Below are 60,948 nucleotides of genomic sequence, written 5' to 3'. Positions count from 1 at the left end.
TTATCGCGGATAGTCAGAAATGTTTACAATAGCATAATAGCAAGCTACATTCGAAGTCACAAACATAAAATGGAAGTGTCGATATCCACAAAATTTCACTGAACAACTCAATTCTACTATCCTTAAAATAAATATTATTAAAAACAATATAATGCTCAATTAATACTATTCACAATCACAAAACATATAATAGAATTAAAATATTATTTTTAACAATTGTACCTATTCCGACACATGTCGTGTCGGGTAAATGTGCCACTGAAATGTCAAAGTCAAAAGTTTGTTAAATATCCTTTGTAGGTTAATTAATGAACGACAAATTTTTAAAATGTATTAAAAAAGCAGCACTTAAATTTTAATAAGGATTTAGGACATACAACTTTGCATTTGTATTTCTTATATAATATGGAAGTAAATCCATTGAGTGTGATTTTAGTGAAATCCGACAGCAAAGGAGACAGACTTCTGTTTCGGTATCCCTTCCAGGTTCAAGAAAATACTGAACCTTCAGGTACTCGTAGAAAAAACCCTTATACTCTACCAATTGTCGAAGATTTGTTGCAAAGCCCTCCGCAACCATCTTCAAATATAATCAAAGGGAGTTTGACAGGTTTCACTGACGAAGTTCTTTCTTCATTGTTCGCCGTCAAGAGTGAGTTGTACAACAGAAAATTTGAACTTAAGGTGAATGATGTGAGATTTGTGAGTCACCCAACTCTCTTGCAATTGAGAACCAAACAAGATGCGTCTGGGATTATGTTGATAAATATTGTATTTGCACTTCAGGCGTTAGCTAGTCACTCAGTAGGTAAGTTAAAGAAAATCTGTGGGGAGTTTCATAATTTTGTTTAAATTTCTTTTAGTAAAATGTTACCATGATTTGAGTAAAAGGATGGGGATTGTATTAAAACACGAAGAGAAGAGATGTGGATACATTTCTGAACAAACTCAGCTAATGACCAGCGTGCATGATGATTTATATTCAAATAATCCTGGAGCAGCGTTTCAGATAATTTTAGAAAAGTGTTCCCTTGCGAATAATATAAAGAAAATGTATGATGATTTATGTAGCACAGGTATGTTATTTTACGAATTTTGTAAGTGTTGTTTTAACATCTGTATTGAAAGGATTGGTAAATTTGAGAGTGAACAGATGGATTCCTTTAAGCTTTTGCCTGCCTCAAAAAGTGCACCAATGGCATTTGCGAGGAAAAATTGTAGAACCAGAGGATATAGATCGGTAAATAACTAAATAATATAAATATTTAGTGATAATATGACGAAAATTATATTTTCTAGGTGTTTAACAGCTTTGCGACCTTATCACAGTCTGTTACTACTGTATCCCGTACAACAGATGAATGACTTCACATCCTTAGATAGCTCTCCATCATTAGTCAGGCTTTTATCGCAATATTCCCCTTTGAAAAACTTACAGACCTTAGCCCTTGACGCTGATCTTACATTATCACATGTAAGTTTAATTACCCTTAATGTCTTAAAACTAAAGTTTGTATTGTTTAGGTTTTCGAACTTACAGCTCACCTAGTGTACTGGGCGAAAGCGACAGTAATATTTCCAGTTTGTTCTACAAACAAATATGTGATAGCACCGAATGCTCCTATACATTTAAACTCACCATTAATTGATAAGTTTAACAAGGCATTTCCAGGATCTAATCTTTTAAGGTTAATAAGTGAATTCTCCTTGCCTACTTCTCTCGGACAAAAATGCAACCCTTTGTGTCATCCGTCGCAGCAGTCCCAGTTAGTTCAGACAATCATATGGATGCTGCAGCATCATTTGTTGCTGCAGTTACACACCTACGTACAGTATATGCCAACTGAAAATGGGTTACATAGCAAAATGTAAGTGCTTATGAGAATATATTACTTTTTACTAATAATAATAATAATAATAGTTCTTCATTGGACAAACCAAATGGTTATCGACTGAAGTCCGTCAGCCACGTTTTTCCTTAATTTTATCAAAATTTCTGATCCTCGAAGTACTTTTGGCATGAGTTTCATCGTGCATAAACCAAAACTAGCACCTGTAAGTAATCTTCAAGAAGTACTGGAAGTACTTCTTCTATAGTGTTGGTGTCCAGTTCTTTATCTATTAAATTCAGTATCAGTGTTCTCAATTCGCTTGCCTTTTCGATAGTAGAAAAAAATTATTTTTGTGTTTCCCTTCATGTTTAAGAAAAAATAAAAAAAATCAAATTTAGTTACAGTGTTTGGCAAAGGAATTAAAGACAAATTCTATCCCTAGGAAATCAAATGAAATACTTTATTCCTTAGAACTAGAAATTGAAACAGTACCTTTAATTTACAAAATACATTAAAAGCTTCGAGTATTAAAAGTTGTATTATAATCTTTATAAATAAAAATTAAGAGGGCACTTTAGTTCTTAGAGTTAAAAAGTATTTGGTTATTAAAATAACATAAGGTCGTTTTCCCAGGGATTTTAATAAAAAGAACGCAAAATCTCCGTCTCCGAGAGGTAGCACCGTTTTATCTAGTTCATATCAGCCAAATGCCGAACACTCTCGGGCAGAATCGGAAAGTGGAGCCTCTACAATTTCTGAAACTCCTGAGTTGGTCACTCGTAGCATAAAGTACGTTTTAAGTAGTCATTTACGTTAAGTATGAAGTATATTTCTAACATTTTGTTTCAGTTTGGAAAATGTAAGTTTTACTTCTACTGAAGAAGATAAACAGAATTATCAAGAGGAGTTGTTACTTGACTTTCCAGATGAAGAAAGGACCTCAATATTTAAGGTACATTCAAGCTACTTACATGTTTCATTTTTATGTGCCACTTTAATTTCAGATTCCAGCTACAAATACACCTGAAGACTTAAAACTGTTCGCAAAACTATGCAGGAAGCAATATTTTCAAGGCAATCATCACATCGAGGAAATCATGTATCTTGAGAACCTGAGGCGAAGTCAGTTATTACAATTACTGGATAAATTTCGAGACGTTCTAATTACGTATGAAACTGAGGACCCTGCCATTGCTATGTTTTCCTGCTCTTCATAGTATTTCCGTGGTAACGTTATATACAGGGTGTAACACCGCAAGGTGCAAAAATATAGGAGCATTTTCCTCGTTCTAAGAATATGCCAATAATTTAATAAAAAAAATGTTTCAAATAATTTTTTTCGCCAATTCAATTATTTTCAGTTTTTATATTGTCTGCCATTGTACAGTATGTTTTTTGGGCATTATCTAACTTTATCTTTTCAAAAGTATATTATGCGTCTTTCAAAATCTTGTTGAATTTAAGGCCTACTTTAATAAGAACATATTCTATCTAAAACGTACCTTTTTGATGTTATTTGATGTTTTAAAACAAATAAGATTATTAGAAAAATATGTTAAAAAGATCTACAATCATAATTATTCAAAATGTTTACATTTTGATGAGGACAAATTCGATACTTTTTAAAATCATTAACACTACGAAGAATTTTGAGTGTAATGTCTCTAAAAGTTTTTTCTCGTTTTTGCATTGTGGAAGCTGAAGCATAAGTTTTACTAAAAAGTAAAAATAAATTTCTATAAGAGAAAGTTGAATTTTGTTAAATCGGGAGAGATGGAAAATTAAAGATTACTAAAAAGTTTATTTTGCAGAGATTTATTCATGACAATGTAACATGTATTTTACGGTATAATGTAAGAATTTTATATTAAAAAAAATACAGTTTTTTTTTTAAATTCCCTCACCATAGAAGGGCTAGTAACCAAAAAGGATCCCTCCTCACCCCCTCTATTCGAGTACAGCATTAAAACTTAAAAAGTCTAATTATCCTACCCTAATATACATTGGTAGAATCGAAAAAAAATTACATCTGTTTCTTTCAAATTTAACATATTTCCAATTAAAAAAATCATGTTATCTATCATCCAAAACTAGGAATTTCTAGCACTCGTAGTAATAATTATTTTTCAGTTTGAAATGTTTTAATAATTTATGGAAAAAATAGATTTTTCCATACTTGAATATATGACAAAAGACACCTTGTTGCTGTCACATTTAATTTTGTAGATATCCGATATTTGTGAGAATGCCGCTAATTCCATTTTTTTTTCAAATGTCAAATCTGACTACAATAATTTTATGTGGAAAAATTGATTTGGTTCAACTTTTATTACTAGAACTAGACTAATAGAACACCCACCAGCATACAAATATTTGTCGTTGAAGCCTTTTCTTGAGATACAGGGTGTTGAAATTTTACTAGCACCCCACTGGAAAAATATGTTTTATTACATTTTTTTTAGATTGGATGAGAATGATTCCTTGATTATTGAAAAGTATCGAAGGCCTAGGATCGCTATTTTCAACATTTTTTAAAAATTATTTAAATAATCCTAAATGAAGAGGTTCGGTCAATAGCCACCTTGGTTTACATACATTTTTTATGGTTTTAATGAAGACTAATTTTTTTTATGTTGGATGTCACTTTATTTATGTACTGATAAAATTTTATTTCAATATCTTGATTTGAACATAACATATTTAGTCACCTAACTTTTTTTGAAGAACACCTTTTAGCAAAAACGAGTGCATCAAAAGCAAATTTTTGTATAAGAAATATTCTTAAATTGGAATGAGGTAAACGCTTCTTTATTTTAACGTGTGGTGTTAAAATGTGATTGTATTAAATTATGATCAAAGTTAATAGTTAAAAAAACTACTTTAATTACTTTATAAGTTTTCTTGACATAATGAGAGTTTGTACTGGTTATTAAAGTGAATTGGTTGAGATTTGTTAATAACGAATGTCAAATTTTATAAATTGTTGATTATTATTTATTATACTTTTATACAAGGCGTCCCAAAAGTCACGGTTAAGCCGGCAAGGGGTGATAGGTCGGATCATGGATAACCAAAATCATTAAACGATTTAAATAAGAGTTTTTTAATTTCTGAATTATAGGCACCCAAAATATTCAGGGAAAAAGGTATTTTGTGATTGTTTTTTAATAAATATTGCAGAAGAACATTACTGTTACATTTTCCTCACAAAAAATTATTTTTCTTGGTTTTAAGGTTTTTAAAATTATTGCCTTACTATGACGGTTAGTTGAATCAACAAATTTGTTAACCTGAAATTAATCAAAATAATACAAAACATTTTCATTGAAATTTAATATTTTTGAAACAAAGTCAAAAGGAGCTATTTGTGTAAAAAAATAACCACCCATATACTTTTTCTTAAGTAACAAATGGTAACATTATGTCACTAAAATCTACTAAATGCACATGTCTCAAGATAAAAGGCTTGTATTTGAATTACCATGAACTTTAATCATACAATTAACATTTCCAGAAAGAGTGACCGCAAAAAACCTGTGATTTTCACCCGTTTTTTCACAATTCGCAGAGAATTAAAAAAAATATATAAAAATATATTTTTGGTTGCAAATTACTTGTCGTAAAAAACTGAAATGAGCATAGCGTTTAGTATTTTGAAAATTTAAAAAATCACCCCTACTTAGGGGTTGAAAAAATGCCAAAAATTAAGAATTTGAATATTTCCAATTGATATAAAAACTATTAGCATGTGAATTATCTTAATAAATTTTTTTCTGAATTTACAATTATTTCTGATATTCTCTATTTTTGGGGATGATTCCACCCCCTGAGCGCGCTTAAGAGTGGATTTTCAAATTCAACATGCTTATTTCATGAGAATAAATCTTTGTATCAAGAATCATTTGATAGAAAAATTCACATGCTAATAGTTTTTATATTAATTATTGGTAATATTCAATTCTTCATTTTGGGGCGTCTTTTCAACTTCTAAATAAGGGTGCTTTTCGAAAATTTTCAAAAAACTAAAAGCTATGCTCTCTTAATTTTTTATGACGAGTAATTTGAGACCAAAAACATATTTTTATCTGTTTTCTTTAATTCTCTGCGAATTGTGAAAAAACTGGCGATTTTTGCGGTCACTCTTTATATTCTTGGAACATAGCCTTTTCCATGTAACAAACATACAGAAGCAGTACTGCAAGAATTTTCTACGCCATCACTGCGTAGTTTCTTCCATACTTCGACATTTCTCTGACTGAGTTTTTGGTCACCGAAGAGGAGTTATGTCCCCAATTTTTGAGGCAATAGTTTCCGAAAACCCCTAATTCATCTCTTACAACGTCTGAAGGAAGTTTTTATTCTTTAACTCGTTTTTGCACATTTCTACTTTGCATAGGCGGGATTGAGGGGGGGCAAGGGGGGCAATCCCCCCCCCCCCTCCAATATTATTGCAATTCAGCTAAAAAGTTAAACTCAGAGTTAAACTTCAAAGGAGTCCAATTTCAATAGTCGTATGGATATAGATAAGAAAATTTTTCGAGAGATGTTTCCCCCCTCAATGATTTGGGCCAAATCCCGCCTATGCTACGTTGTGCAGAATAAACAAAGCAGAATAGAATAATTATTTTTCCTTTGCCATGCACTCTCCCTAATAACCTCAACTACCCACTGAAATTTTAAAACTCAATTAGTAACTGATTTTTATGTTTTTCTTTAATATTTTACACGACGATAAAATATGTTATAAATTCGTGAAATGAATTCAATTAAAATTTTTCATTCATCGATAAATTATTATTTTCACAATAAATAACTATAAACCGAGGAAAAAATTTTTTCTAAAAAATCGCAACAGTAATGGAATAATTTTTTTTTTTAGGTCCTGATTAGTCAAGATTACTCAGTAATATTCAGCTAAAAACAAACACGAAATACCTAATGTTGTAATTGTGGCACCCGAAATATTCGCCTAGATTAGCGATGATCATGAATTTAAAAAAGTGCTTATATCACGAAAACTAAGAGACTACTAAGGTTGAATTTCGTTGCTCTGGCCCTTGGCGTCTTGGCATTGACTTTTAGGACAGCCTGTATAATCACCCGTCTGTATTAATATATTATTTTACATATTTATATATTTTTTATGAGACATTTCTTAATTTTTGTAAGCTTTATAGTGAAAACATTTTATATAAATAAAGATTTTTTCCCTTTTACATCGCTATTGATTTCGGAATTTTTACTGAGTTATTTTAAAAAAACTTTATTTCTATTTACAAATATGTTAACAAAATAACAGTAATGTAATAATTTTACAAAGATATCACTTAAACGTAATACTGATTCAGGCTTCGCAAATAGTTCCCTTGATGGCCTCATCGACTGGAACTTTGAATATCCTGTAGTTCACCTCTTCTGGGTTGAGATCTTTGTAGATGAAAATCGGCATCTTATCAGAAAGTATCCACAGATTCCTTTCGTGATCCAACTAAAAAAAGTGAAATTATTTAGTCAATCTCATAAACATAAAAACAGTGTAAAGTAATACCTTCATGTCATTGGTGAAAATTAGATTTTCGTGGTCTTGTACGATTAAACCGAGGTTCTCCGGGTTTAGGGGTTTCTTTGTGTTCCAGCAAGCAACCCCATCCTTGCATAGTTGTGTGAGGAACAGTATATTGGTTTTTTCATCCAATACCGAAGCTGATGTTTGACTGCCGGGTCCTTTGGAACCTTCAAGCTGCAATTCAAATTATAATACAATATTGACATAAGGAAGTAAGTTTGAGATGAAGTACGTACTTTAAACATGTTGTACTGGCTTGGATCTGTTGCTAACGTTTTGTTTCTCAGTACTTCTGTATTGACGGAAAATTCATTGGTGCTAGCCAGAGCATGGAAATACAATGTACGGTACCTACAAAATATAAATTTATATTTACAAAAACAGATTTATGTAATGAGTCCATTACAATTTTGAATTATTATTATTTTGAAAATGAATGTCTCACCATCTACTGGCCAAAATATCATCTACACAATCGGTGTTACAGTGGTCTCGGCTTGTAAAACCAATACTGGTTATACATTTTGCTGCTAGATGACGCTATTTAACCAACTCGTTTGTTTTTAAATTTTAAAGGCCAGTTGTTGCCATTTGTGACTGTTTATTGAAGTTTAAAATGGTTAAATTGATAAAAATTAGTATGATTCCGAACAAAAAATAATAAATATACAAAATGCTTTTTATTATAAACGTGTGTTAGTGTTTTACGAAATTTCATACTGATTTAATAATATAGAATAAAAATAAGGTTATGGACATTTCAATATGATTGTGTAATGTAATGTAATATGTAATAATAAGCACTTGAATCTAGTTATTGATAGGTATATAACAAAAGAATATTTTTTTAATTTCTCAAATTGAAGCCTCACCCATTTTCATTTTGTGGACTGAGTGCTAAGCCGAAAAGTCCATCGGTCCATTGGAAGTTGACCCCACCAATGGTGAGATCTCCGCTAAGAGGGTCGAAATGGAAGAAGTTGTGCTTGATTCTCCAAGAGTCGTTTTCTGCGAAAGAGTATACAACCAGTCCATAACCACCAAGATCGGGTATGTAAGCAAAAGCTTCGTCGCATTTGTCAGGAGTTGCATCAACGACCTAAATCAATAAAAAGACTATTAATTCTGCATTTTATAAAAAAAATGGTGAAAAAAAAATAAATGGATGTAAAACCAGACTGGATAAATATATAATAATAATACGTCTGGTTCTGGTGAAAGCTCATTTATTTAATGACAATGGCGGTAATAAGTGGGTTTGTACAGCAAGATAAAACAAAATAAACATGTAATCGTTATGTTTGGCAGACACGCGAGGCGAATATATTACAGTTTGTTTGGATGTAAGTGATTATACCCTTTGAATACATAAGTAATCACATATTTATAAAACGAATCATGGGAGTAGGTACCTAACTTGTTTATTGTTGTTCAGATAAGCAAATTAAAATTATAATGTAGCTTTTAAGAATACCGTGGGATAAAATAAAATTTTCTAACTGAAAATTTTACGAAATTTTATTAATTTTCAACGAAATGTTGTGTAGTATAGTATAGGGTGGACAGATAATTTTCTTAATAACATAAGGGCAGAAAATTAGCGCCAGTCTCATGCAAATTTTAAATATAATGATGTAAAGTTCTTAGGTGAACCCAGGGATCGTGATCTAATGTCATTTATTTGATGTAATACAAAACTTTGTTACTCGTCAACTGTTCAAATAAAAGAAATGGTATTTCACTGAGATAGCAAAAGAAAAGTAATATCATATACATTGTGTAACAACGTCGCTGTTGCAATTTGACGAATGGGCATTAAGATGTTAGTGAGTTCAAAAAGTTGGACATTTTTTTTATAGAGGAAGTCTCTTTGCTGGATGTAGTAATTGAAGCGTTATTTCTCTGACGGTTGATTATTAGCCCAAGCATTATAGAGAAGTGCTTACAGAAATTATTATTTTTCGAGATATATCATTTCTTTGGAAAAAAGGCGCTCTCGAAAATTGGCTAGATTTTCTCAGTGGATGGCCCTACAGTAACGATTTTCTGTTTATTTTCTTCGTAAAGAATTGTATTACGATGCTATTAAAAAATTTTGACGATTTTATTAATTTAAAATATGACTGAAAAATTGCACTTTTTTTTATGCATTTCAATTTTTATTTAATGAAAATGACTTTTAAAGAAAGAAGTTGCTGACATTTTTTCATGAATTTAACAAAAAAATGCTTTTAACCTTCTAAAACTGTTTTATTTAAAACTCTGAAAACCGATAACGTGCTTTCTAAAAAATGGCTCGCGCTTACAAAATCTTTGATATCTCGGCTTCTGGACCATGTACAAAAATTCTTTTGTATTTAATCTGGGGTAGCTTGACGAACTACCACGAATATTATAGTTATTTTCGTCTTAGAGCAAAATAGTCTCGGAAATGTTTAATTTTTATTTAATTTTACAAGCACATAAGGATTTTTGTACGTAGTACAGAAGCTGAAATATCAAAGATTTTGCAAGAGCGAACCATTTAGAATGAACGTCATTAGTTTCCAGAGCTAATATTAAAAATCAATGAAACATATCCTATTATTTTCTTCTTGAAAATATAAGTATTCCGTAATAACCTCCATCAAGCGCATCGCTGTAAAATGTTAATTGCGTCCTCTATATTTTTTTAATTAAAAAAGTTACCTGGGTTCCAGAAGGTTATAGAAAAATACTTTTTTAATTCGTAAAAAAATATCAAGAATTTCTTTGTATAAAGTAAAAATTGAAATACTTATTTGAAAAAAAAAACATGCCCAAAAAAGCAATACATATTTTCATTCATTTTTTGATCCTTAAAATTAATAAAATCGTCAAAATTTTTTAATAACATGGTAATATAACCCTTTACGAAGAAAATAAACCAAAAATGGTTACTCAGGACCATCCGCTGAGAAGATTAGCCAATTTTCGAAAGCACCTTTTTTTCAAAGAATCAATAATTATATCTCGAAAAATAATTAATATTTTTAAATTTTTCAAATTTTTTTTTTAGCTTGCTACAGGCTATGCTTACAGTAAACGGCAAATATGGGAACGTAACTGTAAAGGAGTTACAGAAGAAGAGAAAAGATAATATTTTTAATGGTTTTTTCGATATATCTCGAAAAGTAACAAAGCAATCGATACATGTTAGTCAGTCGATAGATCTTTTTAAAACCTACAACTTGCTCATTAAAATTTTTCGATCGGAGATATAGTTTTTAGTTATTTAAGAAAAACTGTTTTTTGCATGTTTGTGAATTTTTTTGGCCATGTTTACCATTTTGGATCGAGTTTAAAGAACAAGAAACTCAATTTAAAATATAATTTCCTATATGGTCATATTTTTTTCCAGCAAGCCTTATTTTAAAACTTAATTTGTGGTATGGTATACTCATCACCAATTTAATTTTTATTGAATTTGTAGGCAAAACTTTTATTTTTTGCACCTTTATAGATCATAATTCTAATTCAGCATAAAAGTAGGTGAAATAATTGATTTTTTTTTTCTTTTTTGTTTTTATTTGGACATATTGTCGTTAAACTTGCCGACCACGTCTTGCTCTTATTGTTCTTGTTTATGTGTATGTCCGTGTACACTTATTACAATTATTTTGTTTACTTTAGCGAGAGGAATTAGTCTTGAAAGTTTGATGCAATACAGCTGTTACATCCTCTTATATCTACAATATTTTCATTGGGATCTTGAATAGGATACTCACAATATTGGCAAAGAAAGACTCCTCTCCTTTGAGGTCACTATCCTTCAGCGTATACCGACGGATCAGCTTGTCGGTTTTAAGGTCGAAAATAACGATAGCAGGTGGGGAAACTAAATTGGGACTCCCTAGGATATCAGCAAGGCCAGTGTCCATGACCCACAGTCTGTCGCAGGCGTCCACTTTGACTCTAAAGGTTGAGATAACTGCATTTTCCGTCGGTTTCTCCTCTCCCTTTGGGAGGGTGTTGGCTTTCCAGTCAGGGTAGGGGATGAGAGAGGCAGTTTTGTTTGCTGGGGTCAAAGGTACGTAGTTCAGGGAAGAAGCCACTCCCGCCTTCCATCTGAAAAAAAGACCAGATATATTTCTTAGTCATTTTACAGCTTGTCAAATAATGTAATCGGTGTTACCAGATAGTCTAAGATTTTCTCACAATCTGTACATTTTTATTAAAAAATCAGTAGATTTACATATATTTGTTAAAAATAGGAGTTTTCGAAAAATATGGTAAATCTTTAAAGACTGGCTGAAATCGGAAATATATATAGATAATGTGGGTACACATGCCACAAGTGATTCATTTTTAAGCATTACGTCAAGAGCGCCAGCAGGACGCCGCCGGACGCACCAGTGTTCCAGGAAGAGTCTCCGGCGGACTGTCGCCGGCGACCAGATGCGTACTCATATACCTACGACCGACTCCACACACAGGGACTCTCCAACGAACACTCGCCCCGTCAACACGTCTTTTTCTATACAACTTAGTTTTCAATAAAATACTTTAACATTACAGTTGAGAGAGCGTTTTATTCTTGCTGTACAGCGAAAGCAACCCTCAAAAATAACAAAGGGTTAAGTATAGAACCCCGTGAAACACCACATCTTATTGGAAGGATATTTGATGTTTTAGAACTAATAATCACTTGTTGTGTTTGATTATATGATAGTTTTGAATTATTAAGGTCCAGAGTATCAAATGCTTTGCCATAATTGAGCAAAACAAGGCAAGTGCATTGGTTGGTATCCGTAGCGGACATTATTTTTTTTAATATAGAATTTAATAAACTATTACGTAATATATTTAAATTTGAATTCAATTATCGAAGCATATAATTATATTTATTTAATTTTTCGTTGTATCGCATGTATTTTAAAGTGAAAGTTATAAGATGGCGAACGTCAGCTCTTATAGGAAGGTAGACTGTCATGGTTCAGTGTCAACGCTGATCTGAGCAGATATGTGACCAGTCAGGTGATATTAAAGAAAAAAAATGATATACTTGGGCGCCAACCTACACAAAATTGATGGTATTGAATGGATAATAATTAAAAACAGATTTATGTATTCTATATTTCTCAGTGTCTTGCATTTGCCTAATACATATAGATGTAGTGAAGCTCGATGAAGATGTTCCGCCAGTGATCTGGTTCTCTTGTTTTAGTAATCAATTTATTAAGGTTGTTGTATACAGTTGAACTGCTAAGTTAAAAACTACTAAGCTTGATCTTCTTTCTAAATTCAAGTAAAACTTTAAAGATTGTGAGTTTTGAAATATATAGCGATTTCTGTTAATAATATCAATTTACCAATAACAAATTTACTTTATCTTAAAGTAATTAAATATAAGTTTGTTTAATTATGGTTAAACAATTAACTAGGTAAATTAATTTGAACCTAAGTATCCTTTATTGCATAAGCATGCAAATCTATCAAATTATAAAAACTAATATAAAGAAATCTGCAATGTAAAGAAATTTTCTTCTGCTACAAAATTGTTTAGTATAACATTTTTCTTGTACAAAATTTACTCGTACTTATTTTTTCTGGTACGCTGTAAAAGAGGTTAAAAAGGAGAACAGGTTTTGATTAGCACATGGTCGTCTCAGCAATGAAGGTCAAAGAAATGTAGTTTAAAAAACTTGAACTGATATTTAACAATTTGATTATAATTTTGGGGATACATAAATGTTCAATAAATTACCTTTTAAAGATGGAATTTTTCACACACGTGATTTTAACAAAGTTAAACGGGTCGCTTTTATTACATTTCACTCGGGCTTATCATTCTACCAGATATTGAATTTAAAAAGGCTTTTAAACTCGTTCTGACCAGGTTTAATTACATTTTATTGAATAAAAAATCAATCAGTTTTGATGTTCGAAGCGAACTTAAATATAAACTGATATGTAGGTACCTAAATATCCTGATTTGATCCAACTTCGATTCGTATTAATATCAATGTTGCATATCTTTAAAGTGTTTATCCGTTTTTCATTTATATGTGTAGGTATACAGGGTGATTCGGTCATAATGTCATTAATTTTAAGGGAATTTAGAGAAACATGAGTAGAATACAAATACGCGATTAAAAAAAATAAAATGCATATTTATGCTGAAAAAAAACATTTTCAAATCATTATTTAAGTCCCTTTTCGGACCGCTTCTGACCGCTGACCTACAAACGTTTATCGAGAGTGAATCTTAGCGTATTCGGTCACTAACCTAGCTTTTACTGTGTTTTTAATAGTGAACGACAAAAACCGACCTTTTCTATCTAGACACATGAATGGATAAGATATTTTTTATTTATATTTATATTAAAAATTGGTATAAAAGGGTTTTAGATAGTCCTGAATAAGAATCCGGTGCAATTAGCCATGACTTAGACACGAAAATACCAAAATTATACATTCTACTCCTTTTTCTGAGATCTATCAAACAAGAAAATGTTGAAACAAATGGGTCAACAATTAACAATTTTACATGGGTGGCTAATTCAGTGGGACACACTGTATACATAATAATAAAGTTGTATCGCATAACATAAACATGTTTACTAATTTGATCTTTTTAATATTCAGTTTCAAGTTTAACATGAATTTTTAATTTTAAAGCAGTTACAGTTACAAATAACAAGTAATATCATAAGCACAAACATGCACAAAAATTGCAGTCTCAATCTAAATTTCTTGTAATTTTTCCAAAAGATGCATACCTATTTTTAAAATAATTGACCGAAAAAGTACCTATTTACGAAAGTACAAAGTTCAATGAATGGTTAAGAGGCTACTTAGCGACGTCTGCAAATGCGGAGTGTCGAGTTTCATGGCCTTCTACTCTGCTTATAGGAAATTATTTAAAATCCGCATTAAACTTTCTTTACGTGAAAAAGATAAACGAATTGTGTTTGTGTGTCATGGTGATATCCCAATTTGTAAATGTAAATAAACTCAAAGTAAGTCATGTGTATTTTTTATGAATATGCGGGAGACAACATTGTAATAAATATGACGTGAGGCATGGGCGTCGAGTAGAGTATTGATGTTTTTTATTGAGATTAATATGGTTTGTAACATTCATACCCCTCATAACTTTTATAGAAGATTGTTCTTTGATTGATGTTCAAGGGTAAAAGGACAAGGCCGACCAAATGAGATCAATCGAATTATTTTCAGATGGCGACTTACCTTCAGAAATGCAAAATTTACTGAATTTGTAAATGTCGTATTTTACCATAAATCACATTTCTATGCTGATGTATTACTCTTTTGCAGAAAATGAAACTGACAACTAGCTATTCAGAGAATTATTGATGATATAAATTCTTTTTTAAATATATCTTAACAAAGAACAATGTTAAAAAACAACCATGAAACCACTATTTTTATTCTAATTTTGGGGTGCTGAAACGACGGTAACACAGTGAAAATAACCCTTGTATGGAGATAAAAAAATAGTTTATTATACAATGAATTATTTATTAACCAGATTGTAAAATACATATCTGTAATATATTTTTTGTTGAGCAACTAAAATCAGACGGTACAAAGAATAGCATTCTAAATCACCTGGCTCATATTATACCTCTCACCCTCTTATGGGGGTGAAAACGACTATTGTGGACATAAAATCCAATTTAAAAAAAATTCTTTAACGGTCATGGTAATAGTTCATATCAGTTGTAATATTTGCAAATAAGAAAGTATTCAGTAAAGAATATAAAATTACCTTTGACATCTGTTAAATATGCGAATAGTAAATAAAATAATTTATTGTTATTATCATTAAAATGGAAAATATATAAAATAATAGAAAGAAAAGAAGGATTGTTCCCCGAACTTTCAATAAATAATTCCTGGCCAATAGTGTCACGATTTCGAACCATAATTATTGGTCACTAGAATTAAATATTTATCCCAACACCATCAGTTTCAAATTCAAGTTTCAAACCGCAAATTTTCTTAGAAGAAACTTATATTTGAATACCTAAGCAGAAGAAAAACCCAATATTATGCCACTGTTAACTTTGTACTGTACAACTGACAAATTCCCAAATCGAAATACCACAACAGGTGTGTTAATTTATTATTAATTTGAACATCATATCAAATGAAGAAATAAAAATAATTATTTTATGGTACTTGGAGGCGTTCGAGGACTATTTAATTATAAGAAATAAATAATTCAATGTTCACAGGTGTTTTATAATAATTGTAAATAATAGTTGTTATGATTTATGCCATTACACCACAAGAAAGTTATATCAGTCACATGTTTTTTATTGGAATATTTGAAATTGATTTTTATATATTTTAAAATTGCTTGTTCACTTCCAGATTTTACCCTTATTTTCATTTGAATCAGCAGAATAAGTTTAGATTATATTAAATTAGGCTGGCTCTACAGTTTTTTAATATTTTTTTCAAAAAATTATACATTTACATTCATACATTTATATGAAAACAATACCTAAGTAAAAACCTAGATATTTTGAACTAAAATGATCTGTTGACCTTTTGATAGCTTTATCGTTTTGGTAAAAACTTGCAATTTACAAAAGTGATACGTTTTTCATCTTAATATAATAATTTGCTTAGAATGTGATAATTTGCTTTCTTTGAAACTTTCAAAATCCTGTATCTCAACAACGAAAGCTTCAAGAAAATGTTTATATATGTAAATATTCTTAAATTTATACATTCTTTTACTTCTGCCGTTGTTGTGTTACACCCTACATAATTTTAAACAGGAACTTTATATTATTTTGATAACGATGGCTCCACGCCACTGGCGAAAACGGTTCTTTTCAAGATTATTTTACAACATATATCAATTTCTTCTATTTTTTGTGGTAAACCTTGCTATGTAAACATAATTTAATACCTACACCGCAACAAAAAATACATACTACGAATAATTTCGAATAGAGGTCAAGTTCTACAGCAACCACACAGAAGGATACAGAAATCGATTACTCTAATTGAAATTTCACGATTAACTAGTAACAGACCGTGGTAATCGGCATAAACTCATGTTAAACGTTTAGAGGACGTCCAGGTGGACGTAGTCGTTTGGTCTGGTTAGGGAGCTCCACGCGTTTTTCTAAGGAGCAACTTGGTTTAAAAAGGAATGTTCTTCGTGACTGAAAATAATACTGTTTGGTCAAATATATAGATGGAAATCAATTAATGTTAATGATGTATCGAAACTCAACTTCATATCGTCCCGCACTTAAGACTGATTCCTTTGTAGCTTTTAGTAATATCAAATACAAAACACATACAAAGTACACTAGGGTGATTTTCGATACACTGCTCCCTTCCTAAATCAGCAGTTAGACACTGGTGCTGGTGCTATTGGGTCAAACGGTCCAGATGAACAATATTCATTTTCACTATGGATCCTCTCTGAATACTGCAGATCACGTCGTTGATCCTCTTGATTACCGTATGTCGATCACACCAGGAATTCTGGAGTTTAGGAGATTTTACTTTCTTCCTTACTGGGTTGTACACCCATACTAGATCTTCTGCCTGGAAACCATTTATGCTGGCTCTGACATTATATGCTGTTTTCTGCTGACCGTTTTGAAACTTCATTTTCTCTCGGATTTTGTCCTCAACGACATTGATTTTTTTGGCTAACTCAGATGGGTAGTCTTGAGGCGTGTCAGTTTGATCTTCTGGTAGGCCAAAAACAATGTCGAAGAATAGTCTCAAGTCCTGAGCGACGACTATGCTGACTGATGTTCTTTCGGTAGCTTCATGGATTACTGACCTACAGGCCAGTAGGAAAAGAGGAGTGCGATGCCAGTCAGATCCGGAGGTAACGATTTCCAGATTCTGTCTGGGGGAGCGACCCGGCGACGTCTACTGCGATTCTTTCTAGATCTCATGGTACTGGAACAGTCAGCACATCGGCGACTCCAATCTCCTCTGCCTAGAACAGCCTTTCTCTGATTTTTTCTGTCTTGTTCACGACGAAGTGTCTTCCATCCATTCCACCATGGACTTCTCTCAACATTTCGTTGTTTCAGTTTCTTAGTCATCTGGATTTTTCTACTGCTTCCTCAGTAATCCACTTTCGAGAATCAGTGAGTTCCATATTGCCCTTAACATTGATGATTTGACGATATTTTGTCTACGTTGCAGTTCTCTCGAGTCTCATGTTTTTTTTTCAATTAATCGATTTTAGATTGTCATCATTTCGTAGAACTTCGCTAGTTTCCTAATTTTCAATTGTCCGACTGCTGTTCTTCCGGACAAGTTTCCAAATTCCTTTATCCCTCTTCGATTGCAATGTGAGCATCTTTTGCGGGAATGGTCTTCTGGATACTGCATCTGCTTTCCACGAAATCGTCCCCTTCTATGCTCAATGGGGAAGTCATGTTCTTATCGGTCAGGAACTGCTCTATGGTCTTTGAAACACCGCGACTTAGTATCTTCTTTCTTACCACAATTCCAACATTCGAGTATTTCTCTTCGAGTAATAGTTTTGGCAGATCCAATATTTAAATGACGTTCTACCTCAGTCAGCCAACAATATTCTCTCTATATACGGTTTATTTTACTTCTTTGAATACCTATTTGTAATATATTTTTTGCTCATTCATTCTCTGTTTTCCTCATATCTGGGGTTATTTGTCTCACTCGCTGTGTCCCATAGATGTTTGTGTTGCAGTCATAAATTCCATCTCATTGATTGTCTTACACCTTATAATCGTAAGTCTTGCTTTTTTTCACAGTTGTCAACACCGTCAATAAATACCTGATCAGCTAGCTGCTCCATGAAGTTCTGTGAGGCTGTTGTATATGCCAAGTGAACTGAACGGAGTAAGTCGGCCTCATACTGTTGTACACTATCTTTTGTTTTTTGATTGCTTATTTTTACCTATGCTTGGTAGACCTGCTTTAAGTATTTGTCACCAAGATGGGGGCCGAATTTTGGCTTTGATGAGACTATTTAATTTTGACAGTTCCCGTTAACGTTTTCAAATTCTTTCTTCATATCACAAATTCTATTATTTACGATTGTAATCTCTTCTTCCATTGCTTTCTCTATGTTGTTGCATTGGTTATCTGTATCTGTCTCGATATTATTTATTCGACTGGCTGTCCCATCTAATTGTTTCCTCATGTCATTTTCATATCTTCTATTTTTCTTCTTACGTCACTTTTGAGTTCTACGTTCAGTCCTTAATGCATCCTGTCGTGTCTTCACATCAGACTCTTCTTTCTTAATTCTTCTTAATTCTTAATTTCCCTCATCATTTTCATAAGCCATTTCTGCTACTTTAGATCTTGTACTTATTTATTGTCTTCTCAAATTAATAATCCTCAAAATTCCACTTCTGACATCAATTTGCAGCAAATTTCCTTTATTATCACAATTTTTATAAAAGTTTTCAAACATTAACTCATTGAAACATTGAACTCTGACGTTTCACAATAATACAGTTTCAATTTAACCTTAGAAACACCTCCCCTAGTTTACGAGTTTAAAAAGGTTCTTTTTAGAGTTGGGTAAAGGTAATGATGCCGTTCAACCTGGTTTAGCTATATTTTGAATAAACTGTAAGCAACATTCTGAATTCGCCAGAAAACGTCTTACAGAATTGATGTTTGATTATCGGTTCGTAGAAGTTACTTGCTAAGTATTACAAAAATATTTACAAGAATGTGCTGATAAATTTCTTGTTACAGCAATCATAATTTGTATGAAAATATGATCACATTAAGATAGCGCACAGCATAAAAAAACGCATAACAAAATAATAACAAGAGAACACATAAAATGTATTAAAAATCGCTAAAAAATCTACAATAATTGTTTAAAATGTCTCTCATTTTTTTGAGTTGTGTTTGTTAAAATTATCATCTACACAATGCCAACAAGAAAGTCAGATTTTGTAAAACAAAAGAATCGCAAACTATAACAAATAGACTGTGTACAATTTTATGTACAGTTTTACTTAAAGTTATTCATAATTCAAAACTTGGTAATTTTAGCATCTAACGAGCGTTCAAATAAAAACGTGGTCGATGTTGGCTCTGACACATTGGTCGTAGGGCGACCAACGATATAGCGACCACCTTAGCCTCATTTCTCAACGAGCTGTATAGCAGCTGTCAGTTTCAATAACGTTAATGACTATATAACTTTATTTTAAAGAATAATCGTGATAACAATAACAAACAATTAAAGGAGCTGCGGAAAGTGTCCCCCTCCTTGTTATAACAATAAATTAAAGCAGCTGCTGAAAGTGTCCCCCTCCTTGTTCCAAGCACTTTTCACACCTGTTCCTCAAAGAATTAAAGACATTTTCTAAGATGCTCGGGGTATTGTTAATTTCACGAATCTTGTCTATAAGTCGAGCCTGCAGATGGTTTAAATCAGGAATAGGCAGTTCAAAAATAGTGTTTTTAAGGTAAGGCCACAAAAAGAAATCACACGGCGTAATATCACATGACCTCGGTGGAAATTCATGTTCAGCATTGAGACTTATTAGTCGATTTTGGAAAACTTCCCTCAACATATTCATCGTCTCGCCTGCCGTATGTGCCCTTGCGCCATCTTGTTGAAAGTAAAAGTTTGTAATTTCGTTTTCTTCCAGCTGGTTAACAAAAGGAGCGATAATTTCTTCTCTATACCTTTGCGCAGTAAGAGTACCATTAAAAAAAATAGGTCCATAAATCCTCCTTCGATTGAGAGCACACCAAACTCCAATTTTTTGAGCGTGTAGAGGGCCCTCGACAAAAAAGTTATCTGGTTTTTCAGAAGACCACATTCTCATATTCTGTGAGTTTACGTAACCACTTAAATGAAACCAGGCTTCATCAGAAAAAAAGGTGATATTATGAAGTTCACCGTAGTTGTTTAAAAACCATTCACAAAATACAGCCCGTCGCGGAAAATCAACTTCATGAAGTTCTTGCTGACAAGTTAAACGATAGGAGAACAAACGCAAATCTTTTTTTAACACTGTGTGGCAGGTACCGACTGATACTCCCACCATTTGTGATAAAACACGTACAGAAGTTCTTGGCGCATTTTCCATTATTTGTTGGACATTTTCTTTTAATTCTTCAGTCCGCTTTTTAGGTCGGCCGCTTCCTTCTTTTCTTGTTACACTGCCCGTTTCACGAAAAACATTAACACAACGCTGAACTGCACTTTGAAAAATTTTGTACTCAACAACGCCGGGAAATTGATTTTGAAATTCTATGAAACATTCCTCAATAGAATACTTCCATATTCCATCAATCTTGCGTCCATTTCTAAAGTAGGACTCTATGATAAACACTTTTTGTTCTTGAGAAAACACCATTTTAAACGCTTTTTAAAACGAAAATATTCAAATTGATAGCGGCGATATAGCGCTTTGACAGATGACGTTTAAGTTCATTTGCTATACGCTACGCCCTACGTCCAAATTTTCAGAACCAACTTGACCACGTTTTTATTTGAACGCTCGTTATAATATTGTATTATATATTATTTTTGTAATTAAAAATGTAATTGATAGATGATGCATTTATATTGAAAATTGTATCTTATCACGTTTCTAAGATATTTAATATTTTCAATGATGATGTAAACATTTCGCACCCTTGCTTCAAAAGTGTCACAAGTCAAAATCCTTCATTTTTCAGAAAAGATGAAAAAGCTCTAGCGACAAAAGTAACTAAATTGTTTAAAAACATTATTGATGATTATAAAGGTTTCAGCAAAGGGGCCAAAAACCAAATAGCATTTTGGAACCATTTTAACTGCAACTAACTGAAAATCAAAATCAATGGTGGTATTATGTCAAAAATTGAATTTTTTGAGTTGTGACACTTTTGAAGCGAAGGTGCGATTTATTTTTATACATTAAATAAAATCAAAACAGTACTACTAATATTTGTTTATTAAAGTAGAGCTCAAATTATTGATATTAACATACGTACGGACGAATCCATCTTAAATTGGACGCTCTGTATATACCTCACTATCAATAAGTAATAAATGTAGCGTGTGGTTTTCTCTAATAGTTACTTTTATTTTCTGATCGAATTGGACTGGAAAAAATTATTCAACAGGACCTACAACAATGTAGAGTGACTGTCTGTTTAACATTGTAGTTCAAGGATATGCAAAAAATAAAGGCTGTAAAATTGTAATAATGCTCGAGTCACAAATAGTTAAATAGTTCCTTGTTGCATAATATTGAAATATCGAATGTTGTATATCTGACAGGTGTTATGAGATGTTAGTTTTTACGTGCACGATATTCACGAATCTTGTCTTTTTTTATTAGATTAACATTTTTTTGGGGGGGATTTACATATTTTGTTAATTAAATTGTTAATAATAAGTGGGTCTTTATTTACATAAACAAGTATTCATTTTGATAAGAGCTGGGTCAAAAAACGGCCTAATAAGTATTATCAATAGTAATTAATCATACCCAAATTATTAGTTTATTTAGAATAAATATATGAAGAACTGTGATTATTTTATCTATTTTTATGTACAACAATGATACCTATTTTTAACTTTAAAGTTACAAACAGCAACACTTCAATATTTTATAAATAATATTTATGTATATAAACTAGTTGTTTTGCTTTTATTTTTTGACTTTAATCCATTATGAAACTCGTAGAAAGTAGTTGATAAAATTTGATTTAATAATAATAAGAAATTGGCAAGTATTTTTTATAAAGTACTATTTTGTGTTTGGTTGCGAATAGATTCTATTCTATTCAACAGAATTTAGTGCAATGACCCCCATTAGCACTACTAGCAAAATTATATTTGCATTTCTATTTTACACCTAAGTTCATAGTTATTAAAAAATATATAAAGTGTAAATGGCAAACATTTAATAATCTCCCTTTTCATTTTATAAACAAAATCTGGAATCGAATTCAAAACGAAAGAAAAATCTAAGAAAAAACGTAGTTGAACAGATCTGTAGCTATACAGCTTATGCCTAGAGCTAAAATATATAGGTTGCTTACGAACTAGCTTCCAACGTAACTTTTTTTGATTTATTGATTTTAAGTTTTTTTTATTAATGTAATTGAATTTTATAATTCAAAGCTCTGATCAACCGGACCATTTTTATTTTGTTGAAAATTAAAAAAGTACTGTAGGTACTTTTTTATGGAAGAAAATCCTAGGGTTCTAATTCAGGGCCACCTGAAATGCAAGAGTATACATTTTTTGTAGTAGCAGTATAGCGTGTTTCAAATCTAAAGAATCTAAAAAAAGTTAGGACTCATCCAAAAAAAATTGCAAATTATTACAACAGATTTGCTAAGTTATACTTGAAGGTTTCTATTTAATAGTTATATAATATAATACACTAGGCACAGAAATTAAGTAATATTAGAAGAATCTCAAAATTTTGGTTGATTTTCAAAGAGTTGCAACTTGGAGGGAAATAGTCGTAGAGAAAATCAAATATAAGGAAATTGAAGCTTCAAGTTTCTAGTTTTCGGATCTGGAGTTTAATTTTTTTTTTAATTAGCGTCAGCACTCAGCAGTTTTTGAGTAATCATAGGAAAATCTACTATAAAAAAATTGCAAATTTTTGTTTTTCTTTAAAAAAATTTGTTTTATCAAAAACCAATAATTGTGACTTGTAAAGAATACTTTGTAGTTTTCAAAACCCTGCTTATATTTTCTATACGCCCATTGTTTCCCAAAAATGATTTTTTTGCTTTGATTGACGATAACTCTGCGACAAATCATCGTACAGGGCTCCGGGACCGCTCAAATTGAAACTGAAATTATGTAAAAAGAACTTTAAGGTCAAATTACCAAAATTTTTGAAGTCCATAGGCCTTTTTAAATAAAAATAAAAATTTGCAATATTTTTTTCGTTGATTTTGCTATGATTACTCAAAAACTGCTGAAAATGTTAAACTCCAAATCCGAAAATTAGGCACTGGAAGATTCAATTTCTTTATTTTTGATTCTCTCTACGATCATTTCCTGCCAAGTTACAGCTCTTTGAAAATCACCCAAAATTTTGGGATTCTTTTAATATCCCTTAATTTCTGTGCGTTGTGTAGTATAAACCTTGTACCAATCATGTAATTATTGCTCATATAACATGGTGTACTAAGGAAAAACTGTAATTGTCAAGAATTGTCATAACACATTGTATTGTACCTACTAAGAAATTGGTACAATTTGTTACAGGTCAACCTAATTAAGAATTCGTTTGAATTTTCTCTAAAGAAAATCCTGATACTTAGTATTTCTTTAATTTTTGCACCAAAAAAATAATGGCCATGACTTTGTATTATAGAGAGAATGGGATATATCTAACGCTTTTTCAGGAAATTTATCTAACAAAAAATGTTCCTTATAATCGGTCAGTAAATAAAAGAAATTTAGGGAATGTTTGTCCTCAAGAAGAACATCCTGTATAACGCTAAAAAATATGGACATTGTGATGGTTTACATGTTGAAATTAAAATTCTAGGTTAGTGCAAGTTACAAAACATTAAGAAAAATGTCATTTGTTCTCAGAGCTAATAAAGACATTTCTATGTATTGACTGGACAACGCTTTTAGAAGTAAATATTTCTTTTTAGTTTTTGTGTTTTTTTTTTGGAGTTCTGGTAGGCGGAACAAGTTATAAAACATAACTTTTAACAAAAATTAAAATCAGTAATAAAAAAATCGGCATAAGAAGGGAAAATCGAAAATATTGGTATAGTAAAAAAAACAATTCACATTAATCTAGACATTTTGTCAAGATTTGTAATATTGTCGCGACAAAATTTCATTTTTTTTCTAAAAGTTTGTATTTTGTATAATATTTAACTGTACTGACATCAAATATTTATTATATTTTAATTGTGATACAAAAATGGTATATATATGATGAAAAATGTACAGAATTTTTCCTTTTCCTTTTTTTCCTTTTTTTTCCAGAATAACAAGAGCGACGAACAAAACAACATGAATAAAGCAACACAACGTTAAACGGTAAATTTAAATTTTATTACAAATGTTCAAAGTGCGCACCATCACTATTTATACACTGCGCTCTTTCATAAATGCTCTGAGTAGAAGATTGAATCATGTGTATTGAGTTTATCACTTTTGAAATATTTATTTATCCTCAATTCCTCCTCATTGTTGTATTGCCTTGTGTATAGCTAATCGTTAACATAATCATAAAAGAAAAAATCCATGATCAGGACTTCTCGATCGCCTAGTAACTGGACCACCAAGTAATGGTATGCACTTCGAACATTTGTGATAAAATTTAAATTTACCTTTTAATTTTGTTTTGCTCTTGTTGTTGACATGTAAATAAAGTTTGCTGTTTTAAAAATTATTAAAAAATAGAACTATTAAATTAATTTATAGAAAAATTTAAATGTCTACTTGACTTTTTTATTAAAATTATAAAATAATATTCAATATCTTGGTTAATTATTTATGAAAATCCCACAAATTATACATTATTATATAGAAAATTTCCATTTTCTTCTAATGAGGTAAACATTGAATATGGCGCCCATAACAAAAACGAAAGTTAACCACCGCTCTGCACACGTTTTTAGAGATACGTTAATATTAACAGCAAAAATCTGTTCCTCACATCGTTTTATATCAGACTACAACTTTTTATCCTAAAACTTTGAAAAACAAGTGAAATACGACTAAACAAAGAAATAGCATAAATCGGTTTCTTTCGAATATCTTCGGAGCTTTTCGGAATTTTAAAAATTAAACACACTGCGCATTTTTGCATACTAAACCATTTCTGTATCTCTTAAAATAGGATACCTGTATTGGACAATTAAAAAGTTGCAACCCAGTATCTTTAGTAACCTAGATATTTGGTCCAAAGAGCATCACGACTTTCTTTGGCAAAATCTTTAGGAAACCGTTTTAGTTAATAGGAATATAAAATAAAAAAAAATACCTACCTGGGCACAGTAACGAAAATCCTATCCCTCCACCTTTCCACCCCCAGGGGTAGGTTGTTGTGGACGATGTAATCCCCGGTCTTCACCGCCTCGTTCTTGGCCTCTTCACTGGGCCACGCGAAAGATACCTCTTTCCACGCGAAGACTTCCTCGAGCTGGGCCGCCGCGGCGCAGAGGCCCACCACACCGACGAAAAAGATCAGAACCACCTTCAGCATCTCGCTAACGCTCTCTCGACTCCTGCTGGTCGGGACTGGACGGCGTGCCCAGGAGATGCTGATATAAACTACGGCCTCCTCCCACTTTGGAGCGGATCGCGAAATCTGGTAGCCAGAGGCGTAGCAAAGGGGGAAGCGGTGCCGGTGCGTGGTTTTTGCGGTTTTCATGGTAATAATATGCCGTTTCGTCCTACACACAAGTATAGGAAAGGATTCTAGGGAAGAGAGAGCTCATTGTCGTTACTTTCAAAAGGAAAATGTTTTTTAAATAGAAGATTTGATATTTTAAAATACTTAAACTTCTCTTAGAAAATTGTTGATACTACAACAATCGATATATCTGTTTGTATATTTTTCCAAGACCTTCTCACCTAACTATTTAATTTAAAAAATCTAGTGATTTAGTAAACAAAATGACGGCTGTCGAAAATTTGTTTTTTTTGTCGTACAAATATTTACTGTCTTGAAAACAGTTGGTTAAATTAAAATAAAATTTTGTTAAGTTAGTACGTATTAATTTCTCGAAGAGAAATCGATAATAAATTTGAAAATTGCATAATTTTAAAAACCACTTTGAGTATGGAATCAAATTTTTAATGCGACATTTCATCTTTCACTAACCATCATCAGCTTAATTTTTTTTAATACAAACTGTTAATATTTTTGCGCCATTTTCTTCGGAATCCAATGATATAAATGTTACAATTTGGTGACGTTTCGGATGGAGAAACTCATCGTAAGTTAGTTTTTGGCGAAGATGTTGATATTTATTTTTTAACAATCCTAACAGTTGACGAAGTTCATATAAACCTGTGTTAAGAAGCGTTTCGAAATGTTTTTTTATGGCCCTTAACGGTATGTGTATCACACAGGTTTTCAAGCTAACAGTGGCGGCTCGTAACATTGAAAATAGGTGAAGCATATTCATTGATTGACTGTAAAGAAAAAAAAGCGCTTTCAAATTTTCAATGTCAAACGGCTTTAAATGATTCTGTAAATTTTTAGTTGCATTTGCAATATTACCGAAAAACTGACGTTCGCGACAACGATTTTCATTTAGATTTTATAAAAAATAGAAATATTAGTTTGGCTTGCGAACATTAACGCACACCGTATATGTATGTTTCAAATAAGTTTCGTGGCTATGACAGCCTCGCGTGACGTTCCCAAAATTGTTAAATCCCTCCTTATTCGTATAAACTGTTTAAAGGCAGACGATGGGCGTCGGGCGACTACAATGCTGCTTCAATTTCCGCGTCACTCGTTTCCCCACGCCGAAGTTTACTCCCGTGTTGACCGCCTCGTTGCCATGATAACCGCCGTAAACAACGCTACGAAGAGAAGCGGAATACAGACTGTTTCGATCCGCGTCACTTGCTTATGCTTATGTATGGTACGAGATTGATGTTCACGCTCAACGAAGGCCATGTTTTTTTTTAGAAGGCTTTCACTGCGCAACTATTCTGTTTATTTCTGCGTATAAAACAAACAAACACAATACATTTTCAATATAGAATTATACCTAAATTATAAAATTTATATAAAATTGAAAATAATTTTAAATTGCACAACCAAACGGAAATTTTAGGTGAATCGATGCGTTACTTGCGTCACCTGGCGAGCTATAACGATTGACTCATTGTTATAGCAGGATAATAAAGACTTATAAAAATAGTTGGATTGGCAAGTATGTATTGTTTTTTAGATAAGTTATACAATATTGTCATTAGTTGAAGTCGAAGGCCTTCCTGGTCGAGGATCATCTTCAACTGACTGACGACCATAGTGAAAACTAGTCCTAACATTGCATACGACCCAGAGCATCATTTCCGTAAGCTTGTTTCAAAAGTTGAAACGTTTTCGTGAAAGTTTTCCCCAGTTTTGTGACGTAGAATTTTTCATTAAAGTTTGACCAAGCATTTCACTTACACTCTATATATTGAATATACTCATATATGTACAGAACAGTCCAAGGTTGCACTGTTGTACGCAACTGATGAGGTGTGTGCATTCTCTTCTTTCGTTTTTCAATAATCCTTGATCGAAAATTTATGTTGTATGTACCTAATTTAAATAACTACAGAGTGTAACCTATTTACAGAGCATAATTTTGCAAAAAAGCTTTTTCAAAAAGTAAATGAAAAATTTTTAATTTTAAAATACTAACGGATACTGCAGACACATTATCTCACTTTAACAATAGACCTTTGAAATGATGACAATATTCCAACGTTTATGTAATTATGAGTATTTTAAAATTAATAAATTCACAGTGACTGGGCACTGGGAAAATATAAAAGTTACGTTATTACAGTACGTTACAGAAAATTAAATGGAATATCTAAAATTAGATTTTCGACATTTAAAACAACCTGATTGGTTGACATCTATTATAGTCCACGGACCCACGTACAAAGAAAAAAGTGATTACCAGCAAGCTGTAACTTTGCGTGCAGCTTAAGTTTGACAAGTCTCGCAAGATTTGACTACGAGGAAAATTCAATTTTTTAAACCCCCCAAAAAATTTGTCCGACAAAAATGTTGGTATTTTGAGTTTATCCCCCACCCCAAATATGTCGATTTGGTGACATTATGGTTGGTGACAACCAGCAAGCTGATTTTTCTGGAAGGGTTTGGTAATAAGATTTGAAATGAAAGTATCTTATTGTCCGACAAAAGCCCTGAGAAGTTTTTGCAGTCCGTCGCCCCGAAGATGTCGACTTAACGACAACATGGTTGGTGATAACCAGCAATCTGGTTTTGATTTTTTTCTCTAATAATTGAAATGTATAACACAATAATATACTTGTCCGCCAAAAAGATTGGAAAATTTGCCTTAAAAATGGGAAAAATTACTATTTTTGTGGTACCTAATGTTCATTCCGCTATAAAATAATGAATTTTTTAATGAAAAAATAAAGAAGAATAAATAAGAAAATTATCTTGTTAACAGGAGCAACAGAAATTGAAATTCATAATAATTATGTCTAACTAATTTAATTAATCACCATCAAAATGATTTCTTTGTTCAAATAACTTATATGTACATTATATTTTATAAACTATTGTAACTATTTTATAAAAAATGGTAACTGTACAATGAATGCATAAATAAGAATTTGATACCAAAGATGAGATACCTTAAAGTATAAAAAGTTATGTCGTTTTTAATACATTCAATCTACTGCAGCTAGCGCCCTCTATGAACTTCAACCAAAATGTGAACACATTTCAATTCCTCTACATAAAGAACTCCAAACCTTAAAATTTTGTGAGGATACTTGCATTTGTTAAGGACTAAATGAAAACAAAACTAAAATAATATTTTACATTTAACACCCTGTATCTCTTTAACTATCAACTTTTGGACTAAGGTAAGTTCGGCTAAATCGCAATATTTTTGCTTCGAGAATCTACCCATGAATTTTGACCTATTGGCTTGAGACCACCCTGTATACAATTTTTTTGTAATTGTATAAAAAAATAAATTTAAATTAGTCATATTTATTTTGAAACTTGAGAAATTTAAACAAAATCTTTATTATTCATATATTTTTTTTTATTAAATATAAATTTTTCTTCTACATCATGCGTAAGTATTGAAACCGCAAAATTTTATAGTTTAATTTTGTCGGACAATTAAATTCTCAGATTAATATTGTATTTTTTAAAATAATGACGCTTTTATCCGACAGCTGGTTATCACCAACCATGTTGTCGTTAAGTCGACATCTTCGGGGCGTCGGACTGCAAAAACTTCTCAAGAATTTTGTCGGACAATAAGACACTTTCATTTCAAATCTTATTACCAAACCCTTGCAGAAAAATCAGCTTGCTGGTTGTCACCAACCATAATGTCACCAAATCGACATATTTGGGGTGGGGGACAAACTCAAAATACCAACATTTTTGTCGGACAAATTTTTTGGGGGTTTAAAAAAATATATCTTTCATTTAAACTTAAAAAAAAAGTGCTGGTCATAACATTCCATGTTTATGCCAGATTGACATGTTTTCTTGAAAATCACGGGAAAACTTACCACTGTTGAATTTTCCTCGTAGTCAAATCTTGGGAGACTCGTCAAACTTCAGCTGCACGCAAAGTTACAGCTTGCTGATAATCATTTTTTTCTTTGTACGTGGTCCCGTGGACTATTAGTATAATTTCCAAAATATTTCTCTGTTTTTTTCATCAGATAAATATACTGTAATCAATATATGCGTTCATTATGAATGTATTGAATTACAAATTATTTGTAGGAAATTAAAAAAGCAAGGAAAAGCACACAACTTATTATGTTCATAATAACCTTGGTCAGTAATATACATTTACTATAAACAAATAGCAAGACATTGTATACATTTATACATTTACTAAATAACAATTAGCAACATTGTCTGCTGAATTAAATTTGTTGGGGTGCCTATTCCAAGAATATATCATCAGATACGAGAATATACTTTATTTATTAGGGATATGAAAAACGTGTACGCTGTGTATTTTCTTCTAATAAATTGCAAAAATGTTTAAAACATTTTTTACTTATATCTTGGAACCTATGCATATTGGAAGAATACTGAAGAGGAAAAAAGTTTTAGAATTGAATTTTACATAATATACTGTAAGTTAAAAATGTTTAAATTTATTACCGATGTTATAAAATAGCAATAATTGATGAAAAAAAAAGGCAAAATAATCAAGTTTTTTGGATAATTTTTTAAAAATATTTTCATTGCTTCGAGGGCATTCTAATTTTGGTAAAAAAAACTTTAAAGTATAATAAAACAACTCACCAAATTTCATTAAAATCGGTTCTATAGTTTTCGCAAAATAATATTTTGAAAAAATTTTGAAAAAAATTTTAGAATTTTCAAAATGTTGCACAGCCTCAAATAAAGCATATAGATACTTGGAACATTTTTTCACATAGAAAAGACCGCTCAACCTTTCAAATGGTTTTTGAAAAATTTAAATCGGTTGATTAGGACGGCGACAGTAAATTTTTAAATTTATTATTTTTTTATTTTTAAACAATTAGATTACCTTTATCAATTTGCAATTTAGTTTTTTTCAAAAATTATAATTTTAAAATGCTATTTTTTCTTAATTTTATCTGTATTAAAAAAATGAATTTCCAAATTATTATTTTTTAAATTGTTTAAATACATTCATATTCAGAGTGTTGAAATATATACGTGAACAAATTTTTTCATTAAAAGGATGAAATAGCGTAGGGTAAAATATACAGTATATTTAATGCATAAATAATCACTTTGTTTATAACAAAACATGTGCAAATTAGACAGTTGGTATTACGATATTCGAATTCCTTGGCTCGCGAGACATCGGATTAAAAAAAGATCGAAATTGGTCCGTTAGAAGCCGAGATAATGCAATTTTTTTCGTACCTTCGCATTTTGAACCTCTGAATTCATACAGTCTCGAAGCGAAAGCCCCCTCCCCCACTTTTCGTGTTTTGAGTCACTTTTCGCGCGTGCGAGCGACAGCTTTTCCGCTGATTTATTTGTTACCGATAACTTATGGATATGAAATTTTTTCCAGCTTAGAACTCGGAAAAACGAAGCCACTGGATCAAAGATTATTGCTAAATTGTTTATAAATTAACGGTAAATGCCGATAAACTTTGACCGCTTATATCTCGAGAACCAATAAACAGAATTTAACTTTTTTTTTAGAGAAGCGTCTTTCCGAGTATTTTAAAATTATAATTTTGGAAAAACTAAATTGCAAATTGATAAATGTAATCTAATTGTTTAAAAATAAAAAAAAGAGTGTTAACTTTAAAAATTTACTGTGGCCGTCCTAATCAACCGGTTTCAATTTTTCAAAAACCATTTGAAAGGTTGAGCGGTCTTTTCTATGTGAAAAAATTTTCAAGTATCTATCTTTTTTTCAAAAAATTATTTTGCGAAAACTTTTGAACCGATTTTAATTAAATTTTGTGTGTTGTTTTATTGTACTCTAAAGTTTTTTTTACCAAAATTAGAATGTCCTCGGTGCAATTAAAATATTTAAAATAAAAATATCCAAAAAACTTGATTATTTTGCCCTTTTCTCATCAATTATTGCTATTTTATAACATCCGTAATAAATTTAAATATTAAATTAAATTTGCAAAATCCAATTCTAAAACATCTTTCCTCTTCAATATTCTTGCAAAATGCATAGGTTTTTAATTTTTTTGCAATTTTGAAAATGTTCCGGGCCTCCCCCAGATCTAGGGATCTACACTTTTATTATGTGAGTTGTACTGAAGGTATTCCAGCAAAAATTAGCTTGCTCTTCTCTTCCATCCAATAAGTGGGATATTTCGACAGATCCGCCCTGATGGTGAATGTTTTGACAATTTAGTATGTCGTCTCTAGTAAAACAATATTCCTCCGTAAAAAGCACCTAGCTTGTAAAATCCTGATCTTGTGCTATTTGATGTTGAAAACACAGGCTAAATCCCCACGGGGCTGAAAATCGTTGTTATTTAATGCCTGAACCCTTTGTACATAATAGGGATGTAATAATTGTTCCCGTAGTACACGCCACACGGTACTGTTAGTTTTATACGTCGGTTAAATAATCCCGCAACACACAACACACGTGCACAAGATGCACAGGGTCGGCTTACATTTATGTTTAATTTTCTTAATTAATTTTCTCGAAAACAAGCATTTAGACCATCAGTTGCTTAATAAAAGTTGCTCAATTTCGTGCCCTCTATCACCATTTTCAAGGAACGCACTTATTTCAGAAACACCCTGTATAATATTTTCAGTTTTAGACTATAAAATAAGTATTTCAAGACAGTTTTACCGTTTTTGTACACCACTGACCGGCGTGGCCTTGAACTCGATGTTATTATTTATTATATTTATATCTGTCGCAGTTAAAGTTTTAACAGATAAAAGGCACTAAAATTCCCAAAAAAACTATTAGCTTAATGACGGTTAAAAAACCCAAAATTATAACCTTAGTAATTACAATATTTATTAGATAGATTATTATTATTATTACATATAAATAAATTGTCACGTGCTCTTTAAAGTCTACCACACACGTTCCAACTTAGATCACAGTTAGTTCTGCCATTGTAAACTGGGCTTTATTTATGGCTGGACTTTGTGTGACATTCTACTTGTTAAATTCAAAAAGTAAAGAAAAATGCGAACCTTGAACATTTTATTTGGCAGTAATTGGTAGAATAATTTAATCCGATTTTCCATTTTCAGTTTCTTTCAACGCAGTTTTGAAAGTGAAGGGGCAATTTTAAAACACACCAATTCAATTTACTTTAATTAAAATAAAATGCATCATTAATTGAGCAGGAAATTGGAAAATTAACAATGATTTAGCAAAACAAGGTCTTGCATCAGCCTCGCAGTCTGAATGAAACGAACTCTGAACGTAAGTCATAAAAATACTGAATTAATTTAATTTGGTCTCGCTTTAAATGTATCTTTTTCTTTTTACGTTTTACAAGAGAAGAGTTACTTAGTATGGAAATCCTATTATTTACGAAAGCATTTTTTTTTTAAAGTTATTAACATGTGTAGTTAGGTGTAAAAACTAGTTTGAGATAATGACTAAAAAGCAGGCACTTAAAACTGTGATTGGGAAATACTTCTGCGTCATTGTTTAAAAATTTAATTATTGGAAACAAGTAGGAAATACAACTACTTAATTTAATTTACAACACAGTTGTACCAGTTTCCAATTTATACTAGACTTTTTCTATTTCTGTTGACCTTCCACAATTTGAAATTCCTTATGGAGAGCGTATCAGCGGCACAAAATGCAGAAAAATCGATGTAATTCGAAAGCTAGAAATCCCAAGCACCGCTGAAGATAAATAAGAATGTTTGAAATACTAAATCAGTTCAGGTATTGTTAGTATTTATATTGCCAAAAGGTGACGATTTAATACCTAAAAGTTTATTGATTTATTGAATTTCAACATTACAAAAAATAAGGAAAACGAATACACTTTTCGACTAAGTTCAATTTTTTAAATATACTTGACTTCAATCAAATAAAGTTTTTTTGTAGAGAAGAAAGATTTAAAAGAGTCTATGTCAGCTCGTTTCTGTTGCTATTTGTTTGTCGTTCTCCGTTGTCCTTGAAAATAGCCGGGTGTCATAACATAAAGTTATTGTTATTCTTTAAACCCTAAATAGTAGCTATTAAATGTTTATAATTTTTCGTTTTTGTAGAAAACACTATTTTATGGAGCGACGCAGTTAAATAGCTTTTACTTCTTTCTTACTCGGTACCTTACGCCCGGTACTTTGAGTCTCGGTTAAGACTTGATTAGCTAATCAGATGATTAGACTGTGAATATACATTTATAAAATAAATCAGTACAATCATGTGATTACTTAACCAAGGCTTAACCGAGACTCAAAGTACCGGGCCTTAATGTATTCAACAAGTTTAAATAAAGATACTTTAGTCACCAGTTGAAATATATTGGTATACATATTACATATGGCTACTATATAATTTTTTCATTTATTTTAAAGTACTTCTTATTTTTACTCTTTTATTATTAGGTAATTAGGCAAATATTATTCACATATTGTAATTTCTACAGTTTTCCAGAAGTAAACCATGTAAATAATAGCTTTTTTCGCAAAAAATTTAGGGAGACAGCAAAATTTAAAACAAATATGAACGATTTTTTAATAAAAAGTATTGTGAACCACTGACTTCTGTCTGGTACTTACGTATAATAAAATTTGTCTCTTCTGAACAGGAGATATGGAAAGAAAAATTAGATAGGCAATTTCTTTAGACAATATATCCAAGAAATGTTCAAATATCTTCATAAAAATGTTTGTAAATGGTTATTGCCTTGCCATTTTTATCCAACAATGGTTTTTGACAACATTGTTGCTTTTAAACTCAATGTTCAATTGTTGATATGATTTTCGAGGCGAGAGTTGAAGTTTGCGGTAAACAATTTATTTTACATATTTAAAGCATATTGTTAAAAATTAACTCATTCCAAAAATATTCTTTATTTGTGTATCGCAATCTACATACTTTTTAAATTAATTTTTAATGGGTCTCAGATAGAGAGGCTATGTCTATAATATAGAAAGCAGTAGAACACCTGTTGACATTTGTTGTGTGTACAGGGCGATTCATAACTTATCAAAAAAAAAATGGGAAGAGATGCGTCATAAAAAATGGAGTCAATATCGTAAAAAAAAATTTCCGAGAAAAAAATTATTGAAGTTGTGTAGTATTTACAACTTATCGCTGGACTATGTAGTCTCGAAAGTCATTCGCGTTCGGCGCTGTATACAATGCGCTCTCGCCACGTGGCCCCAGGTGATTCCGAATTGTGTTTACATTAGTTTCAAAGTGTCAAAAATGGGTGACGTAAGTATATAGCAACTCGGGGTTGATGGAGATCGTTTTAATTTTTGGTGAAGTAAGACAACATTTGTGTTATAGTGAAGCATTTGTGTTATGGTGAAGCAAGACAACATCTTCTTTAAAACTATTTGAAACAATTAATAGAAATAAACAAAAAATTTAAATTTAAACAATTTGTATCTCGGAAAAGAAGCATATTTCGACCTACGTTTGTATGAACATTTTTCACAAAATAACTTCGGCAACCATCTCCTAAAATATTTCGCACTTATTTACAAATACCTTGTATAATTAACAGTGAGTTTTTGTTTTAAATAATTTTCTTGGTATATGATTTGGCAACCTCGCATGTGGTTCTCAAAATGTGTATGCGGATGAATGGATTTAAAACAAATATCTGCAAAGCCGTGTAGCGAAAAATTCTCTTTTGTACTGAACTTGTTTTAAATTTCACACCAGTTAGGTATTTACAAAATCAGTTGATGTTGTAAGATAAAGTTGAGGACGTATAAGTTCCATATTAGTCTTAAAAATGTGTGTTTATGTCATCCATTGGTTTGTACATAAAAGCAGTACTAGATGGTAAAAGATAAGAAAATCGTATTAGGTATTTGGAATGTGCAAGTTATAGTTTGTAGATCAATATTTTATGTATAAATTGGTGATAAATTACTGAGAAATACGGTTTATATTTATTTTACGCAGCTAAAATGCATGTACACATTTAAGATTCGCTCTGTATCTTGCTATAAATATAGGCACCTGTTAGTATTGTACGTAGAAATTGTGAATTTAAAGAAAATACACCTCTTTTCAACAATTCGAAGGGATTACTGTAACCTCCTCATTTACAAAATCGTGCCAAGTTGGAATTGGACCATGAAGTTTCAAACGATGCTTTCCTGTTATTGTCAGAATAAATCATTTTTTCATGGTGTGAGAACCTTGCTGCCGTCAATACAAAACTATGAAAATAGTAGCGAATGACCCAGCGTTTCCGACTTCCTTTTTTAGCTGATTAATATGTTTTTTATTTATTTATTATTTGTGCGTCTAGGTTATCCGCTGAATTGTTAGCATTTGACGCGTCCTTACACACAAGTATTCTAATTAATGAGTTAATTAAAATTTGATTTATGGTCAAAAATATTTGCGCTTAAATAAAATATGTAGGGGAAAGTTGCCAAATTTGGACCACCGCCTTAATTGGACCAGCCCGATATTTTTAGTATGGAGCATATATTTGCAACGCCACCTGCACTCACAGCATCTGCGACAATAACACTTGCGAATGCATCAGTGTTCTGTTACCAAGCAGATGTGTCGTATCGATGCCACATGAAATTCGATTTCGCGCGTTCCTGATGTAATATTGTGACATCGTCGCTAAAGAAATCATGGAAAAACGGTAAGTCGTATCGCAAATCTCATTGCAGTAGTCGAAAGCTTGTTTGTTTCCCCTTCTTTGGAGTGCATTGTGTGGCTGTTTGGGTTATGTGCTCCTTTTACACGCATAGACAAAATACAAAAACTGCCGGTTGCCTAAATTGGACCGCACGAGGGTTCCTCATTTGGACTGGTCCAATTTAGGAAACTGATCTGTTTAGAACTAATTTTAATTCTGTTTCTTTGCGGTTTGCAGAGGAAAATACGGAAAGTGGTCTGAAAATGAACTCCAGTTGGCTGTCGACGCATTCAGGAGGGCATTGGGCTAAACGAATGTGCAAGGCTACTTTAAAGCGACATATTGAAAATAAGAACAAAATAGCTAATGCCGGCACTAAGAAATTTGGCAAAGGCACAATTTTGCTAAAAGACATAGAAGAGGAACTTGTGAAGCATATAATAAAATTGGAGGAGATGATGTTTGGCTTGACCATAACGGATATAAGAAAACTTGCGTTTGAAATCGCAGCAAAAAATAATATCGCACATAAGTTCAGTATGCAAAAGAGTCTTGCGGGTAAAAAATGGTACTATGCATTCATGCGGCGTCATCCAACTTTGACCTTAAGGCAGCCCGAATCAACGTCGATAGCCAGAGCCAGAGGTTTCAACAGGCAAAATCTTTATCACTTTTTTGATATACTCGAAAGGATCAATGCCGAAAATAAATTAGACGCCACCAGAATCTACAACGTCGATGAGAGTGGCTTCTCAACAGTACAAAAGAAATCGCAGAAAATAATTGGACTAAAGGGAAAGAAGCAAATAGGGGCGATTGCAAGTGGGGAACGTGGTGTGAATACCACAATGGTTTGCTGTGTCAGTGCAGCGGGTCAATTCATTCCACCTATGCTGATTTTCAAGCGTATGAGAATGTCTCCTGAGCTCAAAGTAGGTGCACCTCCTGGCAGTTTAGTCGAAATATCTGAAAGCGGTTATATAAATTCCGAACTTTTTTGTAAATGGCTGCAACATTTCATCAGTGTGGTGAAGCCAAATAAAGAGATGAAGGTTCTTCTGTTACTGGACGGCCATTCCACTCACAGTAAAAATCTAGACGCGTTGATGCTAGCGCGTGAAAATGGAGTAATTTTACTTCAACTACCTGGACACACGACACATCGGCTCCAACCGCTCGATGTTTCTTTTTTTAAGCCAATGGAAACTTATTACACCCAGGCGATGGAACGTTGGTTAAGAACCAACCCTGGAATGAAAGTAACACAGTTCCAGGTATCGGAACTGCTCTCTGAAGCTTATGGTAAAGCAGCGTGTATTCAGACCGCTGTAAATGGATTTAAAGCAGCTGGAATTTGGCCTATTGATAGGGGTGTTTTTGCCGACCACCAGTTTGCTGCAGCAGATAATCTTTGTCAAGAAGATCAACCAATGGAGGATGCAGAAATCAATGGTGATGGGAGCGAAGAAAATCGAGAAGACAATCCACTTGAAACCTTAATAAATGAAAGAAGAGCAAGGGCGAATAAGGCGAAAAGAAATTTAGGATGCAGCATGCAAGGAAGCTTTATTGACCAGGGACCCTCTACATCAGGCACTAATCGGAACGCAACCAACGATGAAGTGAAGAAGTCGTCGTTAAATGTGTCTATCGAAGAACTCTCTCCAGTTCCAGTTCCCACCAAAACTCAAAGGTTGTCGAAAGGAGCTCAAAAGGCAGAAGAATTAACCAGTACCCCTTACAAGGACAACTTGATTGTTGTTAAGGAGAAAACGGCAAGAAGGAAAGGAAAACAACAAAAACCAAAAAACAATAAAAAAACAAAGCAAGAAAACCTCTTGGTTCTGTCCTTTGTGCAAGGCAAATGAGAAGAAGGACATGATCCAGTGTATGCAGTGTGATGTGTGGGTTCACGCGGAATGCGCCAATGTCAGTCCTCTTCGGAAAATATATTACTGTCAACAATGTTTGGGTTATACCTACTAATGAATAAAACACGTTTTTGCACTTGTTTTTGTACTCTTGTTTTACGGTCCAATTTAGGATACCTCCGGTTCAATTTAGGCAACCAGTTTCCTAAATTGTACCAGTTGCAAAAAGTTTTTCAAAAACGGATATTGAATTGTAAAATACCATTTTCACTGCTACTTTGCGTTAAATAGTTTAGAGAAGAACTATACTTTATGTTTCTGACCTCCGAACCCGAATATTTTGCATCCATACGGAGATATTTAACAAAAACCGAAAACTGGTCCAAATTTGGCAACCTTCCCCTAGATATGTTGTACATACATACATGAATGAATTTTCTATGTTTGAAACTATCTTCAACAGCTTTAAGAAGCCATTGCAGATATTTAACAACGAATTTTTCAAATAACAAATATTTTGATTGAAATGGGGCTTATATCTGTATTTGACCACCAACAGTTACAGATTAGGTGGTCCTATGAGGCGTTCCGTAATGGTCTCTATAACTGGTCGCATCCAATGCCTCCAAACATTTAGCAATTGTTCAATGTCGGCATCTTTAGTGGTAACGCTGCAAATGTTTTACTAAGACTAAGGCTGCTTAGTGCCTACCACGTCGTCACAAAAGTTTAATTAATCAGAATTATATCACGTTGTCGGCACCTTTGATCACTGCTGTCAGTGACCTTGAATGACGTAAATCCTCCACTTTTGGTATACAAAGTCAGGATTGTATTCAGTGAAATTTTGTTGCGCTAAACAGGGATGTACTAACAAAAAAGCCAGGAATTTATGTGCAGCAGAAAATAACAGTGACATGCAAAGACGTGGTTATTTACATGAAAAAGTGTTTTAAAAGCGAATTTTAGATTTATTTTATTTTTAAGTTAAACTAGTCTAATAATGAAATTATTTAATGTTAAAACTACTGAATAATTACATAAGTTTCAATGTTTATTAAAAGAATGAAAAATGAAAAGAATTGCAGTGGATAGATTTACAGAACCCTGTCCCAGCGAATATTATCTTATTTTTTTAAATAACTTGGCATCATCAAATACAAAAAACCAAGACATTGCTGGAAAGAGAATTTTCTGTAGAATACAAATTTGTAAAAATATACAGTGTTCCGTTTAAGAAAAACCACCTTCAAGATGCGCCGCCATAATGCATCACCCTGTATAATTCAAAATATTTTTAAAATGTGATCTATTTTAAGTACATCACTCCCATAAAATATTTCTTTTCAAATCTTTATAACAAGGGAGATATTGAACTTTGACACACTATTGGGCCACACTCGAAGAATCATTTATTTACACCACAACACATAAAACACAATAAAACATGTAAAACGACGCCAATGCTTAACGCACGGGATAACAAACAACAAACAGGCTCATAAAATGGCTAAAATACTCTTGTAACTATACCACTTTGTTCGCATACCAAAAGTGATATATCAAGATATAATTCTGATTGTTTAATCTTTTGTGACGTCGCGTCGTTACCGGTCTTATAGTATTTACGTCGTTGCGCGCGCATCTTGCAGGCCTGCGCAGTAGAGTGGTGGGAGTTCACGTTTGTGTTGCCGATCACGTCAGCACTGTCACGCGCGCCTTTACTTCTATGGAGGGAGGTAGAGGGCGTGGTTTTGGGTACGTTCCCGGCATGCTGCTCGTTTGTCCACACCTGCGCTGTAGGATGGTGGGCGTGGTCTCCTGTTCGTAAGTGGTATCGTCGATGCCGTTGCTTATGCTTTCAGGTCTGTGCCGTTGCATATCAGGTATTTTTTCTTTACGCCGTTGCTTGTTTTTTTTTTATAAGAGGTAACTATTATTTAGATGTTATTCGATCTTAAGTGCTTACCGTAAAACTCTGCCGTTCTCACAATTACCTCGGCGACTTTGAAATTTGCTGTATGTCCTTCATTTAATCTTATATTATTCTCTTTAAAAAATTATGCTATTTCTGGGAAATTTTAAGTCGTTTTTCATCATTTTCCCTTGGCGTTTTAGACATTCGAGCCCCACTTTGGATGCCATGTTGTCTTTTATCATCATTATTACGAGGATTACTTCTACCGCCTTTTTCTACTCTTGTACACACTTGGGATGGCACGGATCTGGAGGTTTTTAAATAAGTTTGGTTGTATTATGTTTTTGGGGTATTCGAATATGGTTACTCTTGTATCTGTAACACGGTCTTTGTAGCTTTGCCTTGCCTAGCACGAGTGTTGAGGGTTTGAAAAAATGGAAAGATTCTAGGACCTTGTGTAAGCCTTATGTGAGTGTCTTTGAGTTCGGAAGCTTCCAAAAGCTTGCCTTATCTCGTGGGACTTTTATCACTGGATTGGATAAAGCTTGGCTGTTTGGGGCTCTAGAATTGAGATCTAGGTCGGGAGCAGTAAGTTCGCAAAAATTTATACAAATTTTGAACAATGTTTTGAATTATTAAATAAATGCGTTTTCCACGTTTGTTAAATAAAGGATTTATTGAACTTCTACTAATTACAATGATTACAAATTCGATAAATTTTCTTGATGGGTCCACAAATGTTCTGTAGCGAACTCCGCTTTGAGTTTGGACAATTAGCCTCTCTGAATTTTGTCTATTTTTGGATTCCCGCAGTTCGAATCTCACATTTTGCGAAATCCGAAACTGGGGTGATTTTTTCAGTCGGCTGCTCTGTCATCAGCATCGGCCTTTGCCTGCTATGGCTTAGGTCTTTCTGGCGGCTCCTCCTCCTACTTCTTGGCTTTCTTTGGACATGAGCCTAGTTTGGTTGCAATTGGCCCTGCGTAGAATAATTGGAGACGGCTTCGTGGTTCCGATTAGAAACTTGAGCGAAAGTTTGGAATCACACTCGGAACTTGGAGGACGACAATATCTATTGCCGCGAATAAACTAGCAATTTAGAAAGCAGTCAGATTTTCTAGAAGCAGCAAATTATGTCTTAAATTAAGTATTTTATCGACATATAGAATACATAAAAATTGATGAATTATTTTTATCAGTATTTATGAATGAATAGTTAATTAAAAAAAAAAATGTTTCATAATTGTTCCTTTAATTCGAAATGATTTAATATGTAGATATTTATGCACGGCTATTAAAAGAATGAACTGAATTATCATTTTATCTAATAACAAATATCTGTGATTGATTACTGTGATGCATGTGAAAATTGCCGTGTCATTATCGATAATAGTAGTTATTAGTGTTATTGCTATGATAACGGACATTATAAGGGGCATTTTTCTCATGTTCAATCGAACATCATGATTTGTTTCAAAGCGTCGAAATTTATTTTTCTCTTCCTTGTGGTAATAAATGTGAACAGTCGAGGAAGAGAGCGCTATGTGGAATTTTTGACAGATATGATAAGCCAGTTGAAGCATTCAAATAAAGTTATTTCTTTCTTGTGTTGGAAAAGAGGTCTGACTTTATAATTATTATTTTCTCGTATATGTCTTTTGTATGTCGTAAAATATTTGTTTCAGGTGATTTAAACGTTCTGTCCAAAAGATTTTCACAAAATTTCATTTCGCATGGGTTGCTAAGTACTAATCCTAATAAGTATAGACTCTATAATGGCAATAAAGTCTTCGTGTTGAATATGTATTGTGAGGGATCGGTTGAGCAGTTAACAGAAGTAAGATTTTTCTAAATAATATGCCACGGAAGCATAAATGTTAATCAATTTTAGGCCCTTAAGAGTAATCTTTTCGATTCCACCTCCGTCTGGATCATTTTCGGAGAGTTGGATGTAATCAAGTCATATAATTTTTATTTTCCTATCAACAGTTTGGTGTATGTCGTTGAAAAAAAGGATCATTTACATTTTTCTGTGAAAATCATTTATAAAAACAACAAAGTGGACCTAGGATATGTCGAAATTGATGTAGCAGAATGGCACCTTCAGGAAAGATTTTTGTATTTTAACAAATTTTTCCTTTCTACAAACAGATCCGACTTATTGGGAAGCCCCATTAGGGTTTCTTACGTCGTGATGTACAATAACACTTTAAATCACTTATGGGATTATAGGTAACGATAAAAGAAATATAAATTCTTAATTTTTTGAAAACACGTTTATCTATTTTTAGAAACACCCACACTGACATATTAACAAGGGCTAATTATGGTATAATCTCACATGTTTTAGAATTGTTGAATGCTTCTAAGGTAGATATTTGGACAAACACTTGGGGTTACAGAAATGAGACATCGAACATTATAAATGGGATGTATGGCGACTTAATTCTTGACAGAGCAGATATTGCAGGTGGGTAGGAGGGAATGGGTTAGAATAAGTTAAGTAATCTTCAAATAAGAGAGAAAAAGGACAAGGAAGCCCGTCTATTTTCTAAAAAAATATTTATCCTTGCCATAACTCTACTGATGCTAATTGTTGTTCTTTCTTAGTGCACAAGAAATCAAGTGACAACTGTAAAAGGCTTCATAAAGTTCCATCCACAATATCTTAATAGAGTCATTAACATGTAATTATCGTCACCTATTGGAGACATTGTAAACTATCTCTTTTAATGATTTGTTTGCAAAATTTTGTGGTATTTATACAGGGTGTTTAGTAAAGAACAGGCCATACTTTAGGGCTAGCTTCCTTGGATGAGAATAAGGTGATTTAAATCAACTTACCTTAGTACAATCTTGCTTCCTTAAGAAGTTATAGCCCGAAAAAGTAGTTTTTTATTCCCAGTGGAGTCAAGATAGATTTTGACTTCGCGAAAATTACTGGAAGAGAGAACTTTTTATTTTTCGCTTTGTAAAGTTGTCAGAAACAACATATAAAAAGTTACTAAGTGTAGAGTGTACGCTAGATTATTTATTTAACAAATTAGTTGCAAAATTACAGTTTTTGCATAATATATAAAAAAAAATATAATTTAAAAATATTAACTGCGCCATTCGAAAGAACAGGAAATTTTACATAAAAAATGTTAATAAAGTTTTTTTCTAAAATGCGACATGAAGGCTGTAGAATTTTTTTTCTAACGTACGAAAAATGAGACAGGTGGCCCCCAAGTATAGCTCTCGAAGAGCGCGCGGCCCCGAGTGCGCTACACTAAATTTGTTATAACTTTTGATCTAATTGATCAAATCGACCTCACAAAAATTTAAATGAAAGAATAGTCATCCGGCTATCAAAATTTTATGTTTTTAAACTTGAGAAAAAAAAATATATAGTACGTATACAAAGTTACGTCATTCTATAATTTTGTACAATAATAATAAAATAGCTGTCATTCTTTTAATTTTTAAAATAAATATCTGTAACTTTCACAGATTACTCTTCAAATGACGATTGAAACAGTGAGCGATATGGAAAAAATCTTAAAAATTTAATTTGAAAAATATTGAGCCCAACATATTCAATAATTTTAAAAAATCACAAATTTTTAGGCCATACTTTTACCATATAGATCAAACACTATAGTTGTAAATGTGATATTGAAACTTTATGAGAGCACTTTTTAAAGCTTAAAATTTCTACTTTAAGATGGTGCATTTTGTTTTTTTTTTAATTGAAATAATAGTTGTAAAATCAAAAAATTACAAAAAATAAAAATATTTATTATTTATTGTTAAAGTTTAAAAATGTACTATTTTTTTTTATAAACAATCAAAGAATTGAGTTAAGACCTTAAAAAAAGTAAATCCAGCGAAAAATATTTTTTTTATTTATAGTAATAAGTGGAAAATTGTTATAACAGCAAAATAATAACGTTTTTTGATGAATTGATTTAATATTCATTTTAAAAACGTATATTCTGTATCTGAAATTGTGAATATAAGTTCTCTTATTGATGTAGATACAGATATGAGTCTAATATATACAGAGTGGCCAAATTAAAACAAAACAGAGCAATTTTCAGGAACTGCGTCAAGATTGTAGAAAAACGCTCAGACCTGTCGATTTTAGATTAAACGGGGACATTCTTTGCTGGTATTTTTGACTCCGTCACTTTCACCCCTAAGCAAGGGTAAGCATCACCCCAAAATATTTAAATGGCGTTGGGGGTTGAGTAATATTTCTTTTGAAAGCTCTTACAATTCTCTTTAAATTTTATAATTCTAATAATACTTGCAGTTTTATTTATTTTAAAAGCGTTTTTCGTTTATAAGAATTAAATAATAATAATTATAAATGGTATAAGAATATGATTTTTATGTTTTCGAGTAAGCTGCAGTTATCAGTGTGTTAAAAATTGTATTATTCACATGTTTTGTCCACTTTGAGGTTATACTCTCGTACACTTGTAATTATTTAATGTAATATTATTACTTAATATTACAAATAATCTTCAGTTTGAATTTAAGGTATTTATATTCGTTTTCCTTTATATAAACCTGTAAATGTATGAGTGTAATATTTATATATGAATAGTGATCCATTTTTAAAATAATTAATGAATAAATAAATAATAGGGGACGTTGATTTTGATTTTGTAATTTTGAATTTAAAATCAGTGTTTTTTTTTCAATTTTATTGGCTTAAAACCTTAATAGCCCAGTTATTTTTGAAGAAGAGCAAGAACTCGATTTAAACATTAATTATTTTGTAATAAATTTGTTTTTTAAAAAATAAAACATATTTTCAATAAAACCTCTTTAGCCATTTATAATTTTCATTTTTCGAACCTCTTTCTTACAAATATGAGCGAGTTTGATTTAAAATCGATAATTGTTAAATAAATTGTATATCTATTTGGCCATATTGGATCACCTATTTTGAATTTTCATTTGTTGACATCATATTCTTGTTTAGCGACGTCAAAAACCCATATATTATAAATATAAGCGAGTTTGATTTATAATTAATAATTATTAAATAAATTGTTTAAAATAGTCGGCCATATTGGATCAGCCATTTTGAATTTTCATTTTACGACTTCATATTCTTGTTCAGCGACATCGAAAACCCCTATATTGTCAATTTGAAAGAATTCGATTTAAAATTCATTGAATTATTTTAAATATTCTTAAAAAAACTATTTATTATTATTTAAACAATTAAAAAACAATTAGCGTACAACAATAAGTTTATAACTTTTTTCTATTACTTATCTCCAAGTAATTTCAAAAGGTTTTAGGAAAATCCATGCTTCCCATAATTATTTCGAAATAATACGTAATTTTAAACTATCTTGACTCCACTATCCCTTTTTTACGATAATTTATTTATTATTTGAATAATTTTACTCAAATTTTGGATAAGTAGGTTTTTTGTATTATAAATAATTGGTTTTGTATACTCAGAATAGTCAAAAGGCGCTCAATTGATAGTTTGCAGTAACTCAGATCTGAGTAAAACTCACTCATTTCTGATGCAATAGTTTCACTCAGTTGTACTCATACTAATAGAGTGAAAATTTCACTCAATCGGGTGTGGAGAGAAATTGATTATTGAGTAAAATTGAGTGAAATTCCAGTGAAATTTTTCTATAGTGTAAAAAGGCAGACAGACAGACAAAAGTAGGCAGGTGAGCATTCGTAAAATTTTTTCCTATTTTTTTCACCTTCTGTTCTTACTTTAACCTTTAAACGGCTTTATAGAGGTTATAGAGGTCAATCGACATAGGATTCAAACTCAGCGACCCAAAAAACCTATGTATGAACTTTTTCTGATTTTTTCAACCACCTTTTCTTAGTTTGATCTTCAAATGACCTTGAACCTGACGTGATAGAGCTTAACCGACCTCGGCATCGGAATTAGGGAGCCCAAAAATCCGTGGGTACCTAGAGTAGAGTCCGGTGTTTTTTTTCAAACTAAATGTTGATCTGTATAATTTATTGTAATCTATGTAGGTATTATTTTAAAACTTGTTATGTACCTATTTTAAACGTTATTTTCACATTTTCTTTAAAGAATTTAAAATTTTCCAAAAATATCGATCCTTAAAAAAATATGAAGGAAACAATGTAGTAGCAATTGCGCTCAGAATGCCCTGTATATTTATCGCAAAAAACAAGCTGATAAATTTGTTTATAACACAAAAAGAAGCAGTTAGACTAGGCGGTATCTGTTTTGGTTTGGGTGGAACGTATATCCACGGAGATTTTTGGCTTTTTGGATTTTAAATATCACTAGAAATGAAAATTTTTCTATGCGCATAAAAAAACGTGGGCTTAACTTTTGGCGGCACAATATGTTAAAAAAAATTGGAAAATATCATATTTTTCTTCCTATTTAATTATGTATGTTTTCAAGAGTTGATTTTAGGCGAAAATGGAAGAGGAAAAAAATTTTTGTAATTAAATTTTACAAAATATGACTAGTTACAAATCGAATGAATCATGACTATTACTGTAAAAATCGAAAAAATCGCCAAAATTGGGGTTAAAAAACATTATTTTTTACGGAATTTTTTTGGGGTCTTTAAGTTGGGTATAGGACCTTCATACTTGGCAAAAGAAAATTTCATGTTATGTAGAATCATCACACCAAATTTCATCAAAATCGGTTCGATAGATTTTGCATAATAATTTTGCAATCCAGATTTTGAAAAAAAAAGCAAATTTTCAAAATTTTGCACAGCAAAAACCAAGGCCCTTAGTTACTTGAAAATTTAATCACATATGGAAGGGCTCTCAAGCTTTCAAACGCTTTTTGAAAAATTCGAATCCGTCAATTAGGAGAGCTCTGGCGCTTGTTTAAACATTGGTCGAATTTTTGTACTTATAAACAATTAGAATAACTTTGTGAATATTCAATCAAATCAAATTTTTTAAAGCTGGTTTTAAAAGTTATTGGAAATACGCTTCTTAAAAAAAAACAGATCGGTTGGTCAATTAGTTACGTAGTCATAGCCGATCAAAGTTAACACTCATTTACATTAAATGTATTGCGAGATCCGGACTAATTTTTCGAAAAATACCTTTGGTATTCCGAGTTCTTACCATGTCTAAGTTTGCAATACTTTTCTTCATTAGCAACCTACTTTAAAACGTGTTTAAAGTTATTTATGCAAGCGAGAAATTCAAGAAAATCGTACTGGTGATGGTGGTGGGGGAAGCAGAGAGCGCGGCCGCTTCGGTCTGCATGAAATTCAATCGGCGAGTTCAAAACCGCGACGCGCTTAAACAATTTTTAATTTCTCAGCTTCTAGAGGTCCGATTTTGATAATTTTTTTTAAATCGATGTCTTGCGATTTAAAAAAAACAATTAGCGTATTTTCAAATGCCTATCATTAATAATTATTGGTCCTTCAACAGTTCGATAATTATTTATCTTTAAACTTCCTTTAATTATCAACTTTATTTTTTATTGTATCAAAGGTAAGTGCATAAACTTATATACTGTTTATCAAGGATCAAAAACAAATTTATTTAAATATTCTAAAATTGTTTAAACAACAATTATTTTCAACATATGTCGAAAATAATTAATTAATTAATTAATTAATTAATTATTTTCGACATATGTTGAAAATAATTGTTGTTTAAACAATTTTAGAATATTTAAATAAATTTGTTTTTGATCCTTGATAAACAGTATATAAGTTTATGCACTTACCTTTGATACAATAAAAAATAAAGTTGATAATTAAAGGAAGTTTAAAGATAAATAATTATCGGACTGTTGAAAGACCAATAATTATTAACGATAGGCATTTGAAAATACGCTAATTGTTTTTTTTAAATCGCGAGACATCGATTTAAAAAAAATTATCAAAATCGGACCTCTAGAAGCAGAGATATTAAAAATTTTTAAGCGCATCGCGGTTTTGAACTCGCCGATTCAATTTCGAGCAGGCCGAAGCGGCCGCGCTCTCTGCTTCCCCCACCACCACCACCCGTACGATTTTCTTGAATTTCTCGCTTGCATAAATAACTTTAAACACGTTTTAAAGTAGGTTGCCAATGAAGAAAAGTATTGTAATCTTAGACCTGGTAAGTACTCGGAATACCAAAGGTATTTTTCGAAAAATTAGCCCGGATGTCCCAGTACATTTAGTGTAAATGACGGCTATAACTACGTAACTAATTGATCAATCGATCTGTTTTTTTTTAAAGAAGCGTCTTTCCAAGAACTTTTAAAACCTGCTTTAAAAAATTTGATTTGATTGAATATTCACAAAGTTCTAATTGTTTATAAGTACAAAAATTCGACCAATGTTTAAACAAGCGCCAGAGCTCTCCTAATTGACGGATTCGAATTTTTCAAAAAAAGTTTGAAAGCTTGAGAGCCCTTCTATATGTGATTAAATTTTCAAGTATCTAAGGGCCTTGGTTTTTGCTGTGCAAAATTTTGAAAATTTGCAATTTTTTTTTAATCTGGATTGCAAAATTATTATGCAAAATCTATCGAACCGATTTTGATGAAATTTGGTGTGATGATTCTACATAACATGAAGTTTTCTTGAGCCAAGTATGAAGGTCCTGTAACCAACTTAAAGACCCCAAACAAATTCCGTAAAAAATAATGTTTTTTAACCCCAATTTTGGCGATTTTTTCGATTTTTACAATAATAATCATGATTCATTCGATTTGTAACTAGTCATATTTTGTAAAATTTAATTACAAACATTTTTTTCCTCTTCCATTTTTGCCTAAAATCAACTCTTGAAAAGATACATAATTAAATAGGAAGAAAAATATGACATTTTTCGAATTTTTTTAACATATTGTGCCGCCAAAAGTTAAGCCCACGTTTTTTTATGCGCATAGAAAGAGTTTCATTTCTACTGATATTTGAAAGCCAAAAAGCCAAAAATCTCCGTGGATATACGATTCACCCAAATATGGACCCTTTGAAACAGATATCTACCGTCTGGACTAAGTAGTACGGCCAGATTTTTGTTTTCCAGGAACTGCAGGATTCATGCAAACCACGACACAGAAACATTTCAAATTCATCCCTCCGATTAATACCATGCCAACGATGTTCATTTTTCAGGCACCTCCACTTTCCTATACAGCTGACATCTTTAGTCTTACGTTCACCCGGATGGTGTTTGTTACGTACATTTCCTTGATGATATTTTCAGCTATACTGTTTTACTATGTGTCGATTTTTGAGTGGAAACAAAGTCTTAAAACCAATAACAGAACATGCAAACCCACCGTCTCCGACGTGTTATTTTTGGAGTGTTTAGTTGCCATTCAAAGGAGCATCTCATGGGAACTGAAGTCGTTGCCAGGAAAATTGGTTCTGTTTTTCACTTTCACGTTGTGCACGTATATGTACATTGGTTTTTCTGCATACATATTGGTCCTTTTACAGTCTACTAGTGAGAGCATTACAGATTTGGCCAGTCTTTATGATTCCGAAATGGAAATGGGAGTAGAGGACATGGCTTTTAGTAGATATTATTTCAGTGTAAGTTTTGCATTTCATCTTTGAAGTTTTTGTTCATCGAAAACATGTTTGCAGACACCAAATGAGTACAGCAATGAAACTCTTAGGAGAATGATCTTGGAGAATAGAATTGTTCCTAAAAATAATTGGTTTAGCGCAAGAGATGGGTTAGAAAGGGTGAGAAAAGGTTTCTTCGCTTTTCATATTCAAACAGGAAAAGCATTTTCTTTGCTTAGATATTCTTTTACTGAGAAAGAGAAATGTAAAATTAGAACTACTCCTACGATTCTGCATAGTACTGAAGTTTCCCTGGTAGTACCCAAAAGTTCTGTTTATACAGAAATATTTCTAGTTGGGTAAGTTTTAGACACTTCATTACACAATGTATGCCTCTAGCACACTTCCCGAGGAACCTGTTGTTTGGTAATAATGAACACTGGTTAATTTTAAACATAGTTTTAGAAGGATTTTCGAAACGGGTCTTCAGAGGAGAGATCATATAAAATTTTATGCTACATATTTTGCCAAACCGCATTGCACTGGAAGACATGGGAATTACGACAGTGTCAGACTGATGGATTGCTACTCTCCTTTTCTCTATTTTAGTTTTGGTTTGCTGCTCAGCTGCTTAGTACTTATTTGTGAAATATTATGGGTTAAGTTTTATTCCAAATTAGAATAGTAGTTTACTAGTAACACACTATAACACAATAAGCACTAGAACCGTTAACTATACATACACACTAACTTCCAGTATAGGCCAATATTACAGTGGAAACCGATTGATTATCTCCTAAAGTAAGATATCTACCGAAAAATCATAAGACACAAACGTTTTAGGGTTATTTAAAATATATTACAATAAAGAAAAATTAAATATACAGCATCAGTCGAAAAGTCATGACGAAACAAAGTTTCTTTAATGAAACACCCTGTATATTATTCCATATTTCAGTTCTTCTCGAAGTTCTAAACATGTAACAAAATTAACCGTTTTCGAGATATCGAACTTTGAAAGTAACTTTTTACTACTCTCAAATTTATAAAAGAAAAGGGGCCCCAAATTTGGATATTTATTTTGAAAATAACCCAAGGTGAATGATATGCATATGATTTACTTTTATTATTAGTTTTTTTACAGAAAATAAAAAAACCTAATAGTTCAGGATTGATAAAAATGCATGAAACGAAAACATGTATTTTTTTAATGAATGTCCAGCATATTTTAAATTTTATGAAAACAATAGTTATGCCAGAATAAAAAAAGAGGGAAAAGTTTTAATAAACAAGAAATATTTTCTTTGGAATTCTGTTTTATAAGGTGCTCAAAGTCTTCACCATTTACCTCGTATATTCGCCGAATAAAATTTTGTACCAAAGTCGTCGCCAGCCAATGGGCTAGGGGGGAGGGGGGCAAGATAAGAGAGAGGGTGGGAGAAATATAAATTATAGGTAGAAATAGGTACAGTGAATTAATTTTTTTAGAACTGTTTTTAATAAAACAAAAAAATATAAACAACTAAAAAAATTAAGAAATTCAACGAAAATTCGGTAGAACGTAATCTTCTCGAATTTTTTGAGTTTGTGTACCCATTATTAATAAAATCTTCATGGTTGTCATGTCTGTGTATACTCATCATTGCTAAGCCATTGAGATGATTCTGTACCATAGTATTTTTCAGCCAGGTTTTTATTCTTGTGTTTCTTTAATTTAAAATTCCAGAGCTAAATTTTTAAAATATGGAAATATGGAAATATATTACTTTTTAACATAAAATTTTATATTTTTAAATTCTTTTGTCAACAAATATACAGGCTGTTACAAATTCGCTTCTCACTACAGGGATCTCGAAACATTGAAGATGAATTTTTCGAGACAAAACGTCTGAATCTGGTTTGGGTTGAGGCAGTACATTATTGGGGGTCATGAAGGCTTGCAAAAAATGTAATAAAATTTCCAGGGTCGTATTTTAAAAAATGAAGTTGATGATGGTCCTGGAGAGACGAAACATTACATATAAAAATTGATTATGCCATTCGATAGAGGGCAAAAAGTGGCCTTGAGAAAGTGTCCTTCTTTTTTTAATATTACCTCAAACAAGGCTGAAATGAAACAAAAACGTATTTCCAAAATTTCGTTTTTTTTCAAATATTTCGAATACTAATCATGTTAGTTTTGATTTTTTAGAGGGATAATGTTTCCGAGATCCATGTAGTGAGAAAGCGAATTTGTAACAGCTTGTATATATATTTGTTTTTTAAAAAAATAAAATAGTGAAATGGTGAAATTTTCAAAATTAAAGTTTAAGTAAATAAAATATTTTATTGAATATTTCCAATCGAATACTTTTTTAGTGTAAGAAAATGTTTGTATTTTTTTTCGAAATTCTAGGGGGGGGGCAGCTGAAACCCCCCCTGCCCCCCTTGGCGACGCCTTTGTTTTGTAGTCAATCTAAAAGGTTGTTGAGGGGAATAGTGGAAATTTCATACCTTATCCTTTCCTGCAACTCATCGATATTCTGCGGCCTAAGTTTGTAGACTACATTTTGTATGTGACTCCACAGAAAAAAGTCAAGCGGGGTTATATCGGGAGACCTAGCTGACCATACAATTGCCCCTCTGCGGCCAATCCATTTATCAGGAAAAGTTTCATCTAAATCTAGACATGCCCGTACCACACGTCCAAAATATGGAGGAGTTCCATCATGTTGAAACCATATTTGTTCTTTGTAAATTGGGATTGATTGGGTCGGTAATAATCGTCTAAGCTCTGGAATAATATTTATGTGCTTGCAAAAGTAATAAATATTGTTCAGAGGTCAAATTTCCGTTTATAAAATAGGGTCCTATGACGTGTCCACTAATAATGCCACACCAAACATTTACTTTTTGCGGTCGTTGGGTGTGAACTTTTTCCATCCAATGTGAATTTTGGTCCGACCAATACCTACAGTTGTGTGTGTTTATGTGACCGTTTATAGAAAATATAGATTCGTCAGAAAACAATATGTGGGTGACAAAGTTGACATTTTTGTTTTATTTATCCATAATCGTCTTCACTAATTCTTGTAACAAATGAATTTTATATGGATGTAATTTTTCCCGTTTGCAAATTTTTTGAATGGAATATCGACGATGATTTAAATTTATCGTGTCGAATTTATTGGATTTTCCACTACATCGAAAATGTTATTTAATGATTTGTCTTCATTTGTAACATTTACTGGTCTTCGACTTTTTCGTCGATTTGCAACACCTTCAGTTTTATGAAATCGCTGCAATGTGTTTGAAACAGTTGATTTACAAATACGCTTCCGATCGGGACACAATTCATGAAAAATATCCACTACTTCATCACAACTTCATCTTCTATCACCACATCCTATGATCATTAAAACTTCAATTCGAATTCATCAATTTATTGATGCGCCTTTAGGGGTTAGGAAACAAGTTCTTTCGTCTAGTAATATTCCCATAGAAAATAATATCAAATAACTGTAATTCGATATATCTAGATCCTTTTGTACCTAATAAGTTGCTTAAATTATTAAATTCCAAATTAAAGAGTAAAATGTGCGCAGGTCCCGACAATGTCCCTCTGTCCATAATCAAAACCACTTACAGCTGATTTTAGTACCCTTAACAAATTTTGGTTAATCTCTCATTTTCGGAGGTGAAGTTTCCATCTTGTCTTAAAACTGGAAAAGTCATTCCAATCTTAAAGAAGAATGATTCTCGTTTTCTAGCCAACTACAGGCCTATTGCTATTACTAGTGGGTTTTCTAAAATTTTTGAGCATGATTTTTTGGAAAGATTGTTGAATTTTACCAGTAAATTTAATATCTTTATAGATCATCAACATGGTTTCCGCTCTAAAAAATCTACTTCTACTGCTATTCACAGTTTTATAGATCAGCTGATTGAGTTCATAGATGACGGTGAGTACCCTGTTGGGATCTTCTGTGATCTCAGCAGGGCATTCGACTGTGTTGATCATGATATTTTAATCCGCATGTTATATAATTACGGTATCAGGGGCCGGCCTCTGGACTGGGTGACAACTTTTCTTAAGAAGCGAACTCAATATGTGAGCGTTAACTATTTTAGTAATCATGTTATGCAAACATATACGAGTAGCTCGGAGCTAGCTGAAATAAGCATGTGCGTTCCACAGGGCTCAGTCCTTTTTCTATGTGAGAATAACCTTAAACGCATATGTTTATATTTTAATTTGGATAAAACTCAGATTCTTAGGTTCCACACCTCACAGAAACCACTTAGTGATCCTGAGCTTTGTGTTAATAGTGATACTTAGTTTCATATTCATGATACTTGCTGTAAGTTTCTGGTTTATATCTGGACTCGCATTTTTAACGCATCTGTTTATTACCTTTTTTATAACATTAGAAATGTAATTGGAACTGACCATTTACTAAAACTGTATTAGGCGCAAGTTGAAAGCCGACTAATGTATGGAATTGTCTTTTGGGGTGACTCCACCCTCTCACGTGATGTTTTGTGGCGCAAAAGAGGATATTGCGATGCATTGCCGATGTCCCTAGTACACATTCATGCCGGGAACTATTTGGTAGATATAAACTCTTAACCCTTTTTGGCATTTATGTGTTTGAGATATGTTTGTTTGTGTTTAATAATAAATCTAAGTTTTTAGCTAACTGTGACGTCCATAACATAAACACTAGAATAAAGAATGATTTGCGTATCCCTTATTCTAGAGTAAATATTACTTTTAAAGCTCCAAGTCGGATTGGAGCCAGTGTTCAACAATCTTCCGGAAAATATAAAAAATATTAAAAGTGTAAATGCTTTTAAATTCAATCTAAAATTGTATCTTATTGAAAAGTGCTTATATAGTACCGCAGACTTTTATACCTAATCAAGCATTACTTGTAACGTTTATTTTCTCTTTTTTATATTATGTTTTATATATTTTATATATTTTTTTATATATAAGTGTGTTTAAATATTTGTTAAAATGTAATTTCTGTTTCTTACAACTTGATATGACGTTTCTTATACATTTTTTATGTCTCAAAGAATAAAATATCTAAAAAAAAAAAATTCGCTCTGTTTCACTTAAATGTGGCATTTTTGCGAGAAAATTATTCACACTAAACGTGACATGTGTTGTCAAGAAAATCACTATTAGACAAAAGAATGATGCAGCGTTGTTATGGACCTAGAAACTTTCAAAGGTAATTTGATGGACTACAAACTTAATGGATTAAAATATTTTTGTATAATTTATAAGAAAATGATTTTCAAAGTTCGACATCTCGAAAACGGTTAAGTTTAGGTACATGATGTGTTATAATGAATTTTGTTTAGCATTTCCAGAATAATTGAAATATGAAATACAGGGTGTTCCATTAAAGAAAAAGCAACCTTGTTTCGTCATGATTTTTTTACTGATCTTGTATACTTGATTATTCTTTATTGTAATAGGTTAAAAAAACTCTAAAACGTTTGTGTTATGATTTTTCGATAGCTATTTTATTTTAGTCGATTTGACACATATCAGGTTTGACTGATTTGACAATTTTCTGGCATTTAATTTAATTATTCTGAATTTTAAGAAGATATTAGTAATAAATATTATTTTCTAGCAAAATGTATACAATATTGAAATCCACACATCAATTATGACACTTGTAGTTCAATGAAGGCACAAATTCAAATGTGACACCGTCGCCTCTGTTACTTTTGCTTTTAGTCTACATTTAATAGTAGAACATTTTTGTTACTTACTCTATAATTATGAATAAAAGCATCTCAAAACAAATCTGCTGCTATAAAAGTTATTATATAAGGTAATTACATGTTTGCTATTCGAAACCTACAATCATCAAGTCGACGACGAAGTACCAATTATAAATTTATGGTGCTTCGGTTTGTTCTCGTTTCTGCTTGATTTTGTCCATTACCTAATGTTGCCCATTTGAAGCAGGATGTTGCTAAAGCGTTGGATAATTTTTATAACTGTATATTTAAAGTTTTCTTTTGAGAAAGAAAACTATTCCGAGGTGATTAATCTCGTAACTGATTTCGTGAAGGTACAAAATTGTCCCACCAAAATAATCGCTTGTGTATGTTGGAGAAAAGGTGAGTGCAACTCAAAATTTAGGTAAAGATTGCGTGGGTAAAGGAATTTTCAGATGTCCGGTTGAACTTGTGGAAAGCGCTTTCGAGAAATTATATATTTGGTCAAATCAGGAGAGTTGGCAGACCACTCTATTATCCATCTAGTGAAGAGCACCAAATGTTCCTCTTAGACGCAAGATGCGAAGGTTCCGAAAGTATGTTGCGTCAAGTAAGGATAATAATGAATGTATATGTTTCACTTCACAGTTGCTTGTAAAACCACTAAGTCTTTTGTTGTTTCATTGAATCTACGTGTAAATTTTTCTATTCCGCACCACAAAAGCTATTTTAAATTCTAATTTATCCACAAATTCTCACAAAAGTTAATTGTTTCTCAGCTGAGTTGCTTATGCGATAACTACTTTTTAAGTGTTTTTTTCACACAAGAATTACCACACTACTAATAAAATTACTACGCCTCTTTTTTTTCAGGCTCAAGAATTAAATTTGTTCAACCAACCATTCAGGTGGCTAATCTTGGGAACTGGCAGCGATCTAATTTTCGGCAACGTTTATTTTGGCGTCGATAGTAGAGTTTATGTAATAGAAGACGATGACCTTGGCTACAGAATTAATTCTGTTTACAAGTATGCGGAAAATGCTAGAGAGTTGGTAATTAATTTAGTTGGAGTTTGGACAAATTCGCAAGGATTTTCACACTTCAATGATATTTCCGCCCCACAGAACCGAACGAACTTGATGGGAACCTTTCTTAAGGTTTCTTATGTAATAACTAATCCTGAGTCACAGAATCATCTTTGGGATTACAGGTGAACATTTTTTTTTACTTTTCTTAATCGTATATTCTAGTAACAAATAACTATCTTTTGTTTTAGACATACACATATAGATGGTATTTCAAAACTAAACTATATATTAGTGCATCATTTGTTGGAATTTACCAACGCTACATCCGAAAAAATCTTCAGAGATACCTGGGGATACAAAAATGCTACCACTTCTTTATATTCGGGTATGATAGGAGATTTACAGATTGGCAATGCTGAACTAGGAGGTGCAACAAAGTGAAAAGTTTTTTTTCCAGAACACTCGTATCAATACTGACTGTTTTAGGTACCCCAGCCTTCTTCACAATTGACAGGATCGATATAATCGACTACATCGCAGTCACAGCTCCAACTTTCATGAAATTCATCTTCAAAGCTCCTCCTCTCACCTACGTTACCAACGTTTTCACTCTCCCATTTGATACTTACGTTTGGTACTGCAGCTTCGCCTTGATAGCAGCGATTTTAGCAGTGGTCTATGTGATAGTGGTCTGGGAATGGAGGGACCCGGTCTTCAAGAATAAAGGTATCACTGTATACTCTTTACGACCGAACATCTTCGACGTGTTCCTCATGGAAGTTGGAGCCATCACTCAACAAGGATCTGACGCGGAACCAAGAAGTAACGCCGGAAGGATTGCCACTATCTTCACATTCATAGCTTTGATGTTTATGTATACTTCCTATTCCGCGAACATCGTGGCCCTGTTGCAATCTACCACTGAAAGTATTCGGACTCTGGAGGACTTGCTAGCTTCCAGGATATCTCTTGGAGTGGAAGATATAATCTACGCGCATTACTATTTTGAGGTGATATTGTCTTCAGGGTCCAACCCCTTAACTACTGTTGCTAAACGTCACTTTTGTTTTTAGAATGCACAGGAGCCCACCAGAAAAGCCATTTACGAGCAGAAAATAGCTCCCAAGGGCCAAAAACCTAATTTTATGACAGCTAGAGAGGGGATAGAGAAGGTACAACAGGGGTTTTTCGCATTTCACATAGAGTTGTCCACTGGTTATAAGATAATCAACGAAATATTTCAAGAGAGCGAAAAATGCACTTTGAAAGAGATAGTGTACATAAACTTGATAGAACCTTGGCTGGCTGTGAAGAAGAATTCGAGTTACAAGGAGATTTTTAAAGTGGGGTGAGTGAAACTCGCATGTTTCAATAGGTAGTTATCCATTTTATTGTTATTTTCTAAATAATATTATATCGCACTTTCTCTTACACGAGTCTGCACCGCCAACTTTACTTCTGATATATTAGGTGGAATATTTTTGTTGTTATCTTACCGATTTTAGTCTTGAAAAGATTCACGAATCTGGAATTCAAAGCAGGGAGATCAGTCGTATCTATACAAAAAAACCAAAATGTCATGGTACTGGTGGCAATTTTGGTAGCGCTGGTTTAATAGACTGCTACGCAGCCTTCTTGATATTTGGCATTGGAGTGGGTTGTAGCGTTATTTTGATGATACTTGAGATATTAATGAAAACGTACAAACAGAACAGTCCCAGTAACATCATTGAAGAAATTAAAGATGATCAGAAGTTCATTTAAAAGATGCTGTTTATGGAAAAATGTAGTACTGCTTATTTTAGGAGGTGTAGTTTGGGGAAACCTATAAAGCACACCTCTACATTTCGTTTCACCACCAAATCAAAATTAGTCAATATTTTTGAGTTCTTCATTTGGTGGCTTATTGAAATTTTGATTCATCAGAACTCTGTTGCAATATCTTTTAATCGAAATTAGTATTTATGTTAATTAAAAATTACCCTTGAATCATCACCACAACTAACATCTTTAAGAAGCACCAAACGTTTAAATAAATAAATTGTGCTAAATCTAATATTTCTTCATTTCCCTTACTAACGTCCTCAGAGCAATATTTCCCTTCATCCTTTCACATCTGTTTGCGCTTATGTAAAGTGTCGGCACTGTTTCCAAACAATCCTGTATTATGTTCTAATTACGGTAATAACAGAACGGTTCGAGTGAGAACAATAAGTGTGGAATCGCAATTCGAAAACGTGCTAATAATAGCTGAGTCACAGTTATCCGACCTTTGTAAAACAATACGGGTGATAAAAATACTTATTATTCTGCATTCTTTGGTGGACCTAAGGAAGTAGGATGGACGATACATTTTAACTGCATGAAAAAAATGTTCGAAAGTTCTGTGAAATATATATATTTTTTAATGGAAGTGCATCAAGGTTCAAATTTGGGCCTCGTTTATTTTTCTCGGGTATTAATGACTTTGCACAGTCATTATTTGATAGGTGGCTAAAACTACTATTTTTGTCGTTTGAGTAAGAGTAAAAAGATGCAAAGGCATTATAGAGTGCATCAATGTCATATTAGAGCATTTCGGGTATTATTAAAGATATAAGTTGCGGTTTCGCTAACATTGGACTTTTTTTTTTTGATATTTGACATTGACATTTGAGATAAATTTTTAGGTCACAACAGACCTTCGATACGGTCAGCGTTGTTAGTTCCGGACTATCTGCTAGAGGTCGTTAGGTATCGCCTTTTCCGGTTACATTTTATGACATAACATTTTTTGTAGTTTTAAGTAGCTCAACATTACAGGATGTTCCCAATTAAGAAATAATTCAAAATAGATTAATTAATTTCATTATTAGAACTCAATAATGCACTATGTAAGTTAAGAAATACATAAATAGCTAATCTTGTTCTAACATCCATTTAATATGTACAGGGTGTTCCGAGATCGTTAACAATTGGTGTTAGATACAAAAATAATATAGATTACTATTTTTATTTGGTTGTCGCCACAAAGTTTCGGAAGTCTACTAATAACTGAAATCTTAAGGCGATACAGAAACAATACAACTAACATGTAACGTAATAGAAGTTTCTCTATTTATTTCATTAAGTGTTTCTGCCATAGAAAAAAAATAACCCTTTACATTAAAAGTGTTCGTCAAAGGGTTGATTAGTTGATTTTATAAATTTATTTGTGTAACCAGAAATATTTGACACTGAGAAAGTAGATATTTCTTCATGACAGCTTTGAATATACCTATACAGGGTGAGTCGGTTTTTTGTAGTAGGATTTTAATAGTTGATAGAGATTCATTTTTTAATAAGAAAGTTCCTATAAACGTAGGTCTTAGAACGCTTCGTTTGTGACATATAGGGTGTTGAATTTTTCTTAATATCTCTAAAAGACCAACATATATTGAACTGAAATTTGGTATTAATAACACATTAGTTATGGTAAATAAAACAAAGATATCTGTTATCCATTTCACACACCAGTGACGTGCCTGAGGTGAGTTACTGGAATACTGGTTATTTTTCTGGAAAATAATATCATTTCTAAATTTTTTAATCAATTCTGAATAAAACAGCTCACTTTAAATTTTTTATAAAATGAACGGTTTTTGGTTTAATTCATTTGGCATGATACTGTTCCAACGATATTGGTAATACATTTGTAATAAGAAAAATATGATGTACCCCTGAAAATCAACATTTGTTTTGTCATGCCAAATTTCAGTTTAATATCTGTTGGTCTTTTAGAGATATTAAGAAAAATTCTTAAAAATGTTTGTTTTCTACAGCCTATATCTCACAAACGAAGCGTTTTCAGGTCTATGTTTATAGGAACTTTTCTTATTAAAAAATGATTCTCTATCAACTGTTATTATTCATTCAATCGTTTTTGTTGATTTTCAGTGCACATCATATTTGTCTTATTAATTCACAAATGTATTAGGTATCAATATCGTTGGAACAGTTTCATGCCAAATGAATTTAACCAAAAACCGTTAATTTTATAAAAAATTGAATGTTTTTCAAAAAATTGATTAAAAAATTTAGAAATGATGTTATTTTCCAGAAAAATTCACGGGCGTACAAATAATTTTTTTAAAGAGGTCAGTTATCCACCTCAGGCACGTCACTGGTGGGTGAAATGGATAACAGATATCTTTATTTTATTCACCATAACTAATGTGTTATTAATGCCAAATTTCAGTTCAATATATGTTGGTCTTTTAGAGATATCAAGAAAAATTCTTCAAAAAAGTTTGTTTTCAACACCCTATATTTCACAAACGAAGCGTTTTAAGACCTACGTTTAAAGGAACTTTTCTTATTAAAAAATGAATCTCTATCAACTGTTAAAATCCTATCACAAAAAACTGACTCACCCTGTATAGTTATAGTGATTATTGTGTCGTGAAAAAATATCTACTTTCTCAGTATGTGATATTTCTGTTCAGGCATAACTAAATTTAAAAAATCAACTTTCTGGTTAATCCTTTTGGCGCAAAGGAT

At 32.1% G+C, this 60,948-nt stretch overlaps 4 protein-coding genes across 5 annotated transcripts; 3 read left to right on the top strand and 1 right to left on the bottom strand.

Moving 5' to 3' along the window:
• Positions 1-295: 295 nt before the first annotated feature.
• LOC108912108 (GATOR complex protein NPRL3) lies at positions 296-6,989 on the top strand. Of its 2 annotated transcripts, XM_018717272.1 has the most exons (9): positions 296-808; positions 864-1,076; positions 1,129-1,240; positions 1,300-1,474; positions 1,525-1,868; positions 2,466-2,621; positions 2,682-2,784; positions 2,837-3,059; positions 6,712-6,989. In XM_018717272.1, the coding sequence occupies exons 1-8, from the start codon at positions 406-408 to the stop codon at positions 3,047-3,049; spliced, it is 1,719 nt and encodes a 572-aa protein (XP_018572788.1). In that variant the 5' UTR covers positions 296-405; the 3' UTR covers positions 3,050-3,059; positions 6,712-6,989. The 2 variants fall into 2 exon arrangements, with proteins under 2 accessions (XP_018572788.1, XP_018572787.1); XM_018717271.1 differs by lacking the exon at positions 6,712-6,989 and having other exon boundaries at positions 2,837-5,409.
• Positions 6,990-7,079: 90 nt separating this feature from the next.
• On the bottom strand, positions 7,080-25,632 carry LOC108912109 (protein yellow). The gene is made up of 6 exons (XM_018717274.1): positions 25,366-25,632; positions 11,145-11,484; positions 8,271-8,497; positions 7,635-7,749; positions 7,381-7,572; positions 7,080-7,320 (listed from the first exon to the last, which is right to left on the bottom strand). The coding sequence occupies exons 1-6, from the start codon at positions 25,581-25,583 to the stop codon at positions 7,177-7,179; spliced, it is 1,236 nt and encodes a 411-aa protein (XP_018572790.1). The 5' UTR covers positions 25,584-25,632; the 3' UTR covers positions 7,080-7,176.
• An 11,013-nt stretch (positions 25,633-36,645) lies between these two features.
• LOC108912104 lies at positions 36,646-38,250 on the top strand. The gene has a single exon (XM_018717268.1). The coding sequence runs from the start codon at positions 36,646-36,648 to the stop codon at positions 38,248-38,250; it is 1,605 nt and encodes a 534-aa protein (XP_018572784.1).
• An 11,403-nt stretch (positions 38,251-49,653) lies between these two features.
• LOC108912103 lies at positions 49,654-58,274 on the top strand. The gene is made up of 9 exons (XM_018717267.2): positions 49,654-49,701; positions 49,756-50,036; positions 55,646-55,803; positions 55,857-56,011; positions 56,275-56,612; positions 56,679-56,857; positions 56,917-57,440; positions 57,504-57,778; positions 57,936-58,274. Exons 1-9 carry the CDS (start codon positions 49,654-49,656, stop codon positions 58,192-58,194), a joined length of 2,217 nt encoding a protein of 738 aa, XP_018572783.2. The 3' UTR covers positions 58,195-58,274.
• Positions 58,275-60,948: the final 2,674 nt, after the last annotated feature.

Source organism: Anoplophora glabripennis, unplaced genomic scaffold (assembly GCF_000390285.2).
Source record: "Anoplophora glabripennis isolate ALB-LARVAE unplaced genomic scaffold, Agla_2.0 scaffold641, whole genome shotgun sequence".
Lineage (NCBI taxonomy): Eukaryota > Metazoa > Arthropoda > Insecta > Coleoptera > Cerambycidae > Anoplophora > Anoplophora glabripennis.
Note: the sequence above shows the minus strand (reverse complement) of the source record. Positions and strands in the feature narration are given on the sequence as shown.

Bases quoted from the DNA above. Each gene is read 5' to 3' on its own strand.
- LOC108912108 (XM_018717272.1), top strand. From the start codon at position 406: ATGGAAGTAAATCCATTGAGTGTGATTTTAGTGAAATCCGACAGCAAA. The intron at 1,077-1,128 runs GTATGTTATTTT...CTGTATTGAAAG, and splicing joins TGATGATTTATGTAGCACAG to GATTGGTAAATTTGAGAGTG. The intron at 1,475-1,524 runs GTAAGTTTAATT...TGTATTGTTTAG, and splicing joins CTGATCTTACATTATCACAT to GTTTTCGAACTTACAGCTCA.
- LOC108912109 (XM_018717274.1), bottom strand. From the start codon at position 25,583: ATGCTGAAGGTGGTTCTGATCTTTTTCGTCGGTGTGGTGGGCCTCTGC. The intron at 11,485-25,365 runs GTAGGTATTTTT...TCTTTTTTTCAG, and splicing joins ATTTTCGTTACTGTGCCCAG to ATGGAAGGCGGGAGTGGCTT. The intron at 8,498-11,144 runs GTGAGTATCCTA...TTATTGATTTAG, and splicing joins AGTCTTTCTTTGCCAATATT to GTCGTTGATGCAACTCCTGA.
- LOC108912104 (XM_018717268.1), top strand. From the start codon at position 36,646: ATGAACTCCAGTTGGCTGTCGACGCATTCAGGAGGGCATTGGGCTAAA.
- LOC108912103 (XM_018717267.2), top strand. From the start codon at position 49,654: ATGGAAATGGGAGTAGAGGACATGGCTTTTAGTAGATATTATTTCAGT. The intron at 49,702-49,755 runs GTAAGTTTTGCA...ACATGTTTGCAG, and splicing joins TTAGTAGATATTATTTCAGT to ACACCAAATGAGTACAGCAA. The intron at 55,804-55,856 runs GTGAGTGCAACT...AGGAATTTTCAG, and splicing joins TTGTGTATGTTGGAGAAAAG to ATGTCCGGTTGAACTTGTGG.